Source organism: Callithrix jacchus, chromosome 11 (assembly GCF_049354715.1).
Source record: "Callithrix jacchus isolate 240 chromosome 11, calJac240_pri, whole genome shotgun sequence".
Lineage (NCBI taxonomy): Eukaryota > Metazoa > Chordata > Mammalia > Primates > Cebidae > Callithrix > Callithrix jacchus.
This window is the reverse complement of record NC_133512.1, coordinates 22,022,310-22,094,398: the sequence shown is the minus strand read 5'-3', so window position 1 is coordinate 22,094,398 and position 72,089 is coordinate 22,022,310. Positions and strand designations below refer to the sequence as shown.

Below are 72,089 nucleotides of genomic sequence, written 5' to 3'. Positions count from 1 at the left end.
GCTCACGCTTGGGCGACGGTCCATCACAATCAACCGACTACAAGCCTTAAAGGCGCTCCAGGCCCCTGAGTCAGTGAAAGAAATCCTCTCCTTCCTAGGACTAGTAGGGTTTTTTTCACCACTGGGCACCTAATTATGCTTTGCTAGCTAAGCCCCTATACCATGCTGCTGCAGAAGCCCCCGAAGGACCACTTTCCTCACGAGGTTCTGTCAATCGGGCATTCAAGTCACTGCTTAATGCCCTATGTACCTCCACCAGCCTAGCCCTGCCTAATCCCAACTTACCCTTCCAATTATATATGGATGAAAAACAACACAGAGCTGTAGGAGTGCTAGTCCAACCAGTAGGAAAGACCCTTTTGTCCATAGCCTACCTGTCCAGACCCAACTGAATGAGGATGGCAGCCCTGCCTTAGAGCCCTAGCGGCCGCTGTCACCCTAACCACAGAAGCTCTTAAGATCAATCTACAACTCTCACTCCAAGTCTTTTCTCCACACAGGTTGACCGAACTGCTCAGTCAACACTCCCTGCCCCACCTCGGGCCCTCCCGTATCCAACTGCTTCACCTACTGTTTATTGAGAACCCCAACATCACCCTCTCCCATTGCTCCTCATTAAACCCAGCTACCCTCCTCCCTTGCCCTCCGTATGCCAGCCCCCTACATTCCTGTACTGAAATCCTCAAATTAGCCCAGTCCCCTCGCCCCTACTTGCTCCCTCAACCCTTACCATCTGCCTCCATCACCCTATTCGTTGATGGCAGCTCTATACCCCATCCCACCAGCCCACGGAGAGCAGCCTACGCTATAGTAACTCACTCTGAAATTATAGAAACCCGCCCCCTTCCTCTTGGGACCACTTCACAACAGGCTGAACTGGTCGCCCTTACCCGGGCCCTATCCTGGTCCCAGAACAAAGAAGTGAATATATATACTGACTCCAAGTATGCCTTCCTCATAGCTCACTCACACTGTATGATCTGGAAAGAACAGGGCTTCCTCACCACTAAAGGCACGCCTGTCCTCAATGGAAAACTCATTGCTGCCCTTATCCAGGCCATTCAACTCCCTAGCAAGGTAGCCATCGTCCACTGTAAAGGGCATCAGTCCCTGAACTCACCCGTAGCCGCAGGGAATGCCTTTGCAGACAGGGTGGCTAAAGATATGGCAAGAAACCATCCGCCACCCACTTCCACTCTCTGTTTCTTGTCCAAGTCATACAGCCCCCAATACTCCGCCTCAGAACTTCAGATCCTCCAGTCTACCCCCGGGGTATGGTTTAAGGATGACTGGGCCTTCAAGCATAACCTCCTCATCCTCCCCGAAAAGCAAAGGTACCAAATAATCCAAGACATCTACAATTCACTCCACATTGGACCTAAAGCCCTATACCAGTTCCACAACCCACTATTTCACCCCCACCACCTCCTCAGTACCATACAGGAAGTCCAGTCCTCCTGTACTGTCTGCACGAAAACTAATTCCCAGGGTTCCTGTCATCCTCGGCGCCAGCTTCATCAGCTACGCAGGTTCCTACCTGGCCAAGACTGGCAAATCGATTTTACCCATATGCCAAAGCACAAAAAGTACTGATATCTGCTAACCATTATTGACACTTTTTCAGGCTGGATCGAAGCTTACCCCACAGCCTCTGAGTCTGCCGAGACAGTGGCCACTCATTTCATTCAACACATCGTCCCACGCTTTGGACTCCCGGCCACCATACAGTCAGACAACAGCCCAGCCTTTATCTCCAAGGTCACTAATGCTGTTTCTACCTCTCTAGGAATTCAGTGGAAGCTACACGCCGCCTACCATCCTCAGTCCTCTGGTAAGGTGGAACGGGCCAATAGCCTCATTAAAGAACATCTGACCAAGCTCATGCTTGAGCTCCGCCAATCCTGGGTAACCTTGCTTCCTATCGCCCTCACCAGGTTAAGAGCAAGCCCCCAAGGCCCATCGCAGCTTAGCCCGTTCGAACTGCTGTATGGTCGCCCCTTCCTACTTTCAACTCCCCCACCGCCAGAAACCACACCTCTAGACAGTTACCTCCCTTACTTTACTCTCCTTCACAACCTTCTCCGAGAGCACGCTGACGCCTTTCTTCCCCAACCCACCCAGCCATCTGAAAATACGCAAAAAGTCTCCCCCGGAGACTTAATTCTTATTAAATCCCTCTCCCCAAAGCCCCTCGCCTCCAAGTGGGAGGGACCATATACCATAATCCTCACTACTCCATCGGCCATAAAATTTGCTGAAGTCCCATCTTGGGTTCACCTGTCTCAGGTAAAAAAGGCCCCTCATGGACTCTCTTCATGCTGGAAGAGAGTTCCTACTGGCCCTTTATCTGTAAAACTTACCAAGGCCTAGCAGCCACACCCCCTACAGATGGAGATTTTTCCTAACTGAAAACTATACCAAAACCACCTTTATCTGTAACACCCCCCCATACAGCCACAACCATCTTCTTGCAACTGCTGACTGCCCCGCAGCCGGGTGCCAAAGCGCCATATACCTAAACTTCACTAAATTCTACAATGTCCATGAAGGAATTGGGGTTTTACCTGTCGTATGTTTCAATTATGACCAACCATCAGGAAGATGCAGTGATACTCCCTGGCGCTCCTGCATGGGCTGCACCTGGGGTGATTGCTCTCTACATGCAGCCCTTGACATACAGCGGCACCCAAACATTCCTGCCCGGCTCAAAATTGTTCCAGACATAGATGGAGAAGGAAATGTCAGAACTGGTTATACACGGTATTCTCTTCTTATACCTGACCCTTGGAATGACCGGTGGAAAAGCCCCAAGAAAGCTGCCCTATATGACCTCGGCACCACCGCATATCCCTCTTCCCACCTGTATATTTGGCGGGCATACATACGCACGGCCCACCAAGTCCATTCCGCTATTAACCTACAAGAACAATCCCTAAATACCCAACTGCAACCACAATCGTCCCCGTTTTCCTGGCCAACCTTCCTCAAAGAAGGAATCAAGTTAGCTAACATCTCAGGATTAGCAGACCTAACCTCATGCCTCATGTGTGCCTCCTTAGGACAGACTCCCTTCGTCGCAGTCCCCTACCCCATCCCCCTCAACCTTTCAGCCTCAACTTCTCCCTTCTCCCCCATTAAGGAAGTAAGTCTCTACACTCCACCTGATTTTACACAGCTACCAGTATGCTACTCCCTAGGCTGGACCTACTCCAACTGTAACAAAACCATACTGGTAACCACTAATCTGACAGCTCCAAAGGGAACTTTCTTTTGGTGTAACAGAACCCTCACAAAAACTCTCCACACCGGCCAATCCTCCCTCAACTCTCTTATGCCTCCCAGTGATCTTAGTCCCCCGACTCACTATATATTCCTCAGCCGAATTCCAAATGCTACAAGCACCGCTTCACCGCACCCGGCAGGCTGCTTTTCTGCCCCTAGCCGTAGGCCTCTCCCTGGCAACCTTGGCACTTGCAGCTGGATTGGGAGGAGGAGCACTAACCCACTCCCACCAAGCTGTGGCACGGCTAACCTCACAATTCCAAACAGCTATTGATGACTCTGCTGAGTCGTTAGCATCTCTCCAATGACAGATTACCTCAGTTGCCCAAGTTGCCTTGCAGAACCGAAGAGCCCTGGACCTGCTCACCACTGAGCGAGGGGGAACCTGCATCTTCCTATAAGAAGAGTGCTGTTACTACATTAATGAATCTGGCCTAGTAGAAACCCGAATCGAGAGCCTCCAGAAACTTAAAACTAACCTGCAGAATCAAAAATTCTCAGCTGAAGCCACAGCATAGTGGTCTTCCTCTATGTATACCCTCTTGTTCCCATTGCTTGGGCCCCTGATAGCCGTTTGCCTAATCTTACTTATCGCTCCTTGTTTTCTACAGTTCCTACAAAGGCGCTCTCAAGAACTAACTCGAGTCACCATCCACCAGATGCTGCTCCAACCTTACCCCGAACAAGTGCTGGAAGCAGACCTCTCCCCGAACATCCAGGCTCCTTAAAGAAAAGAAACCTCTTCAAAACCTCCCTTTGACCCTTGTCAGCAGGAAGTAGCCAGAGAGACAACTGACGCCCCTGTCCCCGCTCCCTTTTCTTTTCTTTAAGGAGTTGGGAATGTTTGGAAAACTCTGTCCCTGTCATGAAAGCCCTCCCCCTCCCACAGAAAGGGACTCCCTTATCTTTCACTCTACATACTGTCCTGGCCTTCCCTCCCGGCCACAGCCACCTCCCGCCCAGCAACCGGCTGACCAATCACCACCCGCCTCATCAGCTCTCCCCAACTTCCTGCCTCCCAGCTTCCCGCCTCCCAGTTTCCCGCCACCCAGCTTCCCCGCCCAGCAGTTTAAACTGACCAACCGTTGCCTGCCACGTCGGCTCTCTCGGCTTCCCCACTCCCTCAGCCCTTCAGCCCCCTATAAAAGAACTCTGCTCTCTAAGTGGCGCTCTTTCCTCTCAATAAAGTCTGAACTTAAGACTTTCTTCTAACCTGTGGCCAGGTTTTTTTTTTGAACGAGCTCTGTCTTCCCGTAGAGGGTAGGTCGGACATAACCTATCTCACTGATTTTGCAATGAAAATAGTATTGCTATGGCCAGTCTTATACTTCTTTAAAATATCACTGATTTTCTTTTTTTAAAAAGATATATTAAAAAATTAAGTGATACATAGTATTTTACATATGTATGAGGTACATGTGATTTTTTTGTTACATGCATAGAATGTATAATAATAAGCCTGGGTATTTAGGGTATCCATTACTTCTTGTGCTTCTTGTTTCTATAGCTAATATTTCAAGTTCTCTTCTGGCTACTTTGTAATATACAACACATTGTTGCTAACTATAATCACTCCACTTTGCTGTGAATATTAGGACTTACACCTTCTGGAATAAGTCATAGGAATATTAGAATTTATACCTTCTGGCCAGGCACGGTGGCTCACACCTGTAATCCCAGCACTTGTGGAGGCCGAGTGGGCTTATCACTTGGGGTCAGAAGTTTGAGACCAGCCTGGCCAACATAACAAAACCCTGTTTTTACTTAAAATACAAAAATTAGCCGGGTGTGACAGTGCCTGAATATTGTCCCAGTTACTTGGGAGGCTGAGGCCGGAGGAGCACTTGAGCCTAGGAGGCAGAGGTTGCTGAGATCACGCCACTTCACTCCAGCCTGGGTGACAGAGTGAGACACAGAGCAATATTTGTCTTTCTGTGTCTGGCTTATTTCACTTAACATAATGACCTCCAGTTCCACCTATGTTCATTCTTTCTTATTCTGTGCTGTATATATACTACATTTTAGGTTGATTCTCTGCCTTTGCTATGGTGAATAGTGCTGCAACCAACTGGTGGGCAGAGGTATACCTTGGTATTCTGATAGCTTTTCCTTTGGATAAATACCCAATAGTGAAATTGCTGGATCATATGGTAACTCTATTTTTAAATTTTTTGAGAAACTTTCATACTGTTTTCCACAGTGACGGAACCCACTTACGTTCCCACCAAAAGTGTATGTGTCCCCTCTTCTCTGCAGCCTTGCCAGCCTCTGTTATTTTATGTTTGTTTTTAACAATAGCTATTCTGACAGATGAGAGAATGCATTTCTCTGATGATTAGTGATGTTGAGCATTTTTTTCATATACATGTTTGCCATTTATATGTATTCTTCTGCGACACGTCCTTTGCCCACTTTCAATGGGATTATTATTATTATTTTACTGTTGAGTTAAAAACTTAAATTATGTTCAATAGAAAATACTGAAACTGAAATTTCTGGTTGAAAAACATATACATACAGCCAAAATTGTTGACGTCCAGTATCAGACTGACCTCTAGAAAGACTGTACCTCTACGCTAATTGGTGAGACCATTTGTTTTTTAGGAGACTGATATACAAGAGAAGCTCCATCATATGTATCCTTCTTACTTGCTTCCTGATCACTGCAAAAGCCCGTAAAACACAATACCTCTTTCAAGGTGGATACAGTGACCAAAGTATCAGAGATAGGGCATATCGGCTGGGCACAGTGGCTCACAGTTGTAATCTCAACACTTTGGGAGGTTGAGGTGGGCAGGTCACGAGGTCAGAAGAGCGAGACCATCTGGCCAACATGGTGAAACTCCATCTCTACTAAAAATACAGAAATTAGCAGAGCATGGTGTGCATGCCTGCAGTCCCAGCTAATTGGGAGGTTGAGGCAGGAGAATCGCTTGAATCCGGGAGGCAGAGGTTGCAGTGAGTCAAGATTGTGCCCCTGCATTCAGGCCTGGTGACAGAGTGAGACTCCATCTCAAAAAAATATATAGGGCATATCTCTAACATACTATGGGAAGGCAGGTGCTTTCAAGGGTGTCTTCTGTTGGCTCTGGATGCTGGTGAGATGACACTAGTCTGGTTTCAGTGGATGGTTTCAGGAGTTATGAGAAGAGGATGCGATGGCCAAGGGCAAGTCTTGGACTACAGTGGCAGGCATGGAAAGTAGACATGGCCCCCATTAGATGGTGGAGCCAGAGTGGATATCAGAACGGCCTGGGCCACGGAGATCTCTGGATCTCTACTTGCCATTCCATTCCTCATTAATATGAACTGCATTTGAGTGGTTTGAATGTAGTCTTCCTAGTTACTATATTATCAGCACGAGACTTTGGTAACCTATGAGGGAGGTGGATGGAGTTTTGTCTCAGTATGTTTTCTCCCCCTGATGGAATGTGCTTGACTCATCTTCCTCTTGTGATTAAAAGATCGTGAATAGTATACTACCTCTTTCTTCTTATTTTGCCTATTTCTTCTTAGATTTTACTAATCAAACATGGCTTGCTAAAATTATTAAATATGTAGATTACTTCTATTAATGTAATATACAGGATGCTTCCAGACAAATAGTTATTCTATATGCTCCAGTTTTCCTCTTTTATAGTTTAATTTTAGTCTTTAATTCATTTGGAAATAAATTGCTAGTGACCTTATTTTTTTCTAATTACTTAATAATGTAATTACCACTTATTACATAATTTCTATTTTTTTTCCATTGATCTCAAATGTAACTCTATTGTATTCTAAATTGTCTTGAATAACGTGGACAGATTTCTGTATTTTCTCGTTGGTTTCATTGACATGCCTGCCTTTTCTATAGTAGTACTATGCTGTTAAATGCATTTTGATTCTGCATTACGATGTCTCAGAATGAAAGCGGCTCTCATGGTGCTTCCTCTTGCAAGTTGCGGCGGTGAGTGGATAATTTTTTCTACATGTTCTTCAGGACAACCCTGAGCATTGCAGTGTGTTATGAAAAGGATTCTTTTGGTATTTTGCATAGAACTACTTGACATTAGAAAATCAATTTTGAAAAAGTGATTTCTTTACAATATTGCATTCTTCTTTTGTTCCCCACCACTCCTGGTAGGAACATAGTTTGCCTCTCAATTTACATGATTTCAAAGAGTCCTTTATCTCATTTCTGTTTCCTTAACTCAAGTCCTGCATATTTGTTACTAATATTATTGAATGAAAATTGAGTACTTTCTCTGCACTAGGCAGACCACAAACCCCCACCTACATTATTTTATTTGTTCTTCTGAAGTGCCTTATAAGGTGATATGATCATTCTCCTTCTTTTGCAGATAAGGAAACTGAAGCCTGAATTGGTGTCAAAATTTGCTGAAGTTCACACAGTGTCTCCTCTTACTTACAGCATCAGAGACTCTCAAAGTTTAGGCAGCAAAAGAAGCACGTGGGGCTGGTTTAAAATGGTTTAAATGGCAGCTTCCTGGGCCCGTGTTCCAAGGTTTCTAGTCTGGAAGCTTTGCGTGGAGTCTACACCTTGGGAAACACTGCTCTGGACTATGAAGTGGTATCTTTTTCCATTCAGTTACATTACAGTCTATTGTGATGGAAAATTAATAGACAAACAATTGCTTCCTGTGTATTTATTTTCTGTTTTGCCACCATCTAAATCATCACATTAGATACAGACATTTTCATGCCATCCTTCTGGAGCAGTGACATAAATGATCAGAGCCTCTGGCATATATATCAAAATCTACTACATTTATGAATGAATCACCTGAATTATTGTAAAGTTCTTCTCTTTGATGGCATTTATATTTTCATGGATGGAGCATTTTCTATCATCTAACTTCCAGAATAGCATTAACAGTAGCAATAGTGAGTGTAGGTATTCACATTGTCCAGTTACTCACTTTTGTTCCTTCTTAAGGTTTATCATAGACAAAGCATGGTAAAGATGTAAATTTTGATATGCTGTAGTTATTTTCCTACATAACAATTGAGATATTATCCATTTTCTGAATATATTTAGCTTTTCCTAAATATTCTTATAATATTTTAAATATTCTTAAAATCAGATCTTTAAATTTGCTTGACTTCTTAACTTTATGGGCAGTAATGCTCATAAAGTAATTTAATAAAATGATTCATAAAATCCTCAAATGAAAGTTCCAAAAAATAGAATTATAATCTGAGAGATTTGTTTTAAAATGGCGCCAAAGGTCTACCTGTTGAGATTAACTTCCATAATTTCTCACTAAAGTACATAAACTCCCTACACAAGAATTAAGAGCCACAGATAACTTGTTTTCAGATCTTGGAAAGAATCTCAATTCATAAAACCCGTTGAGTTGATTCTTACAGGCTTTACATAAAACAGAATGAGGGAAACATAGTCAGAATTTGAGTTTAAAACAGAATGCCATCTTCAATAAATAGCACTGTCTCAAGAAAGACGATATAAATGGGGTTATTGATTAACTATTTGGAGAAAAATATCTAGTTTGATTTCTTTTTAACACTATGTACTAAAATATATTTCAGATGGATTTAGGAGTTAAATGCAATTTTAAAAAGCCTCAAAGAACTTGAAGACAACTTCAGTAAACCTTTAGAGATATTGGAAAAAAGAAAAGACTTTTTAAACAAAAAAGAAGAGGTTAAAGTCAAAAAAAAAAAGAAAGATTAACTGATCTGGGCATGTAAATAAATGTCAAGCCAAACATTTCAGCAGAGACTGAGAAATAACCATTGGATTTAGCCAAATGAAGGTCAGTGATGTCATAGGGAAGACCAGAACCTGATCTGAGTGGGGTTTGGAGTGAACAAGGGCAGATAATTGGAAATAACAAGCATATATAGTACAGACAGCTCGCTAGGGTGGGTTTGCTGTAAACAGGAGCTGAGAAATCAGTCAGCAGGTGGTGGGCAAAGTAACATCAAAATAAAGGTTCCTTTCAATGGGAGAAGTAACAAAATACTTACGAAGTGATGAGAGTACTCCCAAAGAGAGGGAAAATTTATTGATGGAGGGGTAGAGGGGCAGACACTCACACACACACACACACACACACACACACACACACACGGAGAGAGAGAGAAAATGGGATCCAGTGAACAAGTTGAAATGATGGCCTCCAAGCTTCTTCAGTAGTAATAGGGACAAGAAAGAGTATCTGTGCACACAGATTCAGGGTGAGGGTTTGGGTGTAAGTGTGAGAAAGGGCGCTATGGGCATCCTCCCCTGATTACTTCTTCCTTCTCGGTGAAATGTGAGTCAGGTTATCAGTTGAGAGGGAGGATGAGAAGAAGGTGTGGGAGGTAGTGCTATGACCTATGACTCCTAACTTTTACCTGGAACTTGTTTGAACTCCATGAAAGATCAGAAGAGATTCTTCACCACTCAGGTGGAGTATTCCTTTCCCACAAAGGAAATGTATCCCTGTACCTTGATGCCTGCCAGGCTAAGGCATTGCTTAGACATGGCCATACAGAAATCATTCCAGCTTGCTCTGGCCCCATGCCAACATACACTGCATGTGCAGTTGCCACTATAAAACCTATGACTCCAAAAAGACACAAATTTCACTTACTCAAGTTCCATGCTGGGCAGCACAGGGTCATAGGTATGACTGTAATGCAGGAGGCTGCAGTCTTATAAACTTCACTATTCTTGAGCCAAATTTACTGGTGTGGACCACAGGTATAGAAGTACCACTAAAATATACTGCACTGGTGGTACTCCAAGATGAAAAATAGCAACCCTATTTAGACCATATGTTCTATGTAGTTAAAAAGATTAGGGTGCAAATCGATAGCAATTTTTGATATCTGGATAGCAATTTCGAGTCTTTAAGTCATTTCATGAGCATTTTAATCAAGCAATTCCTGAGCCACCCTGTACTACCAAAAATCCATTTGCTGACTTAGCTGAAAATATAGCAGAAAATTTAGGAATTACCTTATGTTACATACGTGGAGGGACTACATGGGAAACCAGTGGCCTTGGGAGGCAAATGAATTGCTACCCCAAGATAGTTACTGTTCACCCCTTCCTGCTTCAAACTCTCCAGAGGTGTCATCTACCAGATCCAGTATAAAGGCTTCCACCATAGGAAGGTGCTGTATTGCCCGCTGGGGAGCCCCTGCACCTTCCCAGTAGGGAGCTGGCATGCCTGGGACAGCAGTATTACAATGAAACTATAGGAAAAACTCAGTGGCAGAAAGAAAACGAACGGGGCAAGTGCAATTCCAAACCACCTCAATTCAACCCGTTTTCCAGGTTTTAATCTTTAAACCATTCCTGGTACCGGCTAGAAGCACCAAATGCTTGACAGAAGCTTGCAGGCCTCTATTAGATCTGTGGCCAACGAGCTTACTGGCAGTCACCAGAAAAATGGACAGGGGCTTGTGCGCTGGTAATTGTTAAACCATCATTTTTCTTGCTCTCCTTAAAAGAAGGAGAAGTTTTAGGCTACCCCATTCAGGATGAATCTAGAGGTTGAAACAAGCGAGCAGTGAACTTAAGAAAGATGTACAAACAGGAGACTGGAAAGACACAGAATGGACCCCAGGAAAGATAATTAGTTATTATGACCCAGCTACTTGAGCACAAGACAGGCCCTGGGGATATCACACTCCCATCTACATGATAAACACATCATTAGAATTGCAAGCAGTCTTCAAAACTAACGCTGATGAAACATCCAGAGCCTTAGGTTTATTGGCTGTATAAGTCACTCAAATGAGGAATGCAATATATCAAAATAGGCTAGCATGAGATTATCTCTTCGCCTCAGAAAGAGAAGTTTGTAGAAAGCTTAACCTAACCAACTGCTGTTTAGAAATTGGCGACAACGGACAGGCAGGCATAGAGATCACTGCTAAAATGCGAAAACTAGCCCACGTCCCAGTCCAGACCTGGAAAGGTTGGAGTCTGGATGCTCTTTTTGGTGGATGATTTTCATCTTTCAGAGGCTGTAAAACTCTTATAGGAAGGATAGCTCTTATGTTAGGCAGATGCCTCATACTTCCTGTCTCTTACCTCCTTTATTGAGAAGTACACAATCAACCATGGAGACAGTAGGGACTAGGCACACTACCACCCAGATAAGGACTTTTAACAAAATACCAACCTCTGTCCTTAAAGGGAGAGAACCCACCCAGTGAAAGGATAAGTGACAGCAGCACCAACGTAGAACTCCTCCAACGGTATTTCCCTTCCTCGTGCCCCACCTTCGTTTCCTAACATCACATAAAGGACAGGTGCACAGCTAAGGGCTTATAGGCCAGTCATAAGGTATGCCATTAGGTGCCGTGACCTAGTGAGGCAGCTTGCTAAAGTGTCACCTGTCTCCAGTCTCATTTCCTCAGGCTAAGCAAAGCCTTCAACAATAACACTGTGTGACCAATACAGCCCAAATGGACGGCTGGTTAGTTAATGACGGGTAAGAGTCCCAGAGAGATGAGAACCTGAGACAGACCCAGCCACAAAGAGGCCAGCCAGGTCCACAGGAATTTGTCTATTCCTTTGGACAAAACGTCTAGAAAATTAACCATAAGAGCAGGTACGCTGGCAAGCTAGCTTGGCACTCAAGCAAGTAACTGAAGGTCCTTAGCAACAGGCCGGCTGCTTTATCCTTGCATCATGTATATTAAAACAAGTAAAGGAAAAGCTTTCTAGTAATAAAATTGTTTTAAAGAAAGCTTCTAAGGGGGAAAATGATGAGAAAAATATAAATTTAGAATAGAAATGAATTTAAAATAAATAATAAGCTTAAGACTAGTCCACAAAAATAAAGACAGAGGAGCAAGTAAACCACTCCTCGTAGCCTAAATTACCTGCAGTTAGCTAAAGCAGACCCAATATAGCCTCCTCCTTCCAAGATAAGGCATCCAAATATATCTTTGTACCCATAGCTCACAAGAATATTTCTGTAAAAACCTGTTTCTTCCCCAGCTTCCAGGCATAGGAGAGAGATAACCAAGTGGAGAGTGTATGTATTCTCAAGGTTGTAAAACTTGTGACAAGTCAATGACTGTCTTTGTTTAAACTCGGTTTTTTTCCTGCCTTATCTTCCCTCGCCAAAAATAATATAAGCAAGATATTTTCCTTTGTGCAAGGCTGGTGGCCATTAAGGGGAGTAAGGCCACCGTCAGCTGGAGCTCCAGTAAAGAGATTCTCTTGTGTCTCTTGGTCTCTCTGTTCTTTTTGGCTCAAATTTCCCTAACAGTAGGAGGAGAGAGAAAATAGAAACCGTTAGCTAGGTGAGTGGTTTAAGGAAGTTCCCCATTGAGGCCAGTGGTCATGAATCCAAAGGAGACAAATCAGAATAATAGGCTTTTCCATCCATGCTCAACAGCCTGGATTCAAGCACAGAAAAGAGGCATCAAAGTAATGATGCAATTTAAATATTTGTGCATGCATCAGTGACCGCTCCCCAGCTTCCCGGGCCACTTCCTCCCATTCTGTCCCATTCCCCATCAAAAAGGCCCTGCCTCTGAGCTGTGTCTGCTGCTCTGCGGCACCCAAAAGAGGGAGCTTCCTCTCTTCACCCAAGAGAGGGATGGGTGGGGATTTGCACAAGATAGAAGTTTTGTCCCAGTCACAAATAAAATAATTAAAGAAACCCCAAAAGTCGCAGAAAGCATTACAAACAAATACGAAATATGGTAAATTTGTTACATATCAATTTTAAGGTGAGCGGATCATCATTTGAAATTGATTACAAGCTGAAATGGCCTCTTGTAAAATCACCACTGCCAGAGCATAAAACCTGTTTTAGGTGAAAGTATTTAAGCAAATCTACACAAATGCAAACCTTTCAGTATGTAAGTTCAACTTGAGTCCACAACTGAGATTGTAAAATACTGCCTCATATTCATAGTATTTTAATAGCTTACTGTTATATTTCTTATTGGTCCCGAACAATTTGCCTACTCTGCCTCCATTCTGTGATTTTATAAAAAGTGAACTTGGTTTATTTAACATTCTGAAGAATGCAACAAACCTAAGTGCTCTGGTGAATGTTGCGATTATAGCAATGCTAACCCTTATACCAAATACAGGCACCCCTTGTTTTGCTGTGCTTTGCTTTATCGCACTTCATGGATTTATGTTTTTACAGATTGGAGGTTTGTAGCAACCCTGAGTTGAGTAAGTCTACCTGTTACAGGAAAGGGGTCCCGATCCAGACCCCCAGAAAGTCAAGGAATAGAAGGATAACTCTCCACAGACAGAGCTCCGAGTACTACTGGTTGCCCATTTTTATGTTTATTTCTTGAGAATGTGCTAAATAAGGGGTGGATTATTCATGCCTCCCCTTTTTAGACCATTTAGGGTAACTTCCTGACGTTGCCATTGCTTTTGTAAACTTTCATGGCGCTGGTGGGAGTGTAGCAGTGAGGACGTCCAGAGGTCACTCTTGCGGCCATCTTTGTTTTGGTGGATTTTAGTTGGCTTCTTTAACTGCAACCTGTTTTATCATCAAGGTCTTTATGACCTGTATTTTGTGACAACCTCCTATCCTTTGACTTGGGATGGCTTAACCGTCTGGGAATGCAGTCCACTAGGTGTCAGCGTTATTTTACCCAGCTCTTACTCAAGATGGAGTCACTTTGGTTCACATGCCTCTAACATATCGGCACCACGCTTGAACAGCATATGCTCACTTCCTGCCTCTGTCTCTCTCCTCAGGGCTCCCTATTCCCTGAGACAGAGCAATATGGAAATTAGGTCAGTTAATAACCGTATAAAGGCCTCTAAATGTTCAAATGAGAGGAAGAGTTGCGCCTCTGTCATTTTAAATCAAAAGCTAAAAATGATTATGCTTAGTAAAGATGGCATGTTGAAAACCAAGGTAAGCTTAAAAGCTAGACAGCTGGCTTTAAACAGTTGCAAATGCAAAGGAAACTTGAAGGAAAGAAATTAGAAGTGATACTCCAGTAACAAGTGAATGGTAAGAAACCAAAGCAGCCTTATTGGTGATATGGAGAAAGGTTGAGTGGTCTGGATAGAAGGTCGAGCCAGCCACAACATCCCTTTAAGCCAGAGCCTGATCCGGAGCAAGACCCCAAATTCTCTTTAACTCTACAAAGCCTGAGAAAGGAGAGGAAGCAGAAGAAGAGTTTGAAGCTGGCAGAGATTGATTAATGAGGCTGAAGGAAAGACGCCATCTGCACAACGTAAAAGTGCAAAAAGAAGCAGCGGGTGCTGATGGAGAAGCTGCAAGTACCCAGAAGATCCAGCTAAGATTTGCTATGGCTATGCTAAACAATAGACTTTCCACATAGGCAAAACAGCCTTATGTTGAACAAAGATGCCACACGCGACTTTCATAGGAGAAGTAAATGCTTAGCTTTAAAGCTTCAAAGTACAGGCTGACGCGATAGTGTGTCACACAAATCTTTTGGTTTCCCAGTTCATATGAAAGTTATGCTTACACTATAATGTAGTCTATTAAGTGTATGGTAGCATTATGTCCAAAAACCAATGTACATACCTTAATTAAAAAACACTGTGGGCCGGGTGCAGTGGCTCACGCCTGTAATCTCAGCACTTTGGGAGGCCAACGCAGGTGAATCACCAGAGGCCAGGAGTTCAAGAGTAGCCTGGCCAACATGGTGAGACCTGATCTCTACTGAAAATACACAGATTAGCCAGGTGTGGTGGCATGCACCTGTAGTCCCAGCTACTCGGGAGGCTGAGACAGGAGAATCACCAGAGCCCAGGAGGTGGAGGTTTCAGTGAGCTGAGATTGTGCCACTGTACTCCAGCCTGGGTGACAGAATGAGACTCTGTCTCAAAAAATAATAATAATAATTTAGGCTGGGTGTGGTGGCTCATGTCTGTAATCCCAGCACTTTGGGAGGCCAAGGTGGGCGAATGGAGTTCAAGACCAGCCTGGGCAACATGGTGAAACCCCATCTCTACAAAAAACAAAATAAAAATTAGGCAGGCACGGTGGCCCATGCCTATATCAGCTACCTGAGAGGCTGAAGCAGGAGGACGGTTTGATCCTTGGATGCGGAGGTTGCAGTGAGCCAAGATCATGCCATTGCACTCTAGCCTGGGGGACAGAACGAGACCCTTTCTCAAAAAAATATGTAAAACACCTTATTGCTAAAATGTGGTGACAATTACCTGAGCCTTCATTGAGTTGTAATCTTTTTGCTGGTGGACAGTTTTACCTCTACGTTGAAGGCTGCTGACTGAGCAGGGTAGTGGTTGCTGAATGGCTGTGGCAATTTCTTAAAATAAGATAACAATGAAGTTTGCTGTATAGATTGACTCTTCTTTTCATGGAAAGTTTCTCTGTGGCATGTGATGCTATTTCATAGCATTTAATTCACAGTAGAATTTCTTTTGAAATCAGAGACAATCCTCTCAAACCCTGCTACTGTTTTGTCAATGCAGTTTATGTCCTATTCTAAATCCTTTGTTGTGATTTCAAGAGTGTTCATGGTATCTTCACCAGGAATAGGTTCCTAAGAAGAAGCCACTTTCTTTGCTCATCCATAACAAGTAATTCAAGTTTCATCATGAGATTGCAGCAACTCAGTCACATCTTCAGGCTCCAATCCTAATTCTAGTTCTCTTGCTGTTCCTTCCACCTCGGCAGCTACTTCTTCCGCTGAAGCCTTGAAACCCTCAAAGTTGTCCGTCGGGTTTGGAATCAACTCCTTCCAAACTCCTGTTAGGGTTGTTATTTTGACTTCCTCCCATGAAACAAAAATGTTCTTAATGGCATCTAGAATAAGAAATTATTTCCAGAATGTTTTCAATTTACTTTGCCCAGATTCGTTAGAGGAATCACTTTTATGACAGCTACATCTTTACAAAATGTGCTTATTAAATGGGACTTGAAAGTCAACATTATTCCTTGACCCATGGACTACAAAGTAGATACTGTATTAGCAGGAATGAAAACAACATTAGTCTCCATGCATGTCTCTGTTAAAACTGTTAGGTGACCAGGTGGATTGCCAATGAGCAGTAATATATATATATTTTTTGAGATGGAGTCTTGCTCTGTTGCCTTGGCTCACTGCAACCTCTGCCTCTCAGGTTCGATCGATTATCCTGCCTCAGCCTCCTGAGTAGCTGAGATTACAGGTGTGCACAACCATGCCCAGCTAATTTTTTTATTTGTTATTGTACATGATGAGACAAATCTGGCTTATGTGTTTTATTTATTTATTTATTTATTTATTTATTTATTTATTTATTTATTTATTAAAATGTTGCCAGCCTGGGTTTTGTTTCAATTGCATTTTAGATTTTGGGGTACATGTGAAGAACGTGCAAGATTGTTGCATAGGTACACACATGGCAGTGTGATTTGCTGCCTTCCTCCCCTTCACCTATATCGAGCATTTCCCCCCATGCTATCTCTCCCCAACTCCCCACCCCCCACTGTCCCTCCCCTATTTCCCCCTGACAGACCCCAGTGTGTGATGCCCCCCTCTCTGTGTCCAAGTGTTCTCATTGTTCAACACCCACCTATGAGTGAGAACCTGCGGTGTTTGATTTTCTGTTCTTGTGTCAGTTTGCTGAGAATGATGGTTTCCAGATTTAACCACGTCCCTATAAAGAACACGAACTCGTCATTTTTTATGGTTGCATAGTATTCCATGGTGTAAATGTGCCACATTTTCCCTGTCCAGTCTATCATCAATGGGCATTTAGGTTGGTTCCAGGTCCTTGCTATTGTAAACTGTGCTGCAATGAACATTCGTGTGCATGCATATTTATTTATTTATTTTGAGATGGAGTTTTGTTCTTGTTGACCAGGCTAGAGTGCAATTGTGAGACTCGGCTCACTGCAACCTCTGCCTCCTTGGTTCAAGCTACTCTCCTACCTCAGTCTCCTGAGTAACTAGGATTACAGGCATGCACCACCATGCCCAGCTAATTTTGTATTTTTAGTAGAGACGGGGTTTCTCCATGTTGATCAGGTTGGTCTCAAACTCTCAATCTCAGATGATTCACCTGCCTCAGCCTCCCAAAGTGCTGGGATTATAGATGTGAGCCACCACACCTGGCCATGTGTTTTAATTTTACTCGTTTTTGAGTTAGCTTCCTGATACACTTGCCAAAAATGCTCTATGACAGCTGCATTGTTCTTTTCATCATATCCATTGAGATAGTTTTGGTGTTTGTTTTTGAGATGGTGTCTCACCTTGTTGCCCAGGCTGGAGTGCAGTGGCACGATCTCAGCTCACTGCAACCTCTGCCTCCTGGGTTCAAGCTATTCTTGTGACTCAGCTTCCCGAGGAGCTAGGACCACAGGGGCACGCCACTAAGCCCAGCTAATTTTTGTATTTTTAGTAGAGACGGTGTTTCAACATATGGGCCAGGCTGATCTTGAGCTCCAGTCTCGCGATCCACCTGCCTGCCTGCCTCGGCCTCCCAAAGTACTGGGATTACAGGTGTGAGCCACCGCACCAAGCCGAGATAGTTTTTGCCTATAAATCATAAGGTCTATGAATGGCATCAGCCTTTGCATCCCCTCAGCCATTCCTCTCTCCTCCAGTAGGCCTTTGGGTCCAAATAGCTGGATGGTTTTACAGAGAGAGGAAACAATTTTTAAAAAATCAAGAAGAAGCCTGTGATTTGACAATTGCAGTAGGTGAAGTGAATTTTAACGTTCTAGTGTTTGTTTTAGTTATTCATGTTGTTCCCAGATCACTGGGGAGACCAGAGCCTCAGTCTTGGGCAATAAATTGAAGTTGCTTGTAAAGAAATCATTGCCCCTTCTTCAATCTGCGTGTAATTTGATTTTATGCTTTCAGTTCTCTGGTGTAGCTTGCTAAAGATGTGCTTGCATGTATTTCAAAGACCTCAAAGCCTCTGAAATTATGTACAAAGCCAAAATCTCATAGGCATAAATCCGAAGCAACAAACAAGCAAACAAATTTCGCTTTGTGTTCCAACTCTAATATGTTAAGCAAAACCTGTGTAACTCATTGAATGCAGACAGAGAGAAAACATAAAAATCCTTGATGTCATTTCACACAGGCTTACTGAGCACTTCCTATACTTGTAGGATGGGGCCCAGGGATGTTATTATTATTTTTTTTTCCAGCTTCTCTTCACAAGAAAGGTTGTTTTCTAACATATTTTATCATTGCCAGCTGTCTTGCCAGGACCCAAAAAAAAGAAGGTGCCCTTCAAGTGTGCCTGAATTTCGTTACTTGACTGAACACCTCTGTGCTAATTCACAGCGAGAACGTTTCACGCATGAGGGTCTAGAGAAGGGAAGGAGGCAAGGCTCCTATGTCAGAAACCTCAGTGCTCTTCAAAACATTGTGAAATGAAACAAAGTAACAGTTTTAAATTTATGGGTGTTTTTTATTCCAGTCTTTTATGAAACCAGATTATTCTGCAGATGAGTTTTGCATCCTGGTTTTTAATTTTGTACCTTGTAGTTCTACATATTGATCTTTTCCTGTCTGAAGAGTTGCTAAGAGGAAGCACCCACACTGGTGCTAATGAACTAGCTTCACAAGTCAAGGTACAGAGCCACACCCGTCCCTGCAGCGACCACCCCCCAGAAAGCAATGCTTAGGGGAGCGCTGCGAGTGATACATAGGGTAGCGGCAGCAAAACTGCCCCTTCATCTTCCTTGGGGCCCGGCTGTGTCTGAGAATGAAATTGACATAAGATAGGATAACAGACAGCATTCTTTCAGCACAAGTTTCCGTGTGGAACAGACACTTAGCAAGAGCTATGTAGTGGGTAGCTGTTATAATTGTCAAGGTACAATCTTGAGAATAAAAATTGTTACAGGGCATCACTCTCCTCTGATCTGCCTTTGGCATTTGGCTTATAAGGACCACACCTCCCAAGATGCAAAGGAAAGGGTTAAGAATACGTCACGCAAAATATGCCATCCTGACCTTCAAGTCGTTTCCTAAAGCAGGGATACCATGCCTATGGGAAAGATGCACTCTCTGCAGAATAACATTTTTATCATCAAGGAAGAACAGTTGAGGCTGGAATAAATCTGTGCAAACAAACTTTGGTAAGCCAACATTTATCTTCCCAGTCACTCCTCCCCCCGGATCCTACCTTAGTCCAGACCCCTTGACCTTATCACATTTCACAACTATTTTTTTGTCCAATTAGTATATAGCAGACTGACTCTAACTGCTTCTTGGGGTCTTCTTCTCCCTGTGGAGGCTCCCGTGCCATGTAAACTCACAGAAAATAAATGTTACGCTTTTCATCTCTTAACCTATCTTATGTCAATTTGATTCTCAGGCCGAGCTGGCCCCAAAGAAGATGGAGGGGCAGTTTTGCTGCTGCTACCAGTCCTTCCCCAAAACCTGCTACATGGGGGTGTGACTGCAGCACTTACAAAGAGCCCCACCCTGGGAGGGTCCCCACTCTCAGAAGCATCCTATGCTGGTTTTAATACTCTATCATCAACTTGGGTAACACAGGGAGACTCCATCTCTATAAAAACTATTAGCCAGGCATGGTGGCGTACACCTGTAGTCCCACCTACTCTGGAGGCTGAGATCGAAGGATTGCTTAAACCCGGGAGGATGAGGCTGCAGTGAGCCATGATCGCAGCACTGCACTCCAGCCTGGGCAACAGAGCAAGACTCTATCTCAGCAAAACTAAATGAAACAAAACAAACCTCTGCCATCGCTATCTGGAAATTCAAAGGTGCACAATGTGTGTGCCTGCTGTTCCGTTCTTTCCCCCACAATCACGTTCTCCGGGAGCACAGCATTTCAGTGGACCTACCAGGCTGGGTCTTCAGGTGAGAGCACTCACTCTATGACAGGATGAGTAGGGTGCACCCCAGAGGCACACTTTCTATCTGAACCAGAACTTACTTTGAATGCAAAAAGGTGTTTTCATTCTGCTAAACATGAACAACCAGGGAAACCTATCATGTTCTTTCTTTCATTAGTGCCTGCTTTAGCCAACCACTTACTCAGAAAACCACGGCAAGAAGAAAATGGAAAAATAGGTTATTTTGGGAGAATAAAATGGAAAAATGTTGCTTAAAATATATATATGCTTGCTGCTTCCAATTAGGCACCCTGGGCTCCAGGAGGAAGACTCTCACTAAAACCCAGTTTTCATTTCAGCAATGGGGAGCTGCTGGTGATGGTCTTGGGTTCTCTGTTTGGGGCCAGTTGTGTCCTGTGTCATAGGCATGATTTTGGACACAGCAGGTACAGAAATGCTTTAGGAGAGTCCTTAGCCACAGGAGAGTTGCACCTCTCAGCCCTCTCCCCTCTCTGCCACAGGCCTGCTTCTGTGTCGAGCTTGGTAACTGGCTGCTCTGTCTCTAGATTTTGGTGATTGTAAAATTTTCAATCACAGCCACACTTCTATTTAGAGGCTTGATTATATAATCTTTGGCATTTGTGCTTACCTTTCCATTTTCCTTATTTATAATGACAAAATGTAGATACTTTCTGGAGGTGTCTACTTGATGAAATGCCTGGGCAACTATAGAATTTTCAGTTAAGCAAATGACCTACCCACATTTCCATCCCCTTATGGTTTTTTGATGCCACCTTATTGAGGTGCCAGAGACAAGTGAATTTGCTGTACTAAACTGTACAGGAAATCCATGATCCAAAAGCATGGTAGAAGAGGTGCTTTTCTTTCTGTAATTTTTATTTTCAAGCCGCAGCTTTATATATGTAGCACGTACTTCGTACGTCTTTGTTCAAAGAGTGAATTCAAGATTTGTTCAAAGAGTGAATTCTTCAGTCACTAGTGCACCTTTTCAAAAGCAACTTTCATTCTTCAGTGATTAGTGCACCTTTTCAAAAGCAACTTTCAAAGTGTGCATCCTCTAATCTACGCACTGGGGATAGTTAGGTTGTGTGTGTGTGTGTGTGTATGTGTCTGTGTGTGCGTGCATGCATATTCCCTAAGAACTGAGTTCTCTTTTGGTTAATTCCAGTTCTTATTTGTAAAACTAGCTTTTAAAGAAAATTGTTCTGCCATTAAAAGTGATTAATCCACCTCCACATTTTCTATCATCAGTGAATTTAATTAACATGGTGTGTTCCTTCCTTTGAGAGATTAGCAATTAAAATCGTTCTAACTCTCCTCATCAACACACACCTGAAAAATTAGAATAGCTGCCTGGCCTTAATTGTGCTGCTACTGCTGGCTCTTTGTATGATGACCTTCAGCCAGTTTTCTTTTCATGTATTTGCATTCATCTGAAGAGCCATTTCGAATAATTTTTTGAGGTTTTCAGAGACACACAATCTTAAGCTTTAGTAAAGTCATCGTCAAATGAATTAAAATAAATGCACTCCTACTAATGTATTCATACTCAGAACCAATGATGATCATTCATTTTAAAAGCAAAGATACATGTTTAAAACAATACAGAGCTGAATTTAAGATCAGGCACTGGATAAAATAGGCATCAGAGAAACAGAAGAAAGCGGCCCTTGGCCCTGACGTCTACTGGGTGTTTGGTGTGATGATGGAATCCTGGCTCCTTAGGACCGTCAGCTGCTCGTTGTGGTTGCTTCTGGCAGTTTTCCTGCTGCCCTTGGTCTGAACAGTGATATTTACAAATGGGAAACCTCTCTTACTTGTGTGTTAATAACTCACTATCTAAGAAAAGCTTTGGTTTGCCAGTGAGAATGCTCCCATTTAAAATTCATCTTCTGGCCTGGTGTAGTGGCTCATTTCTGTAATCCCAGCACTTTGGGAGGCTAAGGTGGGCAGATCACTTGAAGTCAGGAGTTCAAGACCAGCCTGGCCAACATGATGAAACCCCGTCTCTAGCAAAAATATTTAAAAAATTAGCCAGGCATGGTGGCACATGCCTGTAATCCCAGCTACTTGGGAGGCTGAGGCAGAAGAATTGCTTGAACCAGGGACGCAGAGGTTTCAGTGAGTTGGGATCACACCACTGCACTCCAGCCTGGGCCACAAGGTGAGACTCTGCCTCTAAAATGAGATTAGCTTAGCTTAGCTTAGATTAGATTAAATTAAAAAGTCTTCTTAGAGGTATAGAGCCCTAAGAGGGCAGGGACAAATGACGGCAGGTGACTGGATTCTGGGAGTTTTCCCCATGGATGATGTATTTGGGTAAGGAGTGGTGAGGAACATCTTTGAAACAGACTAGATATCATCAGTAAGACACCTTCCAAAGTGACAGCACCACTCCAGAGCTCTCACCAAGCTCTGTGCAATGGCTGTTGCCTCCTTGACATCTCTCGTAGGAGGCTTCATGGTTACCTTAGAGCCAATGTATCCTGAAATGAATTGCTGATCTGCCCATCCAGGGCTAATGCATGAAAACACAGTTTCTCCGGTCTCAGTGGGCACTGTCCCCTATCCAATGGTAAAAGTAAAAAATTACCTCAACATCTCTTCCTTGTTGTCATCTGGCTAACTTAGCCTTTCAAGTCCTGGCTTCATGTTTAGAATGTAGCTCCACTCCCAAGCTAGGTCTGTTTTTGCTTTCTTACACTGTCCTGCACTTCATATGCATCTCATTTATCAAATCAATCATTATGCAAAGGGATGATTACTTGTTTATTTCCCCTTGTATTAGAATGCAAATATCACAAGAGCAGGTACTGAAACAATTTTTTTTTTTAAACCACTCAGCTACTAGCTTGGTACCTAGCATTTAGAAGGCACTTAGGAAACGTTGTTGTATGAATGACAAACATGTTACGATTGTTTTTGGTGTATAAATAACAGAAAAATTCCTTAATATAACAAGCCCCACCTGGCTTTCAGTGCCCATATACACTATCAGTATTATTCCCGAATTCTAGATAAGTACCTTTGTAGAATCTTAAATGTCTTCTTAAGAGTACGACATTCTCATTCCTGTCTTAATTTTTTTTTGTTGCTTTATTGTATATTATATGTAAACTTCTAGAGGAAAGGGACTAAAGGAACTCATGTGTGATTATTTTAAGCAGTGTAGCTAGGATTGCCGGACCTTTTTAATACTGTCTTTTTCTTCTTCCTGAAAACACAGACAAATGACTTTTCGGCACCCTTGCAGTGAGTTGGGCCATGCGACTGTGTCCTGGCCCGTGGCATGTGATGGACATGATGTCACTACATTCAAGTCAGGCACATAGATATGTTTCCTTATTCAGTGGTGACCTCAGCAGGTGCATGTTAAATATGGATGCCCCAGATAGAAGGAGGCTGGATCCCTGAGTCACTGCGTGGAGGAGAATCAGCCAACTCTGATTGGACTGTGACATGGGGAAGAAAGAAACATTTATTGTGTTAAGCCACTGAAATTTGAGAATTGGTACAACAACTGAACCATCAGGAATGATACAAAAATTGGTACTTCAAAGGGAGGCACTGTAGCAACAAAAATCTATGTCTGACATTGACTTGAAGTGAGGTGGTAGGTGGCAAGGAAGATGATCTGTTCTAGCTACAGTGGAAATATATAGTAAAACTCCTGTCTGCAGTATCTGTGGATTTAGATTGTAAGCCTTATGATTCAGCAACTCTAGCAAAAGCAGTTGAAAAAAATAATCAAAGTGTGATTGATTATAATTGGCTGTGTTGGCATGCTATTCAAAGAAAGCACAGAAAGCACTCAGGAAGAAAATTGACTGGCTTAAGAGCAGGAAGTCCAGAAATGTGGGTTCTTGAAGGGTTAGACATTTCAACTGTATTTGAAACACAAACGGTAGGCAATAATATATTGAAATAAAAAATCTTTCAGCTACAAAACCATACTGTGACTCAGCCTCATCACAATGATTATATTAAGATTTTTTCTCTCATTATTAAGCTGAGCTAGGCAGGGGTATGGGGAAGGTAAAAAAAAAAAAGTAGAAAATTTAAAAATGCTGTCCATGAAAATGTTTTGGGTGTGGTTACGGCCATGTGGAACTGTTTGGAAGCAAATAGATCAAATGGCCTCAAAAAGCTTGAAGAAATTATATTGCCAAAGAAAGCATAAACTTAATCTAAAATAAACGTAATCCAAGGAAAGCAGAAAATCAATCTAAAAGTCTTTGTTTGGGTCACAGACATTGTCTTAGTTAGGTTGGGTTCCTCTAACAGAATTCCATAAACAGGGTGGCTTAGAAACATCAGAAATTTATTATTCACAGTTCTGGAGGCGGGAAGTCCAAGATCAAGGTGCCAGCATATTCCATGTCTGGTAACAGCCCATTTCCTGTATTGCAGTCAGTCTTCTTCTCACTCTGTCCTCAAAAGCCCCTTTGAAAGAAGGGCACTAGCCTATTCATGGGGGTTCCACTGTGACGACCCCATGACATACCAAAGTCCCCACCTCCTAATATCGTCGCACTGGTGATTAGGATTTCAACACAGGAGTTTTGGGGGGATGCAACCATTCAGTCTACAGCAGACAGCAAGGGAGATCCAGGGTATGTGGATCCTAAGAGGGAAGTTTCCCCAGCACCCAGTTCAGATACTGAAGTCCAGTGAGCAAGTAAGAACTCTCACAAGGGCAGATCCAGGAAAAACAGAGCATGGAGTTTTCCCCAGAGGATAGCCCCAGAGTCAATGCCGGCCTGTGGAGTCAGGTGTCCTGTGGGGCTGCATGGGGTGTGTCTCCCACTCTGTTTTAGAATGGTGGTGTGGTGTTTGTTTCAGAGGTAATGTGCTTGCTTGCTGGGTGGAAGAGAACAACCGCTGTCCCTCTAGGTGATTGGTGGCAGCCTAAGAGGAATCTTGGCCTGGGGGTCCTTTGCATGGGCAGTGACTGGTGGGACTGTGGCTGCCCCTTTGAGGCCCAAGGGTGCTCTCTGCATGGACAGGGCACTGTTTAGGAGGCATGGAAGTGTCAGGCCAAGTCTTAATGCTCCAGAGACACTTCCTTTTCCAGGAAACCTGAGCTCCCTAACATTTTTACATTAGGTGGAGCTGTGTCACAGGCCACAGCAAAATCTCTCACCCTTGATTATTCCTTTTTCCTTTAGGCAGTGAACTTGGAGGCCGCATTTTTAAGGTGGTACAAAGAGGGAAAGAGTCTGGTCCCTAAATCACTTGTTGGGTGTCCCGTGACATGCCCTGGATATAAGAGTGAGAAATAAGTGTTGCGTGGAGCTATTGAGATTTGGTCCCTTTGTGTGTGTGGAGTGAGCCTGAGTATACCGGTCAGTGCACTTGGCTGGCAGCTGCCAACACTGTCACAGTCTCGGCCACAGGGCAGGGACACAGCCCGGGGACCCGCAAGTCCGAGCCTGGAGGGACAGGGGCAGTCTGAGGGCCTGTGCAGCCTGCAGGTCCAGCACGTCCTGTGTCTGATTTCCTCGGCTGCCTCCTCACCAGCTGCCGGTCACCGTCATCGTCGGTCAGGCACAGTCTTTCTCGCGGAGGCTAGGACGCCCGGGCCGCTGTGCGGGTGCGCGGGATGTCAGGTGGCGGCGTTGCTCAGCGCGGAGCTGCGGGCGGATCCCCCCTCCCAGCCCTTGGGGCCGCGCGCCCAGGCCCGGCTGTCTGCGCCTCCGTTCCCGCCGCAAAGGGGGCTGCGCGGAGCCCCTATGCGCGCCTGGAGCCTGCGCCAGGCAACTGCGGCCTGGGAAAGCTGGGCGCTCCAGGTGCGGAGCGCTTCCCACGGTCCCCTGGAGGGCGGTGACGGGAGCCCAGCGCGGCTCTGCGGACCCCGGCAGCGCGCGCGGCCTCTCAGATCTGCGTCCTCCTCGTGAATGGAACAACTGTCCCCTCTCCAGTGGGGGCCAGCATGCAGCACAGATCGATTGCCTATTGCGGCCCACGACGGCGCTGGGAGGTCACTTCCCTCCCCGCCCTCCTTCCACCGTCCCCATTATCGTCTGTAGCTCTCTAGCTCTCCTGCGTTTGCTTTTCTCCCCTTCCAACCTCTTACAGTGTAGTCCGTGACCTTTTAGAAACCCAACCTGTTTAACCCTTTAGTGTCTTCCCGCTGCCCTCAGAGTGAAGGGCATCTTGGAGGTCCCTCAGGGCTCGCGGGGGCTGCTGCTAATACACCTTTTCAAGTGTGCAGGCTCCTGCTTCCTTCATGCCGGTCTTCACTCCTGTCTGAGGGTTTTTGTTTTGTTTTGTGACAGCTTTGCTCTGTTGCCCAAGCTGGAGTGCAGTGGTAGGATCTCGGCTCACTGCAACCTCTGGCCCCCGGGTTCAAGCGATTCCCCTGCCTCAGCCTCTTGAGTAGCTGATGGGACTACACGCGCAGGGCTAATTTTTTATTTTATTTTTTAATTTATTTTTTGTATTACAGTAGAGACGGGGTTTCACCATGTTGGCCAGGATGGTCTCCATCTTCTGACCTCGTGATCCGCCCACCTCGGCCTCCTTAAGTTCTGGGGTTACAAGTGTGAGCCACTGCACCAGGCCTTTATTTTTACTTTTATTTATTTATTTTCTTTTTCTTCTTCTTCTTTGCCTTCCAGTTTCTGGTCCAGGTTTTTCCTGCTTCAAGGCTAACACTGTTCTCTAGTCCTGGAATACCTCCTCCCCATAAGGAACTCTGCAAGTGAGTTCGGGTCCCAGCTTGACTCCACTCTGGTGCTTTTGCACCTCTCAGTGAAGTATTCCCGAACCTCATCCCAACTGAAGATCTGTTATCTTCCTTTGCAGCCAGCACCACGCATGTCATCGTTTTGCCAGCCTGTCTTCCCTGCTGGGTGGAGAACCTGGGAACCCAGGGCTGTGGCTCCGGTCCGCTGCCCCGCTGCCGTGTCTGCCGTGCTGTCCTGTCGGCCCTGGATCTTCGTTTCCTGAATTAATTACGTAAGGTTAAGGGCAAGGTAACCCACATTGCTCCTTTCTGGAAACAAGCCTTGGCTTCCGATTGCCCGAGGGCTCGAGGAGTGTGCGCATCCCAGCTCCCGCAAGACGCTGAGATAGGCCTGCCAGGGTCAGGGGCCGACGCAGGAGAGCAGTGAAGGCTCGCGCCGCGGCAGGAGCTGTTCCTGGCTCCTCGCCGCCCCCGCCTCCGAGCAGGGAGGTTATGGCTGCAGCAACTCGGCTGCAGGGCCAAACTGCACACATTGCTGCCCACTCCTTCCACTCTTTCCCCTCCCTCTTCCCTCCTGCTGCTTGGGACAGAAAACTGAAGTGATCTTTAAGGGATCTGGAGGCAGTCTTGGACTGTTGGAGTCAGACCTTCCCAAATCGAGGAACCAAAGCGTGTTCTAGAAGGATGGACACAGGCCAGGAGGGCACATTCCTTTAGAGCGTTTAGAGCTACGCTGCCGGAGCCGTGAAACACAGCTGAAATTGGCAGGAGCAGGACACCACCCCTGCCTTCCTGGGCTCCCCGCCCCTCCTCCATCCTCTCCCCTCCCCCAGGATTCCTCCCCAGGCTAGAACGCCAGGCTCTCCCTGGTGGGAACTCCTCCCTCCCCAGCCCATTCCAGCCACCTTCTCTTACCTTTCCCTCCTTGTCCTTTGATTTTATCCATAACTAACCTCTCCCTGAAGTTAGGCATTGGCTGTTTACCTGTTCATCATTAGTCTTCTCTTCTGGAAAGCGGTGGTGGAAGGCAGGATGCTTGTCTGCCTGGCCTCTGCGGAGGTCAGGGACCACTCAGGGCAGAAGAGCCCCCTTCAGGGGCCCCCTCTCTGTCTCCTCTCAGTGCCTCATTTGGAGTTCTGTTGATTTTTGCACCATGCGAATCCCTATATAAAATAATCACCCACATATTTTAAAGTTAGTTGAAGAAAAATAGTGAAATTAAAGCATTCATCTAAATGATTTGATGTGTCACCGAGTTTTCTCCAAAATTGCCTCATCTTTCCTTTGATGATGACAAGCTGGCTTGAAAGTGCTCATAGATAATATTTTAATTACAGCTAGCTGAAAACAAGCTTACTGTCCGACTTAAATGACTGAAGAGGAAAACATGGAAAAGATGATTTAGAAATGAAGGAGGGATAGATATTAGAAGAGGAAACGGAGCTATAATTATATTACATGTTTAATGTTGCTGAAGATCCAAGAATAATAACTTCTATGAATATTCATAGTACATTTTTATTCTAAAATATTGAATATGTCACGATAGCAAAGCTATGTATTTATTTACTGAGTTCCCTTTACTTTTCAGAAAATGTGATTATTTATTTTCGTTATTTAGGTGAAAAAGAAAATAAGTAAGAATACACATAAATATACATGGCAGTGTTTTATAAACTCCTTAGTTTTTTTTATTTCAAAGATTTTGCAGTATTTTCCAAACTACTACCAAAACTTATACCCACTTCTTAGATCATACAGGAAGAGTCATAAAACTCTAGGGTATAGGACATTTAGTCCTACAGGGTGGACTGTGGCATTGGGAGATGCTGGATCTATCACACTTCTGAACCCAGCTCCCAGGCAGTGAACCATTTGTAAGTGCAAGCGTCTTATTGGATGCACAGCTTTCGCCTAGTCTGCTCTATCGAGAACTTACTAATGACAATGTGATGACTGCACTGCTATTTTTACCCATAGAAAGATCATTTGCCAAGAAACCCTCCTTTCCTTGAAAACAATGGTTTTCCTAGAACACAGATAAGGCCCCAGGGAACGTTTTGTGAGTGCCATGGAAGAGTGGGGCTTGTGGGTGTCTGGCATAGGGATGTTTTGCCATTTATCAGTTTCCTGACTCTCATTCCAAATTCATTCTCATTGCCTAATCTGTAAAGATGCAGATGAGCCTCTTTTACAGTTTTTTTGTTTTGTTTTGTTTTCGCCACTGATCTGATGTTAAGGATTGTCAGTAGAATGTGTTGGAGGGACACTACAGATAGTGGGGCTTTTCCTTCCTGGCTCTCACTGCATCTGCCATGCTCCTGGAGAGCGTGCATTTTTCTTTACTGCTCAGCCAGTGTGGTCTCTCCAGTGTCAGGTGCATGCAGGGTGCAGGCAGCTCTCTCCAGCACGTGGCTGCTGTGCTTTCTACAGCTCCTGATTTGGACAGCACTAGCAGAGTCGGGGATGGCAGACAGCAGAGGACTGTGCCTCTGCCCAGGTCCTGCTCTTTGCACCCTCTCCTTAGCCCCACACACAGGCGCACTGAAGCTCCTTAAGGTTAGCCATCCGACAGGCTGGCCCTTTGTCCATGCAGGGGCCCGCAGCTGCTCTGACCTAAGCTGTGTGCAGAGGGGCACTGGGTCCCTGCAGAGGACGGTCCAGACCCACCCTGCACACCACCTGCCAGACTCCCCTTGCCTGTGTTTTGCAGGTGTGTTTCCTGCGGCTCTCTTGACATGGACGATGACATAGACATGATGGGTTTTTGGCCTCACACCTGTAGTGTGCCCTGAGCTCTCAGCCTTCCTGTTGGCCTCAGTTTGCCGGTGCCACAGAGGGATGTTTTTACTTGTTCAGCCACCATGGGCCAGCTGTGGCCTGGGAAACCCAGCAAGATTCTCCACTATCCATGAGGCACAGTCATACTTTCTTCAGAGGTCTAAGCCCCTCTAGCTGTGTCCTTTCTCAGGTGCTCACCCACAGTTCTGGTGCCCTGTAGAGCTCTTTCCGTCTCCATAGTGACTCTCTTGTCCTGTTTCTTAAGAAATAGCATCGTATTCCTTATTTCTCTTGTTTAAATTGTGTTGTGGTTTGCATCTACTGATTGGACCTAGATTGATACATACATGTCGAGAAACTATTTTTGATATAAACATTCAGATGATTTCGGCAAACAGTTGCCTTGATTCAGATTGTTTGATAGAAGTGTCCAGAATGCCTGTGTTTTGAATTGGGGAGAAGGAGCTGAACACAGCTGCAGAGAGCATTGCCCCTGCCATTTGCACTGTGCATCACCCAAGGGAGCAGCTGCCCCAACTGCCTGGGCATCTCTGGACCCCCAACCCCCACCCCGCACCCAGTGCTGAGTATCTACCCTCCTTTTCAAGGCCATTAGGGTCTGAGGCATCATCCCTCATAGGCCTGTACTCTCACATAGAGCCACAAGCAGGGTCTCCCCACCCATTGTTACCCATGCTCTGGCCCCATGCTGCACGTCCCTTCCTTTTTCTTATCTAGTAGCTAGTCACACACGTGTCCAAACCTGTCCTCAGAACCCCTGGTGCTCTGTCTCTGTGATTGCCACCTATGTTGTCATACCCATTTTTTCCATCCTCCAATACCTACTGATTGCCAGCTGTGTGCCCCAGAGGTGCTAAGCCCCTAACATGGATCAGTTCATTAAGCCTCAAAAGCCCCTACATGATTGATTTGACTTTCATCCTCATTTTATGGTAAGGTCACAAGAGCTTTGAGCGGCCCAGGCTAATGCCTGCATTCTAGACCTGCAGTGTCCAGTACTGCAGCCACTGGCCACATGCCTACTTTAACTTAATTAAAGTTCAATGAGATATTCAGATCCTGAATTAGAACTGCCACACTCCAGGTGCTCAGTAGCCACAGGCAGCTAGAGTGACCTACTGGTGGCTGCAGGAGTAGTCTGGCTCCATCCTCGCCAGATGTTCTGATGGATAGGGCTGCTCGAGACCACTGCTGTTCAAGCTATCTGCGGTGAAGAACCTGTTATTTTTCTCCTTTCAACTTTAGTTTCAACGCATTCCATGTGGATACTTTCGTGATATGTAATAAAAAGTAAACTACCGAGGGGTAGATGTGAACAGTGGGAGCTAACCTGACAGGACAAGGTGACAGCCCCAGAGCTGTGGTTCCACGGTGGCTGTTCTGACAACCCCATAAAGCTGGCTCCCTCACCATAGCCTCCCAGCCTGGCTCCAGAGATGGTGTCTCCCAGTAACAGACTTTCAAAATACAAGTGGTTAAATTCCTTATTCGTCCTGAAAGTGATTCAAGACAAGACATCCCCTCTGGAATCTCCTAGGGACCTTTCGTAGTGTGAGCCACTGGGGAGTTGCATCTCTCCCTCCTTCAATCGTCCTGTGGGTTGAACATCCCCCTCTGGCCCTTGGGAACTGGTCCCTTTACGTCGTTACTGAAGCAGCATCTGTTCTTGTCCTCCTATGTCTCCCAGTTTGCTGGATATTCCACTCCTTGCAATGTAAGCGCATGGGAATGATGTCATAACCTCAGTCGGTTGCCATTCCAGGAAAACACTTGCAAAGCTGTCTTTGGTTCCATAGTTCCTCAAACACTGTGCAACTCAAAATTTCCTGGGGTTTTATGCCTTCCTAGTACAGTTCCCTGGGGTAACTGGGTGAAGGCAGCTCCACTCTCGGGTTTCCCAAATATGTCTTGAAATGCTCTGTCCCCTAGGAGCTCTGCCCCAAATAAGGCCACAGGATCCTTTTGTTATGAACTGGTTCTCCACGTCTGGACATGGTTTGTAGTCTCCTGAACAAAGGACACTGAGATCGTCGTCAATGGATGATACAGGATGTTTGCATAGCAGACACTCTCGGCAATTGAAAGAAAACGACTCCCTCTGCAGAGATTTGGAAACATCTCTCCTTGAAGAAATCCCAGGGTAATAAAGACACTGTCTCTTCCAGGGAGAAAGAGGACCAAGTTTGCCAGCACGCCCCACAGAACACCAGGATCTCCTGCCCTTGGAGTTCCTTGGCTTTGACACAGACTCCCTGTGGGCATAGCATTCTCCCGGGCCACAGCATACCCACGGGACTCAAGGAGAACGGGGCCCCGATGCAAGCATGAAGCTCATGCTGCCTATGCTTTGGGGACAACAAAGGGTCTAAATCCCCTTGTAGAAATTCGGCCCGCTGATCCAGCGGCTGTGGTAGCTGCTGCCATGTAGGAGCTGCTTGACTGCTTGGTGGTCTTTCTGGCCCTGCCAACCGTGCACTATCACCACCACCCCTCCCTCTTTCCCTTTCTCTCTCGCTTCTATTTCATGATGAGTTTATCCATGACAGCCTTTGATTCATTTGGCAAAAATTGTTGAGAACCACTGTGTGTCCAGCACAGTCCCAGGTGTGGGGATACATTAGTGAACAGCACATTTATTATTCCTTCTTTCACAGAACTGCATTCTAGGTTGAATGGTGTGTGGCTGGAGCACTATGGAGAAGGCGGTCAATCAGCAAGTACTATCAAAATATCAGCACAAGTGCTAGGCAAAGGATTCAAGTCCCGTGGAGAAACAAGGACAGTACTATTTGGCTGTTTAGTCTGACAGTCATGCACGGCCACTGGGCAGAGGACATTCAAATGACATCAGCTTGACATTTGAATGAAATAAGAAGGAATCAGCTGTGCAAGGAGCTGAGAAAGAAGTTCAGGAAGACAAAACAACTAGAGTAAATGCCCTGGAGGAGACAAAACTTGGCAAGCCCCCTAGAGGCTGGAGGTGGAAGTGGAGGGGTAAGGGGAGACGCAGGAGGTGCACTGCAGATCTTGAAGGGCACAAAGAGCCAGGACGGAAGTTCAGCCTCCTTTCCGCGTGTGACAGGAAGTCATGGAAAAGTTGGAAGCAGGAAAGAAGGATCTGATTCATGTTTCTAAAAGATCATCTGGACTTGCACAATGGACATTATAAGGGAGACTTGGGTTGAGAAAAAGGATCTGCTTTCAAAGTCGAGTTGACAGGCTATACTGATAAGTACCTGGTAAGCAATAGAAAGGGGAAAAAAACATCTGCTAGAGTTTTGCCCCGAAACATTGGAAGGAGTAGCTGGGATGCTGCGGCCCGGCAGACCAGGCCCTGTGCCACCTACAGCCCACCGTTCTCCAGCTCCCGCACACCGTCCATCTTCCCGGCTGTGAAGCGCCGGCCCCATAGGGCCGGATTTCCGCGTCCTCTGACTCAGCATGGTTGCATACTGGAAACCTCTGCCTGGAACCAAATCCTGATCCAGAGTCTCTAGTCTACGTTCCCCCTTCCCACCCAGTGTTCGATCACAGCACAGTCTGTCTGACTCACAGTCGCTGTCACCTTCTGTAATGATTTGCTAGCTCACTTACTTCTTCGTTTCAGTCCCCAGCCAGAAGGGGAGGAGTCTTTTGTCTCTTGTTCACTCAAGCGTGCTCAGCATCTGACTGCTGCAGACACACGGTAAGTTCATAACGACTGGATTTGAAGGACAAGTTGCAGTATTATGAATGCTTATATTTTGAACAAAATAACAGTTATGTTTTTTTTTTGTTTTTTTGTTTTTTTTTTTTTGAGACAGGGTCTCATCAGGCTGCATAGGTTGAAGTGCAGAGATGTGATTATATCTCACTGGAACCTGGTCTAAAGCAATCCTCCTGCCTCAGCCTGCTGAGCAGCTAGGACTACAGATGTCCACGTCCATACCCAGCTAATGTTTTTAAACTTTTTGTAGAGGCCGAGTTCTACTATTTTGCCCAGTCTAGTCCTGAATTCCTGGCCTCAAGTGATCGTCCTGCCTTGGCCTCCCAATGTAATGGGATTATGGGCATGAGCCACCTCGCCTGGCCAAATTTTTATTATAATTGATACAGCCATGGATACTTTCTTTTGCATTTTTAGAGTTTAAAAATTTTTAGACTCAGGACTGTGGCCAAACTGGTCACAATAATCAGAGACATTTGTCCCTATAACTTCATTAGTGTATTCATTCTGACATTTAATAATCAATAATGCCATTCCTAATGACTGTATTCATCATGATTTAGGCAGACAAATGGTAATTTAAAGCCAACAGTTAGCAGTATTGTTTTTTAGTTATTCTCAAGCCTGGTTTAATTATATAGTTGAAGTAAAAATTGAGTTTGTGGTGATGGCAGAAATATTCTCATTGGAACCAGCTGTTTTCCATAAAATTTATATAAGCATCAAAGGCTACATTATTGTCCTTTACTTCTTATCCTTCATTGTGTAATACTTATTTCTAAATGTGGAAAATGCATGCTAGTTCAACTAAAATCAACACAGCTGCCTACATTACTTAGGAGCTTCATGAAGTCCTTAAGGGCTAAAGCTAAAGACGGTGAAAAACACGAAGTCCCACTAGTTTATTTAAAATAGGGAATCACACTGAGTCTGTGGCTATAAATAAGAGTCCCCTCATAAGAATGAGTTCACAGTGGATGACAAGCTGGCCTTTCTCTAGGGTTGAATGAATGCAACGTTTAAGAGTGCAGAGGCCGGGCGCGGTGGCTCATGCCTGTAGTCCCAGCACTTTGGGAGGCTGAGGCGGGTGGATCACGAGGTCAAGAGATCAAGACCATCCTGGTCAATATGGTGAAACCCCGTCTCTACTAAAAATACAAAAAAAATTAGCTGGGGCATGGTGGTGCGTGCGTGTAATCCCAGCTACTCCGGAGGCTGAGGCAGGAGAATTGCCTGAACCGAGGAGGTGGAGGTTGCGGTGAGCCGAGATTGCACCATTGCACTCCAGCCTGGGTAACAAGAGTGAAACTTCGTCTAAAAAAAAAAAGACTGCAGAGAGATTTCACTCTTTGCGGCAGTGGGAGTTCCAGGTCAGCTGTTTAAGGGGAACTGCCCATTTCCCACTAAAATACCTGACAAGTTTAGACCCTTGTGGATTTTCAATTCCTTCAAAGATCAAACCAGGCAAACGAGAGGTGGGCGTGTCCTGATTTGTTGAATATGATTGCAACAGCAACTTGATAGGAACTCCACGCAATGTTCTCAGTCCTGCAGATAGTGAATGAAACAGCGTGCAGCCTGGTATGTGGGGTGTTGACAGCATGACACAGTGTGCAGAGGAAGATGGGAATGTACCAGTATGTGAAGTTGGTTGGAGTGTGGTGTTAAAGCAGGCACTGTTTCAGCTTCTAATGTCATAAATTTTTTTTTCTTTTGAGACAGACAGCCTGTTGCCCAGGCTGGAGTGCAATGGTGCAATCTTGGTTCACTGCAACCTCCACCTCTCAGATTCGAGCTATTCTCCTGTCTCAGCCTCTGAAGTAACTGGGATACAGGCACCTGCCACCAGGCCTAGCTAATTTTTATATTTTTAGTAGAGACGGGGATTTCTCCATGTTGGCCAGGATGGTCTTGAACTCCTGACCTCAGATGATCCACCCTCCTCAGCCTCCCAAAGTGCTGGGATTACAGGAGTGAGTTACCGCACCTGGCATTTTAATATTTTATTGTATTGTCAATACTCTGTCAGTAACAACGATATGACAGAAGAGTTAAAAGAAATTAATGAAAGGATGGTTTACATTCCTAAAAATTCAATTTTTTAATAAACATTTAGGCACTTTTAAAAAAATCAAAGTAATAGAAATTTGAACTTTACATTTGTTGTCTTCATTTTCTTTCACTATCAATTTTGTTTCATTGTTAGTGTTTCATGTTCAAGAATCTTGTATCTTTGTGCTGATAATGTGGCATTTTGAAATAAGGCCACAGATAGATGCTGACATGAAAAGTTCAGGAATGAATTATTCCTACTGGCACCGTGTGAGAAAAGAAAATTTAAAAAAATGTTAACATCTGTGAAAGCTTAGAGCAATCTTCTTGTCTCAAAACGCATTTTAAAAAATTACACCCATGCAGTTGAAAACGGACATTTTATTATTTAATAATGTCCTATTCTAGCTGCTGTGCAGAGAGGACACATTATCATGCACATTTTCTTCAATACTAAAAGTATTAAAGTTGTAGATTCATAGATTTGAGAGACACTTTAGGAATTATCTTGTCAAATGCCCTTAATCTACAGAACAGGGAATGGAGGCCCAAGGGAGGGACACTGGGAGCCGTCGGTGTCCCAGCTCAGGGAACTGGCAGGCAGACCAGGGGCCAGGATTGCCCTCCCAGTCCACCTCTCTCTAGGAAATTCAACCTCAGACTCTTTCTGCTTTGAAGAAACAACTGGAAACCGTGCATTCTAGTGAAACTGCATGTTCTAGACGCCTGTTTGAATGCCTCTGTCCACCCTTTCCAGCCCTACTTCCTATATTCATGGTCTACATACAAACACACATGCGCCTTTGCCTAGCTTCAGAAATGTAAATGCAGGTAAGAACCCTAGGAGAAAATATGTCGATAATTATCTAATTATATTAAAATCACACCAGAATTAACCGGACACATTTTTAGGTTATAGTCACTTTGCTTCATGCTAGTAACAAACAGCAACTTGGAAAAATAAGTTATGGACATTCAGGAATAAGATTAATTTTTGTCTTTTTAGAATGTGTTGAAAGCATCATCGAGAATTCTTAGCAAAACAAGAGCCAAATTAAAACGGAAGTTATTTAAGAGGGGTTTAAGAGGTTCTACCTACTTTGAATGCCAAATTCTGACTTTTAACAGATAAGAACAGACCTACATAATCCAGGTATTATTACATATATATTTCGCATATGTTACATATAATTATTATTATATTATTGGACATCTTAGGTAATTTTATTTTATGTTTGATATAGTTACTATAGCTACTTATCTTGGAACTTGGTGAAAACGGTATTTATGGAAAACATTTGCACCTGGAATATGAGCCATATCGTTACTGTGTTTGGTTGCATAAGGTAAAATCTGAAAAACAGATAGTGGCTCTTAATACCTTTCCTCCGTTCCTTTGCACTCAGCAGGTGTGCAGAGATTGCTTGCTGGTGGAGCTTGAGTCTCCTGGGAAGCCTTAGTATTCTGATCTGGCTTCAGCTGGAGTGATAGCCTTTGGCCTCATATCCCTTATTCTAACCTGGAGCACAGAGCATGGAGGCTTTGCATCTTACCCACAAGGAGGCTTCCCTGACCAGTAGCACTCAGGTGCTCCCATCCCAGCAGGACTGGCTTTCCTTCGTCGTGATCTTCAGCTCTGGAAGCTTCCTTCTCTTTGTGTTTCCTGCCCTGAGGGAGGAATATTCAACATCTTTTGCTGAAAAGGGTGTTTTGATATATGAAATCTGAATCTAAAAATGAATGCTCCCTTTCCTCAAAACTCAGGCAGCACCGCAACTCCTGCAAACCATCATGGGATGCTCAGGTCAAAGGAGATGAGGACCTTGCTAGTCACAGAGTCGGCTTGAACCAACACTGTTGCATTGCCTGGGGGCTCCTTAGAAATGCAGGATCTTGAGGCCAGCACTGTAGCTCCTGCCCGTCATCCCGCCACTGTGGGAGGCCAAGGCAGGAGGATCACTTGATGCCTACAGTTCAAAATTAGTATGGGTAACATTGTGAGACTCCATCTCTACACAAAATAATTTTAGAAAATTAGCCAGGTTTGGGAATACATGCCTGTAGTGTAGCCCCTGGAGGCTGAAGCAGGAAGATCACTTGTGCCTAGGAGTTTGAAGCTGCAGTAAGCTTTGATTGTGCCACTGCACTCCAGCCTAGATGACAGAGCAAGACACCATCTCTTAAAAAAAAAAAAAAAAAAAAAGGCTGAGTGCAGTGGCTTATAGCTGTAATCTCACCTGTAATCTCAGCACTTTTGGAGGCTGAGCCAGATGAATCTCAAGATCAGGAGTTTGAGAACAGCCTGGCCAACATGATGAAACCCCATCTCTACTAAAAAATACAAAAATTCACTGGGCACGGTGGTGGGTGCCTGTAGTTCCAGCTACTTGGGAGGCTGAGGCAAGAGAACTGCTCGAACCCCGGAGGCAGAAGTTGCAGTGAGTTGAGATTGTGCCACTGCACTCTAGCCTGGGTGACAGGTCAAGACTCCATCTCAAAAAAAAACAAGAAAAGAAATGTGGAACCTCAGAATCCACCCCAGACTTGCAGAATCATAATTGTGAACAAGATTCCCAGGTAATGCATGTGCATTTTAAAGAGAGATAGAGAGAGGTAGCATCTTAGTGTATTTCTGTTTAATCACTTCAAGCCTTATCACCTGTATCGTGGGGCATGAACTGTGAGGATAAAGTACATTTGAATTAAAATTCATTACATTGCCAAAAAAGTTAATCTGAAACATGCATAATATAGTGGGGTATAAACTGTGGAGATAAAGTACATTTGTATTAAAATTCATTACATTACCAAAAAAGTTAATCTGAAACATGCAAAAGAAATTATTTTGCAATAAATAATTAGACATGAATGATAAAAAATTGAAATAACTACAAAGAACTAAAACAGATTCACAAGAAAAAACCAAGCCCATTCAAAAGTGGGTAAAGGACATGAACAGACACTTTACAAAGAAGACATACATGAGGCCAAGAAACATATGAAAAAATGCTTATCATCACTAGTCATTAGAGAAATGCAAATCAAAACTACATTGACCTACCATCTCACGCCAGTTAGAACGGCGATCATTACAAAATCTGGAGACAACAGATGCTGGAGAGGATGTGGAGAAATAGGAACACTTTTACACTGTTGGTGGGAGTGTAACTTAGTTCAACCATTGTGGAAGACAGTGTGGCAATTCCTCCAGGACCTAGAAATAGAAATTCCATTTGACCCAGCAATCCCATTACTGTGTATATATCCAAAGATTATAAATCGTTCTACTATAAGGACACATGCACATGAATGTTCATTGCAGCACTGTTTACAATAGCAAAGACCTGGAATCAACCCAAATGCCCATCGATGATAGACTGGACAGGGAAAACGTAGCACATATACACCATGGAATACTATGTAGCCATAAAAAACGATGAGTTCCTGTCCTTTGTAGGGACATGGATGAACCTGGAAACCATCATTCTCAGCAAATTGACACAAGAGCAGAAAACCAAACACCGCATGTTCTCACTCATAGGTGGGTGCTGAAAAATGAGAACACATGAACACAGGGAGGGGAGTATCACACACTGGGGTCTGTTGGGGGGAAATAGGGGAGGGACAGTGGGGGGTGGGGAGTTGGGGAGAGATAACATATGGAGAAATGCCAGATATAGCTGAAGGGGAGGAAGGCAGCACATCACACTGCCATGTGTACCTATGCAACAATCTTCCATGTTCTTCACGTGTGCCCAAAACGTAAAATGCAATAAAAAAAATAAAATAAAATAAATTGAAATAAGTATTAATTGTATAGTCATATTACTTATGTCTCTCCCTACTTGGTTTATATTTTTAGAACTTTAATTGACTTCAAAATGGCTATGATATCAGGTCTGATTTAATCATTCCCAGAAAACTCTTATCCACAACCAGCTATAAAAATGAATCTTTAAGAAAATAAATTGTGAGGGTTTTTTTTTTTCTTGTTCATGACAGAATTGCATTTGGCCTTGTACCTAGTAGATAATAAAAACTCTTTGGTTTTGTTTTGTGTTTTCTGTTTTTCTTTTGAGACGGAGTCTCACTCTGTAGCCAAGCTGGAGTGCAGTGGCACGATCTCGGCTCACTGCAACTTCTGCCTCCCGGATTCAAGCGATTCTCCTGCCTCAGCCTCCCGAGTAGCTGGGAATACAGGCACACGCCACCACACCCAGCTAATTTTTGTATTTTTAGTAGAGACGGCGTTTCACCAAGTTGACCAGGATGGTCTCGATCTCTTGACCTGGTGATCCACCCACCTCAGCCTCCCAAAGTGCTGGGATTACAGGCGTGATGGTTTTGTTAACAAAAGTGCTAGTCCTCACTCTCCAATAGCTGGAAATTTTGATTCCAATACTCCTTGGCTTTCTCTAGGATTTTGATCATACCTGGTTCCTTTTGCTCTTTGCTCCAGGCATCCATCAGAAGATTGCTTTGATTTTCCTTATTCTTGATTAGAGTTGCAGGTATTATTAACATACTGGAAGTGATTAAATATATTGCAGAACAGAGAAAATGAGAAAAGTGAGAGAAGATTCACACAGTGGATGAAGTGTAGAGCAGCAGTTTGCAAACAGGGATAATCATGTCCCCCAGCAACACTGGTAAGGACAATGCACGGACCGCCCCCACACAAAGGCCATCTGGCCCTAAAGGTCATAGTGCTAAAACTGAGAAACCTTGCTAGAGAAAGGAAGAGCCCAATTCTGGTGGTGATCAGATAAGGGCAAAGAATCTGGTAGAAAGGCTTCTGGAATCAAACCTCTTGTGTCCCCAGGAGCAGAAAGAGGAGAAAAGAAAGAAATAGATCACAGACAGCAATCAAACCAGGTTTCCACATCTTCTCACTCCAGCCCTGCCTCCAAAATACCTAAAGCACAGCTGGTTCTAGGCATATTATATCCAAAGCAACGGAAGACTAGTCTCGATCTAACTAAGCACATTTCTTCTTCTGCAGGTTCCAGTCACACGAGAAATTGTTCTAATTCCCTTAGTTTCATGATGGATATGTTGACCTAAAAGGAAGAGGCTGAGGCACGAAAGATAATTCAGAGTTTACCTGAGCCAAAGCGAGGACAGCTGCCTGGAAGACTCAGACTCAAGGTGCCTTGGACATGAGCTATGTCAGCCTCAGTTGCAAGCAGGTTTTTAAAGGCAAAAGGGGACAAGGGGGTGGGCTGATGCAGAGTTGATTGACAGGAATTCTCACAGGCTTACAGAGTTGACGTTGATTAGTGATCGGCTCTCTGTTGTTGCACTACAGGGTATGTGTTGCCGTGTCCCGCATGCTGCATCTGATGGTTCTTTGGTCAGTGTAGAGCCCACATAGCATGTGGCTTCAAGAGGTAATGATTCAGCTCCAGGGGAGTGATGTGACCGCTGTTTGATTTCAATGCCTTGCTGGGCCTCATAATTTAAAGGGGCTCACATTTTTCAGATAGAAGTTTCTTTCTTTCTTTTTTTTTCTCCACAGATGCATGGCTTCACAATTGCAACACTCGAGGATGTTCATGGATTTCAGTCTAGGGATTGAGGATAACTCTGGGCTCTTCCTCCATCTGTTTCAGGTACCACGGAAGTTGAAGAGAAAAACAAGAGTGTCTTAGGAAGAGTTGGGCTATTTCAGAATAGCAAACTCTGCTGCCCTAGTCACTTGTGGTACTTACTGCTTATTTTCAGGTCAGCATATGAAGAGAAGTCATGCACAAACAAAATTAAACAAATCAACACCTCCCCACTATATTTCTTTAATGCCATTACGCATCAGCCACATCACTATGAAAAGCAATTTAAAGTATTTCTGTAACGTGATAAAAACCATTATAATCATCTCTGTTAAAATGGTAACTTCTTTTTATCTGCTAATTAGAGATGAAGCCACAGAAGGAATGCAGTTCCCACCTTGTTATTTTTTGTTTTGTTTTTTGATTTATGGTTATTTTGGAGTGGGGCAGGAAGCTGAAATATTTAATAGTCTAGGCAGATCCTTGATGGTGGGTGGAGTACTTTAATAACTGTAAAATTATGGACTTTATTTTCTTAATAATGATTACATAATGCTTCCAGCAGTATTCAGGGAGATAGATCAATAACGATAAAAAGAAAGAAGAAATAGATCTTATGTAAACTGCAGAATTTGTTGCATCAGTTTACAAAATTAAATGTAGCTTGAGAAAAATTAGGTTGATAGTTTTAAAGGAAAGAGGAAAGGAAAATTTTTTTTTTTTTTTTTGAGACTGAGTTTCACTCTTGTTAGCCAGGCTGGAGTGCAGTGGCACGATCTCGGCTCACTGCAACCTCCTCCTGGGTTCAAGCAATTCTCCTGCCTCAGCCTCCTGAGTAACAGGGACCACAGGCACGCGCCACCACACCCAGCTAATTTTTGTATTTTCAGTAGAGATGGGGTTTAACCATGTTGACCAGGATGGTCTTGATCTCTTGACCTCATAATCCACCCGCCTTGGCCTCCCAAAGTGCTGGAATTATAGGCGTGAGCTGGGAAATTGTTTTAATGAAAAATATGTTTGAAAGGATTCCGAATGGCATGGCTTGCATGAGAATCAGAAACATTCTTGGACACTATTGACAAAAGAATGACCATCTCCATGAGCTTTTCCATATACATTCTCCCCATTTATTATTCCAATCCTGGTTTCAACTGGGAGAAACCAACATATGTAAATATTAATCATTCTGAGTAACCAACTCTTGATGTAAAAAACCTGGCAACTATTAATAGAACAGATAATGAGCCACTTTTTATGAAATCTATGAGCAGACTGATTAATACGTTCTGCATGTTTACTGAGAGATGAAAGGAAGGGAAATAATAATCGCTTGATGAAAGTGATTACTTCAGTTTTATAGATTATTGTTTTTTTCCCTTGTGCTGGTAATATCCAGTGAAACTAAATGAAAATGTCTGATATTCTTAGGTGCAAAATATTTGAATTGTTGTAAATGTTTCCTTTTTATTTTGAGACATTTTCCAGAGGTTTCTCTATTTTGTAAAGAGCCAGTTCTTGGACTTATTGACCTATCTTGGTGTTTGGGTCTGTTGTCTTTTCATTTTTTATGCTTTAACATTTATTATTTACCTCTTCCCAGTCACCTCAGGATTTTTTGTTTCTGCAAGTTCTTTGTTACTTTTAATAATGTTTACTTATAGTTACGTATTTACTTTGAATGTCCAAGAGATTGATTGTAAGGGTCTTAGTTTCTTCTTCTTGCACATTAGTAGATTGTTTTTGATTTCCTTTCTGCATAGGGAAATTTCATAATAGAGGTAGAGAGAATCATGAATTGAAATTCTATGTGCCCCTCGCCTAATTGCAATAATTGTCATTGTTTTGCTAATCTTCTTTAATGTATCCCAATTATTTTTCTTTTTAGGATATGACATCATGTTAAACACAAATACTCCAGTTTCATAATAACTTTTATTGGTTCCTCGACTCAATATTATTTAATTATTTATTACATTTTCTCGTATTCAAGCTGTTTTTATTTTTAGTAAGATGTTTAATGTTTTAATGTAGGCAATGCACATTTCTATTTTTCTTGATTCCTGGCTATTTATTGTCTTCTTTTGTTGGTTAGGTTTTCCAGTGATTGAGTTCAGAAGAGTGGTGCTGTTCATTTTCCTCTCTTGGTATAATATCTTACAGTTTTGAAAATATTTCATATGTTAGGCTGGGCTCGGTGGCTCACTCCTGTAATCCCAGCACTTTGGGAGGCTGAGGTGGGTGGATCACCTGAGGTCAGGAGTTCAAGACCAGCCTTGCCAACATGGCAAAACCCTGTCTCTACTAAAAATACAAAAAGTAGCTGGGTGTAGTGGCGGACACCTGTAATCCCAGCTACTTGGGAAGCTGAGGCAGGTGAATCACTTGAACCTGGGAGGTGGAGGTTGCAGTGAGCTGAGATTGCACCATTGCACTCCAGCTTGGGCAACAAGAGTGAAACTTGGTCTCAAAAAATAAAATTGTATATTTCATGAAATTTATTAAAATAGAGAAAATGTAAAGGAACAAAATTCTCTCAAGTTCTGTTATAGTAATCATAAGCATTGCATGCTATATCACCCCAGGCCATTTCCCTATATCTATTGGAAATCCCACTTTGCATACACCATCGCGTGGAGGTTTTTTTCTTTTAAATTGCCTCATGATATTGCATCAAGGTCATGTTGTCTCACTGGGATTGAACCTGTGAGGGTCACTGAGGAATTCCAAACTTCAAGTCTCTTGGGCATTGTCAGGCCTTCCTTACACAGATTCTTCCACGCTTCAATGGCCCCCAACCCAACCCCGACCAACTGAATGGATTTCTCCCCTTGGCCAAGGGCCCCCCAAAGTCACCCTGAAAAACTAGCCCAGGCCATGATGGATAGATAGGGAGGTGAGACAGGCCTCATTATACTCCCACCCCCTTTGGAATCCAGGCACAACTGATCAGCATTCATATTATAACAGAGATCTTAAGGCTGACAAAACAGACTCTTTGTAGCAATGAGAGACCAAAGTCCAACCTGACTCTAGTATAGCACCTCATGACAGATGGCAGGTCCTGAAAGAAAAGTGTGTTTTACCCCAAAATAGATTTCTTTGATATATTTTGAAATGGCCCTGCAAAGCCGTCTCTTGTGGGGAATATCTACATTCTATAGAGAAGCCTCTTCCCTTTCCAGGTCTTTCCCTGGTCCAGGAAAGACTAAGAGTCTGGCACCTTCTTAAGTCTGGTCAGAGACATTTACCATGATTCTCTCTGAAGCCTGCTACCTGAAGGCTTCATCTATATAATAAGAATTTTGTCTCTAAAACCCCTTATCTTAATCCCAACACACCTTCCTATTGATTCCGGGTGTTTAGATAATAACTTAACTCTTTCAACCAATTGCCAATCAGAAAATCTTAGAATCCACCTCTGACCTGGAAGCCCCCTGGTTCAAGTTGTCCCACCTTTCTTGAGCGAACCAATGTATACCTTCTTGTATTGATTAATGTATTGTGTCTCCCTAAAACTGATAAAACTGAGCTGTAGCCAAACCACTTTGGACACATGTTCTCAGGACTTCTTGAGACTAAGCCTCAGGCTTTGGTCACTCATGTTTGGCTGAGAATAAACCTCTTTATATAATTTAGCAAGTTTGACACAGTAAATTAGAGCCCATCCCTACCCGCTGAGCATCTGGCTGTTGTCTCCATAACCATGACCTTGCTCTCTCAGCCTCTCCTTGACCTGCTCTGGTCTCTGCTTCTTGTTTCTTTAAAGGCTCCCAAATTCTTTCTGGCCCTTTAAACGCTAGTGTTTTGTCTCTGTTCTATTGTTCCAAGTTTATACAATTTCTCTGATTCATCTCATCTTCACAGAGCTCTCATCCTTTTTGGGACTTCATGGATTCCAGTTAAGAATTTATATATAGTTGAAGAATTTCACATTTGTACCTTCGACCTAGAACAAAGGTGAATTTATCATTTCCTTCTGCAAGTCTTGTTCCTTTGTGTGTTCTTCACCTCAGTTTGTGACCCTATTATTCATCCAGTTCCCTATACAGGAAATATAAGCATGAGTCATGTCCTTTGGGACATTTTGTCAACGGATATTTAGTTCTTTCTTATTGATTTGAAATAATATGCTATTTATAATGGTATTAATATGCTTCTAAAAAATACTTGACCACACTTTTTTCTTTTTAACTGATAGCACGAAAAGGTTTAATATTAATGTAGTCACATGCATTAATCTTTTATGTTTTCTGCATTGACTTTATGTTTAGAAAAATGTTTCTGGGGCAGAATGTCTTAAAATTCAAAATTATGTATTCAGTGTAAAACACAGTTTTTGTTTTTTTGTTTTGTTTTTGAGACGGGGTTTTGCTCTTGTTGCCTAGGCTGAAAGTGCAATGGTGTGATCTCGGCTCACTGCAACCTCCATCTCCCAGGTTCAAGTGATTCTCTTGCCTCAGCCTTCCAAGTTGCAGGGTTTACAGGCATGTGCCACCACATCCAGCTAATTTTTTGTATTTTTAGTAGAGATGGGGTTTCTCCATGTTGGTCAGGCTGGTCTCAAACTCCCAACCTCAGGTGATCTGCCCACCTCAGCCTCCCAAAGTGCTGGGATTACAGGTGTGAGCCACCCAGTGCCTGGCCAAAACATAGTAGTTTTAAAGCAGCCTTTCTGAAACTTCTACTAAAATACCTGTGAAGGCTAAGAACACAGATGCAAACTCTTTAAACATCAGAGTAAGGGGACTTTGATGCCAGATTGTGAGAACAAGCCTCCCAGATGGATGGCTTTCTAAACAAACCCACTCATAGCTCACCCCACTTGGCATGCCAGGCTTCCTTCTGAAAGAATCTTGGGATCTAAGCTTGAAATTTCTTTATTACGTACTTCCGGATTTCAGCATGTAGAGCCTAAATGCTCAGAAAATTGCATCCTCATCTTTGCTTGGCCAGAGGGGAGCCCGGGCTCACCTGGGACCTCCCAGGCCCTGTCCTTTTGTGATTCCTTAGCACCTCTGAATATGTAGAATGCTTAGTCACTTTTTGTAATCCTTACATTACTCACAAGAGTACATGCTTTGGGGGAAAAGACTATTTCTTAATCACCTCTGCCTCTCTACTGCCCTAGCATGTTCCATATCACGTAGGAAGTTCATAATAAATGTCTGTTGAGTAAAATTGAGGCAGTTAAAATCACATTAGTGTTTTGATAGTGTAGAAAATGTTGTCATACATTTCCACAAAAAAGATTAAAAAGTACTTATGATTCATAGATGCTTTTAATATATCTTTATTATTTTCTCCAAAGCATAAGTTTTCAGAAAATAAACGCATTTGTTTAGATTTATAAATAACAAAGAAAACACATCTGTACCTGGCTGTGCCACAGATTGCTTACTGCAATTTCCAGATTAATTTATTGTCTCCCTGACAATAGATTAAAATCTCTTTCTATGCTGCCAGCATCTATGAAGGCCAAGACAGCTCACTCAATTTCTCAAGCCAGGGTCCTAGAAGCTTCTTAAATTCTGCCCTTCTCTTTCTCACTCCACGTCAACCCTGTCTTTATAACACCATTTTACTGCTGAATTCTATCTTGTCCTTTAGTTCTCATAGTTATCACCTCCTTGAAGATTTTTTCCCATTTAGCATAGAGCAGTGCCCTCTTACCTGGTTCTTGTGCCCTTCGTTTCACCTCCGTGGCCTTTTATTCAATATCCATAGTACAATAAAATGCATATGTGACTAAATCAGTGCTTTGCTTAAAGCCAACTGCTGGCTCCCATCATTTATGTTCTAGCTTGTGCAGTGACTCTTATGACACAGCCTTGACTACTTCTCTTTAAATATTGCCTGCCATCCCTGACCACTTCCCTCAAAGTTATATATTCTAAGAACTATCTAGTTGTTGAAGTCATCTGCACATTGTCATGTCATGTAGTCACACCAACTGCTACACCTTCTCCTTTGCCTCCTTATCACTTACAGGGACTTTCTCAGAAGAAAGCAAATTATTCATTTCTGCATGGTACTGTATAGAATTTGCATACTTCCATTATTTCATTTACTGTTGTAATTCTTTATCCATGCCTCCATCACCTGGGCTCTTCTTTAGTATCTTTGCAGGGAAGCTGAGAACCTTATTGGCCTTTAAACCTATAGAATCTCAAAAAGAAATTGACAAAAAATAAACTCAAAACAGAGATTAGTTGAGCCCATGATCTGCAGTTTTAAAGGTAGAAAGATCTTATTTAGATAAACATTTAGGTTACTGTGTCTCTAATTTTTCTCTGATCTTAGATGATAACTAGGAGTAGATGAAGAATTTTACTCTGTATCTCTTGGTCCAACATGCGTTTCTGTTCATGTTTGCCTAAGATAATAATACAGATGCATTAATAAAAATCATGTAAAACAACTGTGGATAAGAAAAATGTTTCATATTTTTTCCTTGTTCTCACTGAATCCTCTCAAATAGTTCTATTGTAAGACATTGTACCTGAATTCAGGCGCTGTTGCTACTGTTGAAATAACAATCAATTTCAATTGTATGAGGTTTTCTGTTTTTACTTGTTTTATGGATAGCATAAACCTGACCTGTTATTTCTTTACCTGGTGAGAAGAGGAAAGAGAACATTTTTTTTTCAGATTTATAACCACCGTAAAATTAGAAAATATTGATGATACATGGTTTATTAGTATTAGGGAGTGATTTCATGAATCATTGAAATGGGCAAGTTTGGGAATTGCTATTAAGAAAGATAATCACAACTGGAAGAAACTTTCTGTACAATTGTTTCGGAATGATTTACCTGTCAGTATATGTTAGCTAGAGCTATTTTGTTGTTAGAATCATGACACTGATAAAGATAAAGCCTTCAGCCTGTGACCAAAGATAACATAAAAGACAGTCAAGATTCCATTACGTGAACAAATCCTAACTCAGACAGCTACGACTTCAAGCAAAGGTGAAGAAAACCAGTTTTATGAGAGTCTTCCTACTTAGAGGTCAAATTCAGTGGAAGAAATATGAACTTAAAAAAGAACTCTGTAATAATCCTTCACAGTGACAGGAAGTGCATAGTTTTCTTCCCACGCTATTGGAATCCTTAGTGAATAAACGCAGTTTCCATAATATGGGATTCACGACTGGATAACAGGGGCAAGCCAGGTGTGAGACAGAAAGTGTGACTGGCCTGTCCCCTCCCACTCACTCACCCAAATGACTGGCAAGATTCCTTCACATGTGGAAAATCTTCATCAATGTTGGAAATTAGGAATAGGTATCTTATTTCAAGAAAGTGAAAGAAATTCTGTTACATTTACCATCAGTGGAGTCAAAGTGAAGTCAGAGAGCTGAACAGCTAGTCCCTGCTACAAGAAAATAATAAGCCGAAAGAGAAGTGGAGAGGAGCCCAACGCAGTCCCTGGAGGGCCCAAACAGGGTGCTGAGGGCGCTGAGGGCACTGGAGGCCACCTCTGTGGCTCTCTCCTGTGTGTGGCTGGCAGGCTTCAGGCTCCAGGAGCTCCAGTAGAAATGGTGTCATGAAGCACACCAGTGTGGAATCTTTATATGTACCACACTCATGCTGCCATGGAGAGAAAATCTCTAGAAAAATGCCCCCAAAGCCCATTCAGACAGCTGAATAGAAAAGTTAACGTGACTTCATTTACTTGTCTATATTTCTCTCACTCAGACCAAGAAGAAACCACATGAGCACTATGAAAATCTGAACAGGATCTATTCATATTATCTTCTCAGGACACGTTTACATTTCTATGACATGTAAGCCCTAACTGGACAAGTACAAATCTATAATTTTGACAACAGATTAAAGGAAAGGAGGGACTAGAAGTGTAACAAATTCAAAATATTTTTTCTGAAAGTGTTTTTTTTTTGAAAAATGAGAGGCCTTGATAGCCTTGAAAGGAGAAAATGTTAAAAATACAAAATTCTTGTCCTCAACGAGATTTAAAAGAAAACAGAATCTATCACTTTGTTTCTTAGTGTTTATTTAATGAGAGAACACTTAGAGAATCTTACTAAAATTATGGCTGTTATACCAGAAAAATACATTAACCATCACACATCTCTGTGTGCGTATATCAGCATATACACACAGAAATAACTTTTGCATGGAGAAATAGGTTTTCATTTTGAGGAGTTCTATAGCCTCTCAAAAACCAATCTACTATTGCTGTTACCACTGTATGAATTTGGGTTGTCCAGAGGGGCAGAACCAATAGAATGTATCTGTGTTTCTAACTATTTGTATCTCTAGCTCTAGCTAATCATATCCATATCTGTAGTTACACATACACCACCTCTCTCTGTATCTGTATCTATGTAGGATTTATCATGAATTGGCTTATTATCATATGATTCTAGAGGCGGAGGAGTCTTACTATCTGCAGGCAGCAAGCTAGATAACCCAAGAAAGACTGTGGTTTAGTTGAATCTCAGTTCAAAAGCAGAGACCAATATCCTGCCCAGCTCAAAGTCTGTCAGGCAGAGAAGCAAATTCTCACTTATGCCACCTCCGGTTCTATTGGCCCTCAAGGGATTGGATGAGGTCCATCCGAATTGGGGAGGGCAAGGTGCTTAACTCAGTTCACCAATTTAAATTTTAATTCCATCCAGAAACACCTTCACAGAAACACCCAGAAATAAGTTTCACCATATACACGAACACCCCATAGTTCAGTCAAGTTGACACATAGAAGTAACCATAGCGACCTATGATTAAAAGAAAGACTTTCTGAAAATAGGGCAATCTGAGAGAAGCTAATACTGACCTGAAGGCTCTGTTACGGGGTTAGGAGGTCAGAGCACAGGCTTTGGAATTGAGTAATTGGTTTTAAAACACTGGTTTGATTTCTTGATAGCCTGTGTGATTCTGGATGTATGCCACCTAGCCTGGGGCCTGGATTTGGTCAGGAACACCCAAAAATGATGGGTATGATTGGTGTCATCACAGAGTTTAAGAATACGATTCTTGAATTTAAAGTTGCAATGGAAGCAGTGAGCATTGTGCACTGAAAACATTGTAGATAAATTCAAAGTCTTGTAAAAAATATAAAAAGCGTCAGATGGGCTGGGCAGGTGGCTCAAGCCTGTAATCCCAGCACTTTGGGAGGCCGAGGCGGGTGGATCACGAGGTCAAGAGATCGAGACCATCCTGGTCAACATGGTGAAACTCCGTCTCTACTAAAAATACAAAAAATTAGCTGGGCATGGTGGCGCGTGCCTGTAATCCCAGCTACTCAGGAGGCTGAGGCAGGAGAATTGCCTGAACCCAGGAGGCGGAGGTTGCCGTGAGCCGAGATTGCACCATTGCACTCCAGCCTGGGTAACAAGAGTGAAACTCCGTCTCCAAAACAAACAAACAAACAAACAAAAAACAAAAAAAAACCCGCGTCAGCTGATGCTTAAAGAAGCAGAAAACAGAGTGTTTCGACTCTCAGAAACACCAATGAGAGGCACTGGAGGGGTAGCCACACATCTCTGAGGGAAAAACTGAGCAAACCGGAGCTGGGAAGTTTATGTTTGTGAAGAAAACCACAACAGTATTTTCAGATGCTAAAGGACTATTGAATACAAAACTGCCCATTCTCATCAAACCCTTGAGTAGTTTCTCCAGAACCATAAAAATGAGTCAACGTGTAATAAAGAAATGAGAAAATTATGAGCAGAAAAGAGGAGCCAAGATCACTGAAATCAGTCAAAATGTAAAATATCAAAGAATCAACCTAAACGGAGCCACAGGACTGATTATAAAATGTTTTTGTTTGAAAGAAAAATCTATAAAATTAAAAAATGTGATGTACAAGCCATATTAGAGGTTTAAAAGTTGGGAAATGGGAAGGCAGAATGTCTAATAACTCATGTTTTAAAAACATTTTAAAAGAAATGAGGCACTCTAGGTAAGTTCTAGAAGTATTTGAAATCTGTTATTTTAGTTATGGCAAGAAATGACACCGATCCGGAGAGCCTACGTGGGTCCCCAGAAATGAAAATAAGTGCTCATAGTGGGACTTCGCTTGTAATTCATGTTGGTATGCTGTTCTCTTTTAAGTGATTGAACATTTTTCTTTCAGAAAGAACCTAAGCCTGCTATGTTGTTTGGATTATTCATACCAAAAAATATTTATCTGTCACCTTAACCCGATAACACCATCTTGGATGGGGAAGAGCTCCAGGTTTACATTACCTTCTCCTCTAAGGATTATTACCTCCTGTCATTCAGCGTTCAGATTCGTGAAAACGAACTGTTAAGTAAGCCTGGCTTTGCACATTTTTCATCCATCTGTTTTCTCCCCTCAATATTCCAGTAAGAGAAATTGTGAAAAGGGTATAAACAGAATGACAGAGAGAAATCTTTTTAACACCTGGTATGCCTTCAGAGGCAGGGCAGCCTTCCCGGCCCTCCTGCTCTGGGAGCTAGCTTCCTGAGCCGCACGCTCTCCTTTCTCTCGTTCAAGGTGCTTTTCTTCCCTGTGCTGGAGAATTTCTGTATATTTCTAACGATCAGATTTGCTTAGGGTTCTGCCGCGCCCCTGCGAGGCTCCTCCTAGCCGGATCCCCAGCGCATCATCTCCAGGCACCTCTCCTAGCTCCCAACTCGCACCCCTGAGGGCACCTTCCAAATAGATGGTTAGTTCCTTCATCTTTGCCTTGGACCGAGCTAATTAGTGAAATTTTATAGAAATGTTTGACTCATTGGCAATTTATAATGCAGGTTGTCAGACAAGTTATTAAAACAACTGTGATAATCGTCTTTAATCCATCAAACCAGCAAGACATTTTTTTCCCTTAAATTATCGAACCCCTTGTAATCCCAGCTACTCAGGAGGCTGAGGCAAGAGAACTGCTTGAACCCAGGACGTGGAGGTTGTAGTGAGCCGAGATAGCACCATTGCACTCCAGCCTGGGTAACAAGAGTGAAACTCCGTCTCAAAAAAAAAAATTATTGAACCCTTAAAGAAATAATTAAAATAAAAGAGATCCTTTATATGCATGCCCGGTAATAGTGAAATTTATTTCAATTTTACTGGAAAATAAGTTGGCAAGTTATTTAAACATATTTTAATCATTTTATTCCATAATTTTATGTCCTAGAAAGAATTCTAAGAAATTCTTATTTTATCATTTTTTGTGGACACACATTGGGGGGCGATCATTAGATGTTCAACAAACGGTAATTAAGTAAATTCTAGTTGATGGGAAAATTATTGCATTTAAAGTGCTTTCAAGAAATTTATAATAACATGAAGAAATTCTTGTTTATATTAACTAAAAATAACAGAACCAATTGCATATAAGCCTATATGCTAAGTATAGAGTTTAGCTATTTTAACAGTGTAAAAAATATTTAAAAGAAATATTCCAAAATAATAAAAATGATTGATTTTGAGCAATAGCAATTCAGTGGGTTTTTTTCTTACCATTTTTAGTTTGTATGGTTCATATTTTAAATGGAAGAAAATACATTTATTTTATAGTGAGAAAAATGAATCAGAGAGTGGATAATTTAAATATGCATAATTAGGCAAGGCAGAAATAATACTTTTAAATAAAATCTAATTCCATATTCTAGTTTTTCTGGATCTTTGACTTTTTATTTGACCAAAAGCCTTTTTTCTCATGTGTTTTTCTTCAGAAGTATAACATTTGGCAGCGTGGAAGAAAAAGACCAAATGCATGCCTGGATCCTTTGTCTTTGAATTTATTCTTTTAACCTACACTACTAATCCAGAAAAATTGATGTGACATTTCTGTGTGAAATCAACAGTAAAACTGTTAATATGTAAGAATAAAAGGTTCTTGAAATTCTGCATGCCAGAGGGTACAATACTCACAGACTAATAATGTAGTGAGAGTTGTATGGTGCAATTGAACCTGGCAATTTCTCTTTCTGCCCACAGAGAATAGAAGAAATAGTTTAATAATGCTAACTATATAAAGCATTAAGATCTGCAAAAAGCAATTGGTGAAGCCGTAAGGAGAGAAACTCATCTTTGTTATGATTGATTGGCATCCTTAGTCGTCAGCTGTTGGCCACCTCCTCCACCTCCCCTGCTTTAGAGGGAACACTACCTGCTTTACAGGAAAGTCTTTTGACATTTAAACTCATTCTTTCACGGTTTTGGCAAGAGAAAATGGTGGATTGAGACTGAAGTCCTTAAAGCTAACAGTTTTGGGCAATCCAATATTACTAAAATTGAGTTAAAAAAATGTAGAAATGTTATGTATAAACCATGTTCCTCCAGCCAGCTCGGCTAAGCAAGTACAAACAGGGTGATTTTGATAGGATTGATCTCTGTGGTTTGGTTGTTGTTCTGTCTGGTGCTGGAGCAAAGCTCCACTGTCCCTCAGCTTTGCTTCCCTCCTGTCCTGTCCCCCAGAAACATCAGCATGCCATTTGGTTTTGCTTCATTATGCAAAGGCAGATTGTCACGCTCCTTCCTGGCCCCATTGTTCACGAGTGCCAGTCACCCGAGAATCCAGGGTTCTGTTCCAGGACACTGTCTTGCAGCACACCGAGCCTTGTGGGCCACATCTTGCCACTGCCTGTTTCCCAGTCTCTGTGTTCCTCGTGCCCTCTCACCATTGCCAGGATGCTTCCACCATCACACACCGCTGCTGCTGCTGTGCAAAGCCTCTGGTGCCTCTGCATGGCCTCAGTAGGTCCAAATTTACCCAAATGCCAACATTGTCTCTTTATTTTTGGAAATTGCAATGTACTTGAAGCCATGCTGCGCTCTGTGTTGAACTGGGAAAATCCTTCTCTTCTCTTGCCTTTGTGCTATGCTTAATTTGAGTGTTAGCAAAGAGCTATTGGCTTGAACCCTGATGGCTTATATAGCATAGAGTGAAAATAGCCATTTACATTTTAATTTACATCTCCCCTTCTCAGTGGGAGTTGTCAGATAGGAGTCCCTGGTAGGTCAGGTTGGGTGAATTATTGTGAGGGATTCTATTCAAACTTGAAATTGCTTTTCTTCATCACCTGCTAGGGTTTTATTTGTAGACTTTCTGACCAACTCCTTCTCTTTCTAGAAGTAATTTTGTCCTGGGGGCCCTCCTTGTGTAAATAGCCTTTGAATAGGTCTACCTCACTTGTATTAACTGTGTGGGAGCTTAGTTTTAATTTACAAGATAACCTTAGCATAGCATTAGACCAAAACTCAACTTTGAATGCTGCATGCTTCTTGACTTAACATAGATGTATTTTAGATTGATATATTTTTCATAAATCAGAAATACAAGTAGAAATGCAGACACAAGTAAAAAAGGGTATTTAAATATGTATGTATATGTAGAACAAAACATCACATTGGACCTGTAAATACACATTCTTATTATTGTTGATTACAAATAAATAATTAAATGGAAATTATTTACATTTTATACACATATATTCCAATAAGCATGTATATTTTGTCACCCCCCAAAAAGGTAATAGACACATGTGTTGTTTACAAACAGTAAATGTATGGTGGGCTACATGTGAAAATGGCAAGAGTGGTTGCTTTTGAAAAGAGGGACCAGGGCTTGGGACTCATGTGGGAGAGCTTTCTTACTTTCCAGTGTACATATTCCGTGTGTGAAAACCTGTTCACCTGAGGTGGGTGTCATTTTTATTATGATTAAACTTCAGAAAGTGTTTTACTGTGTCCCTGGTCTGTGCAAGGTGAGGATGCACAGGAGCCACTACAACTCCAGAGCCCTCTAAATGTTTGGCTGCAGAGCTGTGACTCATCATGCTTAACAAAGAAGCACTGTTGTCCCTCAGCAGTCTCTGGGAAAGCAGGAAAAAAGGCCAAGAAACAAACCTCTCGAACACAGAACTAGGAAGGAAAGGGTGATTTATTCTGTCGGGAGCAAGGCAGCAGACTTGCCCAACTGCCAAGCTCAGCTCACAAAGAAACTCCCCACCCTTTTAAAGGCTTACAACTCTATAAATTGCATTTGAAAGGATCTTGACCCATGAAATAGGTGTGGGGTGGGGGTTTGATTCTGTTTAAGTAAAAACAGTGCCTTCCAAAAATATTCCTCCATACCATGCCTGCAGTCTATAGGAGGGTGATTAAGGTGGCACCCAGTCTGCCTGAAGAGGGAGACCCAGGCATCTCAGATCAACTTCCCCTTTCTCCTAAGACTGTAAACTTCCCCTTTTCATTCCTAAGACTGTAAACCGAAGCCCTTTTCATATGTAATTCCTGAGACTGTAAACCGAGACCCTTTTCATATGTTAAGCTATAAACCTAAGATTCTTCCATGTGTAACATCTAAAGTATAAGCCTATATACAGTTGGAACCTTCCTTTGTTAGGCGAGCTTGGCTGTTAGACAACTATGCCACCTTGCTCCTGGACAAATAAACTCCTTCCTCCTGTATTCGGTGTCCGAGAGATCTGTTTCCTGTGGCCACTTCTGCTACATTTTTGGTGCGTTGGCTGGGAAGCGAGTCTCGGATAGCAGACAGCAGGAAAAAGTCTCCCAGGTGGTTTGCCTAGCCCTGTGATGCATCCCTGCAGGGGCCTCCTGCTTGCTGGGGTGACGCATCCTGAGAGCACTCCCAGGCAGGTATTTGCCCAGTGGAAAAGCCTCACCAGAGCGGAGCAGGGGGACCCTGCAGTGTGGATCCACCCAGTAGCTGAACAGAGGAGGAACAAGCATTTGGGGAAGTCTGGACAACTGAATTTGGTAAGATTGAACCTGGGAAAGTAGCCCACCCCGTTTTGGTGGAATTATGGCCTGATCACCCATGGGTGCCAGATCGGCACGTTGGAAGGTAGCTCTCTGTAACCTTGGAAGCTTTTGCTTATGGTTTTGAATTGGAAGGCGAGCGATCGGATGTGTGTCTGTGTGTAGATGTGCCCAGCCAGACTCATCAGTTGTAAAAGGTATTGGGCCCATTAGGAAGGGCCTCGTGCATTGAGCAATTTGTTAAGAATTAGAGACAGCCACATAAGGCTGAGTGAAGAAGCCTCTGGGTGTTGTAAAAGGATTGAAATGAATGTAAATTGGAGAGTGCTCTGTGCTGCGTCTTATTAGGCGGGAACTGCTGTGAGTGACCTAACACTCTCCTGACCGTGGGAATTGTTTCTTTAAAGTGTTAATATGGCTCACCCCCCTGGCAAGCCCGCCCCTTTAGAAACCATGCTGAAAAACTTCAAGAAGGGATTTAGTGGGAATTATAAAGTAACTATGACACCAGAGAAATTAAGGGTTTTATGTAGGGAAGATTGGCCAGCATTTAGGGTAGGTTGGCCCTGAGAGGGGACCCTAGACAGGCCCCTCGTCTCCAAAGTAAGGCATGAGGTTATATACAGCGAGCTAGAACAGCTTGATCAATTTCCATACATAGACTCGTGGTTGCAGTTAGTGTTAAACCCTCCGAAGTGGCTAAGAGAGCAGGCAGCGACTGTTTTAGTAGCCAAGGGACAGACTGCTAGAAACCACCATCCCCCTCACTGCCGAGAATCGTGGACTCCCAAGTCCAGGCAAATTCAGTGGCAGAAACAGGCAGGATTTGCATGCATGAATACTTCAGTTATTGGAAGTAGCTAACCAGGCATTTGTAAACCAAGAGGCGGTAAGCCAGAGGGAAAATCATAGGGAAAGGGAATGTCAGCCTCAACGGAAGGCTGACTTGTTAGCTGCTGCTATGAGGGGAACGCCCCCAAAAGTGTGGAAAATGGGAAATTCTTGGAAAGCCCCACAGTCTGCCCACCTGTGCCTGCAATTTCTATAAGTGTGCACTTTATCAAGAAATAGGACATTGGAAAAAATGCCCACAGTTAATAGGAGAAGAGAGAGATCCTAAGCACGAGGATCCAGATAGAAAGTGAAGCGGCTTTGTTCAATCTAATGGAAAGGCCACTGGACTAAAAGAGAGGGGGGCTGGACTTTAAGTGAAGGGGCTCTGTTCAATCTAATGGAAGGGCCACTGGACTAAAAGAGAGGGGGGCTGGACTCATATGCCCCCAGAGAGCCCACAGTCCAGATGACAGCCCTGTAATCCCCCATGGGGGGAAAAAAACCAGAACCAATATTGTTAGAGCTGTTAAGGTGTTAAGAGAACAGACCTTGTATTGCCAGAGAAGGGGCCCCTGCCTCCCCTTCTCTGGCAAAACCTGTTGTGCAAATCGAGGGCCACTATCCCATTAAAAAAAAAGAGACTCCCTGAAGCTAAAAATGCCTCAGGCAGGGGTCATCCAGGCTCTCACTGTCCCTTGGGAAGGAAGGTGGAGCCTTCCTAGCCAGAAGCAGAAGACTGATATTATCACCCAGGCCCGTGCAGGGCTTGCGTGGTTTTGCACCCAACTCATACACACAGTTGGGATTATCACCAGCAGGGGATAGTTGGTTTACGTAATTGGACTTAAAGAATACCTCCTTAGCATTGGACTGGCCTCGGAGGGTCAAAAACTATTTGCATTTCAATGGCAGAAACCTAGAAGCAGGGGTAACCACTCAATGCACCTGGACCCAGCTTCCCAGGGGCTCAAAAACTCTCTCATCATCCTTGGGGAGGCTTCAGCCTGTGACCGCCCCCCAGAAGCTTCTTGCTTGCATGCTGTCCCCAGATGCCGATAACCTTTTACTGGGACACCCACGGCAGTCAGGTGCGCAAACAAATGCCTTACTTCGGCACCTGGAGGACTGAGGGTATAAAGAGTCTAAAGGGAAAGCCCAGATTTGCCAAAAAGCAAATGGAATATCTGAGGTTCACCATCTGGAAGGGGGAACGCAGCCTAGAAGCAGAGAGGGAGCAAGCCACTTGCAAAGTGACAGAACCTGAGACTAAAAGGCAGGCGAGAGAGCTCCGGGGAGTGGTGGGTTTTGTAAATTGTACATTTCCAAACTTCCCAGTACTAGCCAAACCCCTCTATGATGTGACAAAGCGGGGAGACAAGGAGCCCTCTGAATGGGGATCCCAGCAGCGTCAGGCCTATCAGGAACTGAAAACAAAACTAATGACAGGTCCAGCTTTGGGGCTGCCTGATTTAAAAAAGCCCTTCACATTATATGTGGCAGAAAGAGAAAAAGTGGCAGTCAGGGTCCTAGTCCAAACAGTAGGACCTTGGCCCAGGCCTGTAGCTTACTTCCCCAAGCAGCTAGATGGAGTTTCCAAAGAATGGCCCCCATGCTTAAGAGCCCTGGCAGCAACTGCTCTGGGACGGAACCTAAATATCAAGGCACCTCCTGCAGTAGTGACTCTAATGAATACCGGAGGGCACCACTGCTTATCAGATGTTAGGCTGACTAGATACCAGGGTCTGCTATGTGAAAATCCCTGTATCATCATTGAAGTCTGCAACACCTTAAACCCCGCCACTTTGCTCCCAATGTCAGAGGGTCCCGTTGAACACAACTGTGTTGAAGTGCTGGACACAGTCTATTCCAGCAGGCCTGATCTTCGGGATCAGCCATGGACAGTAGTAGACTGGGAGTTGTATGTGGATGGGAGCAGCTTTGTCAATCCATGAGGGGACAGATGTGCAGGCTATGCTGTGGTAACTCTGGACACTGTAATCGAGGCCAGATCCCTGCCTCAGGGCACCTCAGCTCAGAAGGCTGAACTCATTGCTTTAGCTCGAGCCCTAGAGCTGAGTAAAGATAAAGTTGTAAACATTGACTCTGACTCTCGATATGCCTTCCCGACTCTCCAAGTACATGGGGTGCTGTACAAAGAGAGAGGCCTGTTAACTTCAGGGGGAAAAGAAATAAAGTATCACATGAAATTTTGCAGCTGCCAGATGCGTCTGGAAGCCCCAGAGGGTGGCGGTCATGCATTGCCGAGGACATCAGTGGGCCCACACCTCCGTGGCCCCGGGAAATTCCTGAGTGGATTCAGCAGCTCGCAAGGCAGCATCTACCCTCTACTGAATGGCAGTTACAGCCCTGCTGATTCCCCAGATCCCTGATCTAACATCTACTTACTCTAAGGAGAAAAGAGACTTTCTCCAGACAGAAGGGGGGCAACTGATTAAAGAAGGATGGCTCCAACTGCCAGATGGAAGAATAGCAGTACCACAGCTGCTGGGGGCAGCAGTTGTACAAGTCATACATGAGACCACTCATTTAGGTCAAGAGTTGCTTGAAAAGATGTTGGGCCGGTACTTTTACATCTCACACTTAGCAGCCTTGACCAAAATGGTGGCACTGCGATGCATTACATGTTGGCAACACAACGTGAGGCAGGGTCCAACTATTCCCCCTGGAATTCAAGCTTATGGAGCAGCTCCGTTTGAAGATCTCCAGGTAGACTTTATTGAAATGTCCAAGTGTGGAGGACATACGTAGTTGGTCCTGGTGTGCACATACTCTGGATGGTACTGGAAGAGCCCATGAAATAACCTGTGTGCTGCTTTGAGATCTTATCCCTAGGTTTGGACTACCACTGCACATTGGAGCACACAGTGGACCAGCATTTGTGGCAGATTTAGTCCGGAAAACAGCAATGGCCTTGGGTATCACATGGAAACTGCACGTTGCCTACTGACCTGAGTTCCGGAAAAGTGAACCAGATCATCAAAAACAGCTTAGGGAAAGTGTGTCAGGAAACAAGAGTGGGTGCAGGCACTTCCCTTGGAGTTATTCAAAATTAGAGGCACCCCCTTTAGGAAAAACAGGATATTCCCCTATGAAGTTTTATACCATAGGCCCCCTCCCCTACTCTGGGTATTCCTAGGAACTCCTCGTGAGTGAGGAGAGATTGAGTTAGGATGCTGGTTACCAGCTCTAAGGAGAATTGCTTAGGATACCTCGACCTAAGTAAATAACAAATGTCCTGTAAACCTTTTTCTCCCCAGTTCTCCCTTTCTCAGTAGGCAATCACGTGTGAATAAAGGACGTGAGTACAGCCCCTCTAAAGCCACAATGGAAAGGAACTCAGACCTGATCCGGACCAATCCCACAGCTGTGAAGGTAGAGGGAATCCCAGCCTGAATCCACCACAGCCACATAAAAACCAGCAACAGCTGAGACTCAGACCAAGGCAAGGACTGCAGAATCACCTTAAAAGGACAACAAGCCTTGCTCCAGCCACGTTCCGGAAGCTGGCTGGTCCACGCATGGCCGAAGCATGAAGAGATTCATCGTGGGACTTGTTCTTCTTAATATTTGGACTTGCACAGTAGGAGCATTAATTTTGAAGAATGCCCTCAGTATGTACACCAGGTGGGACATAAAAGTTACTGCCATTCTTTTGTCCTGCAGTTCTTATAAATGTACGGGGACACAGAAGGGAACCTGTTTATATAACAGTACTCAATATAAGGTGTGGAATCCATGAGACGGACAGGCAGCTGTGTCATAGGCCTCATTAAGCCCTCTTTCTTCCTATTATCTGTTAAGATAGGTGAGCTCTTAGGGCATCCAGTTTACTGCAATAGAGAGAAGAGAGACCTAAAACTAGGGAATTGGACAGATGATGAGTGGCCACCGGAGAGAATTATTGAGAACTATGGGCTGGCCACATGGGCTAAAGATGGCTCATGGGGATACCGGACCCCTATTTACATGCTCAACCGGATCATCCGGTTGCAGGCTGTTTTGGAAATATTCACTAATGAAACGGGCAAAGCTCTGTCCCTCTTGGTCTGACAAGAAACTCAAATGAGAAATGCAATTTATCAGAACCGGCTGGCCCTAGATTATTTGCTAGCAGCCAAAGGGGGAGTCTGTGGAAAATTCAATCTAACCAACTGCCGTCCGCACCTAGATGACCAGGGGCAAGCAGTGGAGGATATTGTACAAGACAGGACCAAACTGGCACACGTGCCTGTACAGGTAGGGCACAGATTTAACCCTGAGTCCTTATTTGGAGGTTGGTTCTCATCCTTGGGAGGATTCAAAACCCTCATCATAAGGGTAATAATAATAATAGGTGTTTGTTTACTGCTCTCTTGTCTACTCCCCCTGTTCCTTCAGATGATTGGGGGATTCATCACTACTGTAGTTAGCCAAAAAATGACATCATAAGTGTATTATATGAAACATTATCAGTTGGTTTCTTCAGAAAATCTGGAAAGTGAGAATGAAACTGAGACCTCTCACTAATATTATAAAGTGATGAGGGTCTCAAAGGTGGGGATGAAGAGGGAGACCCAGGCATCTCAGATCAACTTCCCCTTTCTCCTAAGACCGTAAACTTCCCCTTAAGCTCTTTTCATATGTCATTCCTGAGACTGTAAATGAGATCCTTTTCATATGTAATTCCTAAGACTGTAAACTGAAACCCTTTTCATATATAATTCCTGAGACTGTAAACTGAGACCCTTTTCATATGTTAAGCTATAAACCTAAGATTCTTCCACGTGTAACATCTAAAGTAAAAGCCTATATAAAGATGGAACCTTCCTTTGTTAGGCGAGCTTGGCTGTTACGCAACTATGCCACCTTGTTCCTGGCTGAATAAACTCCTTCCTTCTGTATTCGGTGTCCGAGAGATCCGTTTCCTGTGGCCGCTCCTGCTACATGCCAGCCTTTACTTCTCCTATTGAAATGCAATGTGGAAGTCTAGGGGGAGGTGATCTTAGATGTTTAGGTCTCCTTCCTCACTGGGATGGGCTTTAAGATCTCCACATACACCAAAATCCACACATATCAAGTCCTACAGTTGGCCCTACAGATCCCCTATATGAAAAGGCAGCCCTCTGTATATTTGGATTTTGCATCTTGAGAATACCGTATTTTCAATCCACGTTTGGTTGGAAAAAAAATCCACAATATAAGTGAACCTGTGCAGTTCAAACCTGTGTTGTTCAAGGGACAACTGTAATGATAAGATATTAAAAATAAAATTTATCAACTTTGCATCAGTTTCCTATTGCTACTGTAAAAAACTACCACAAATTTAGTGATTTAAAACAACACAAATTTATTATGCTAAGGTTCTTAAGGGTAGAAATCCAACCCAGGTTTCAGTGAACTAACATCACAATGCCAGCAGGCTTGTGTTTCTTTCTGGAAGCCCCAGGGGTAATCTATTTCTTTTTTTTTTGAGATGGAGTTTAACTCTTGTTACCCAGGATGGAGTGCAATGGCACAATCTCGGCTCACAGCAACCTCTGCCTCCCAGGTTCAGGCAATTCTCCTGCCTCAGCCTCCTGAGTAGCTGGGATTACAGGCACGCGCCACCATGCCCAGCTAATTTTTTTTTTTTTTTTTTTTGTATCTTTAGTAGAGACGGGGTTTCACCATTTTGACCAGGATGGTCTCGATCTCTTGACCTCGGCCTCCCAAAGTGCCTTTTCAGAATCTTGACAGATTGACTGGTAGTGGAGGGAAAGCGTGCAGAAGCCCTGACATGCAGGGCGTGGCTTCAGACAGAGCGTAAAGGAAGCGGTGAGATGACTCCCGTTTCTCTCCTCCTAACACCTCATATTTTATTTCCAATTTTTTACTAATAGACTTTTAGGGTAGCTTTAGCTTTTCAAAAACATTAGTCAAAGTAGAGAGAGCTATCGCGACCCTTTACACATCCTTCCTGCATGGTTTACCCTATTATTAATATAGTACTATCGAGCATTCGCTACAATTGATGAATCAATATTGATACGCTGTTGTTAACTACAGTTCATAGTTTACCCTAGGGTTCACTCCGTAGAGTCCTTCAGGCTTTGGGCAAATGCATAACGGCATCCATACACCTTTGTATAATCACACAGATGATTTCCTCTGCGCTAAAAATCCCCTGGGCTCCACCTATTCTTCCCTCTCTCCCTCAGTCCCTCAAGCCGGGCAGTCACTGATCTTTTTACTGTCTTCATAGTTTTGCCTTTTCCAGAATGTCATATAGGTGGAATCATGCAGTGTGTATGTTTTCGGACTGGTTGTGTTTTTTGTAGTGGTATGAATCTGAGGTTCCTCCCTGTCTTTTCGGAGCTGGAGAGCTCATTTCCTTTTAGCATATTCCATTGTTTGGGTTTATCACAGTTTGTTTATCCATTCATCTGCTGAAGGACATCTTGGTTGCCTCCAAGTCAGCTAATTTTCTGTATTTTTAGTAGAGACGGGGTTTCACCATGTTGGCCAGAATGGTCTTGATCTGTTGACCTCGTGATCCACCCGCCTGGGCCTCCCAAAGCGCTAGGATTACAGGTGTGAGCCACCGTGCCAGGCCAGGGGTAATCTATTTCTTTGCCTCTTCCACTTTGTGGAGGCTGCTCATATTCCTTGCCTTGTGGATCTTCAAAGCCTGCCTCTTACAGAATCAATCTCTTCTGCCACCCTCTTTTGCTTTTCAGGACTCCTGTGATTACTGGCTCCACCCAGATGATCCAGGGTAATCTGCCGATATATATAGATGTTGATATGGTTTGACTGTGCCCCCATCCAAATCTCACCTTCAATAGCAGCTATCATAATTCCCATATGTTGTGGGAGGGACCCATTGGGAGATAATTGAATCATGGGCGTGGTTTCCCCCATGCTGTTCTGGTAGCAGTGAACCATACCCAGCCTAATCTCCCATTTTAAAGTGAGCTGATTAGCAAACCTAATTCTATCTGTCCCCTTAATTCTATTTACCATGTAATGAGCATATTTACAAGTTCTATTAGGATATGGACGTTTGTGGGAGGAGGGGCATTATTCTAACTACCACAGGCTTCCAGTTTTTTTAAAATTTTTGACCTCACACTTTTCATTTTTCATCCTGCCACAACTCTCCATGGCTGACTGTTGTGTAGACAAAATTAGTCCCAGGCAGGAGGCTGGGTAGCTCCCTCCGGTGTATGACAGGTGCTCCTGGAGGGTTCCACCCTGTCTGTTGATTTCCTCCTTTAACTTCTCCTTATATCTCTTCTCATGAAAACTCAAGGATGGCAAAATTCCCCAAACAAGAATCAGGAAGAGGCCTGAGTTGGGCCGCTTCTCTTTGTGTGACATACTTGCAGGACTGTGCGTGCCCCTGCCCCACCCTCCTCTTAGACTCTGAAAGGACTCAGTTTTTTTTTTTTTTGGAGACAGAGTTTTGCTTTTCTTGCCCATGCTGGAATACAATGGCACGATCTCAACTCACTGCAACCTTCACCTCCCAGATTCAAGCAATTCTCCTGCCTCAGCCTCCCTAGTAGCTGGAATTACAGGCACATGCCACCATGCCAAGATAATTTTTGTATTTTTAGTAGATAAAGGGTTTCACTATGTTGGCAAGGCTTGTCTCAAACTCCTGACCTCAGGTAATCACCTGTCTCAGCCTCCCAAAGAGCTGGAATTATACTGTGAGCCACGGTGCCTGGCCCACAGTTAGTTATTTTATAGGGGGAAATGAAGTGGGATCCCTGCATCAGGTCATATATAAATATCATTCTCTGATCCATTAAAATCTGATGTGTGAACTTTAGAAGCAAAGAAGAACTGTGACAAGCAGAATTCTACCTTGGCCTGGATAATCCCCTCTGGGAGTGTGGGTGGGACTTTGTGAATATCATGGAATTCTGCTCTGATGAGGAGCCTGCTTACATAGCACAGGAGGTGGATTTTTGCAGGCTCATGTTGAGGAGGGAGACCCAGGCATTTGGGATTCCCTTCCCCTTTGTCAACCACTGTGAATCTCAATAAAAGAGAGAGCAGGCCAGCTGGCACCTCCTGACTCTCCTTCCTGAAAACAACAGGCTAGGCCTTGGGGAAACTCTCCAGAAGGCGTTATTTTTACTTAAAACAAGATCAAACCAGAAACCTTTTTACATGTGAGTCCTAAAACTGTAAACTGGAACCCTTTCGTATGTGATTCCTGCAACTGTAAACAGACGTTTTCACATGTGAGTCCTAAAACTATGAACCTAAGTCTCTTCCGCATGTAACATCTAAAGTATAAGCCTGTATTAAGGCTGAACCTCCCTTTGTTAGACGAGCTTGGCTGTTAGGCACCTATGCCACCTTGCTCCCAGCTGGAATAAATTCCTTCCTCCTGTATTCGGTGTCCGAGAGATCCTTTCCCGCAGCCGCTCCTGCTTCAATGTAAATTCCCTAACTGGTTGACTTGAATCAACCAAAAGGAAAATTTTTCCAGGTAGGCTTTGCTTAGCCGGGTAAGCCCTTCAAAAAAAAAGAGCCAGGTTTTTCCTGAGGGGAAAGGTTTGAATTATATAGAGACCGCGGAAGAAAGGTAAGAGTCAAAGTTTGAAGCGTCTGTGGCCCTGACTCTAGGAGCTGAACGCGGAAGTCCTATAATTCCAAGGAACTGGATTCTGTCAACGAACAGACTGAGCTTGGACAGAGATCCCAGAGCCATGGGAGACTTTGACCCTGGATTTCAGCTTTGTGAAACACTGAGCACTGGGCCCATCTAAGCCATGCTAAGTCTCCTGACCCAGGGAACCTAGGAAGCAAATACCTACGTGTGGTTTTAAGGCTGTTTGTGTTAATTTGTTATGCAATAGTAGAAATTAATACAGGAAACTATTATGAACCCTAAGAAGAAAGGGGACCCCAAAATGATTTCTGTTAAATAAAAGAATAATGAAATTAATATTAAATCAAAACTATGTTTCTCTTCTGGAAAATATACTTTTCCCTATTCCTTCTGCTTAGTATAACTAAAAAGTCCTGGACATTTTAGGTAAACAAACATGAGAAAATCTTGAAAGGTGGAGGGAAGGGCAAACCCAATCTGAGACAGATCTCAGTTAATTTAGAAAATTTATTTTGCCAAGGTTGAGGACAGGCCCATGACACAGCCTCAGGAAGTCCTGATGACATGTCCCAAGGTGGTCAAGGCACAGCTTGACTTTATATATTTTAGGGAGACAGACATCAATCAACATATGTAAGAAGTACATTGGTTTGATCTGGAAAGGCGAGACATCTTGAAGCAAAGGCAGGAAGACTTGAAGCTTCTAGGTCACAGATAGGTGATGCACAAGCTGTTACATTCTTTTGAGTTTCTGATTAGCCTTTCTAAAGGAGGCAATCAGATATGCATCTATCTCAGGGGTGACTTCCAATAGAATGAGAGGCAGATTTGCCCTAGGCAGTTTCCAGGTTGAGTTCTTCTGAGTGATTTGGGAGCCCAAGATCTTTTCCTTTCACATTTCCCCCTTTTTGTAAACTCTTTTGGAGAAAGCATTTTAAAGAAAACAAGTCTCTGATCTCAGGTTTCATCTGTTCTCTCATGGCTCAGATAGTTTATTCCTAGAGGGGTAGGTCCTGAAAGCTCATTTTTGGCAGGTTGTGAAGTCTCATGTCCTGTGAAGAGAAAATAGGCGACAGGAAGGGAGAAAAAACAACAACAAACAGAAGAACAATCCTGGAAAAACAATATAGGCCACATTACTCTGAAGTCCATACATTAGTAGGTAGGTATGAAAGTGGCTTACGTATGTAAACAGGTTGCTGTTATTTTCTTCTGAAGTTTAAGTTGTCTGGCTTCAGTTCACAGGGTTCTAAGAAAGCACAGCCCAGTTTTCAGTGACTCCAAATTAAGAAAAATGGGGGGGGAAAAAAAAGAAGAAAATGGAAAACAATTATTTTGAAGACTTGTAGCCACAAAAAATTAGAATTCCATTCAAGCTGTGGTGAATAATAAAAATTGAAAAAAAAATTAGGCAAGACCAGAATCTAACAACTAGTATACCATAGTTTTGAAACATAATTTGTTTATCCTCTCTCCCCAGTTTCCCATTTGTACTAAAGACAAATCATGGTGGGACTGGTTTGCTTTATTATACTTGGCCTAATTATTTGTATACAGTGCAGGAAGGATAATTATTTTTTAGGCTTTTAAATTGGCTTTGATGGAACTTTGTTCCATAAGAGGGGTCTCAGATAAGACTTTTTTAAAGCTGAGCTCAGCCATGGATTTTGCCATCAAATAGAGTTCTGTGAATTTCCTCTCCTCTTGAGGTTCTAAGATAAACCTGGGGCTTCTGTGCCTGTTAGAAAGTGACATTCTTTACTTACCACAGGTTAGAAACCCTGTACAGGGACTGTGTACACAAAATATGAGGCCAGTTTTTTCAAGGGAATTATTGGCTCCACAAGTCGTTTGATTCCTTAAAGGAAAGCACACCATTCCAGTCAAACCTTGGTAAAATAACCAGTTTCTCCAATTCAACCATAAGAATCTGTTTTCATTTGTAACAGGACACAAATTGTGTTACATTTGTGTTTCATTTCCTGTTACAAATAAAAACAGATTCTTATGGTTGAATCTTGTTGGAGAAATCTTATTGCACTTAAGCAAATAACTGTATTGCCATAAGTTAAGAATACTTATAAGTAGTTTCCAAATTCTGGAAAAATCAGGTAGAGAGCAACAAATATACTCCAAATTTTGTTCATAGGAGTATCCTGAAATTGGTAAACATCGTTGATAGCTTAAAAGAAAAGCTTTAAGAGTCTGAAAAACTAAACAAAATGTCAGCAAACATTTTAAGCAAAAAGTCAAAATGATTGCATGCATATGTTAATTGCAGCAGTATTCACAATAGCAAAGACATGAAATCAACCTAAGTGTCCATCAGTGGTAGACTGGAGAAAGCAAATGTGGTAAATCTACACCATAGAATACCATGCATCTATAAAAAAGAATGAAATCATGTCCTTTGCAGAAACATGGATGGAGCTGGTGGCCTTAAATGAACTAACACAGGAACAGAAAAGCAAATAAGCAAATGCTACATGTTCTCACTTATAGGTTGGAGCTAAACATTGAGTACATATGGACATAAAGAAGGGAGCAGGAGACACCAGGGACTGCTAGAGAGTGGAGAGAGGGAGGAGGGTGAGGATCAAAAAACTACCTTGTTCAGTACTATGCTTAGTACCTGGGTGGTGAAATAGTCTGTACACCAAATCCCTGTTTAGGGTACAATTTACCCTGTAGAGGTAAATTGACATGGAATTTACCTCTACAACAAACCTGTGTATGTACCCCTGAACCTAAAATAACAGTTAAAAGAAAGAACTCTCACAACTCAGCAGGAATAAAGCAAGCAATTATTCAAGTAGAAAATGGGCAAAAATTTGGAAGAGGCATTTTACTGAAGATGTTATGAAGACTTACAGATGGGAAAATAAGCATATGAAAAGAGTTTTAACACCATAAGGGAAATGCAAATCCAAACACAGTGATCTCCTCCTTGTACTGTTTCCTTATAACTGAATTTGAATTTAGTTATCTCAAAATGTAATACCTTCTAACATGGCTAAATCCTCAGTGAATGGCCCCTTCCGGGCCTTTGCTTGCTGCAAAGAGAACTGAATCCTAGGAGGAGCTTCTGGCTCTGTTCCGCACCTAGGTGAGCCTCCACCAGGCAGGTGCTGGCTTTCACCACTCCTGTTGAGCTGGATGAACTCACCACCAGCCTGCAGTGTCACCTCAGCATACGTCATTTTCATGAATAAATGCTTCTCACTATTTGTGTGCCTTTAGTCAATTTCAAGTGTTGAAATTCATGTTTTTGACAGTTAATTGTACTACTTTATTGTAACTTTGGGGGAAGAATATTTGTGAAACTTCAACTCCATCATGCTGAAAGTAAGAACTGTGAAGCAAAAATTGTATATCAAGGCACATATTTTGAAACATTTGCAAGTGAACAGCAAGAATTATCATGAAAATGAGTCAGAAAATATACTGCCTGTGTATCATTATTTAACTTATAACTTGAGGAAATAATCTAGCCAAAAGAAAGAGATCAAAGAGATATTGAAGGTTAGAACTCAAGAACAGAAAAGTTGCCGGGTGCAGTGGCTCATGCCTGTAATCCCAGCACTTTGGGAGGCGGAGGCAGGAGGATCACAAGGTCAGGAGTTTGAGACTAGCTTGACCAACATGGTAAAACCCATCTCTACTAAAAATACAAAAATTAGCCAGGCGTGGTGGTGTGTGCCTGTAATCCCAGCTACTCAGGAGGCTGAGGCAGGAGAATCTCTTGAACCAAGGAGGCGGAGTTTGCAGTCAGCCAATATCGTGCCACTGCACTCTAGCCTGGGTGACAGAGCAAGACCTCATCTCAAAAAAAAAACCAAAAAAACAAAAATCAAGAAACAACAAAACAGAAAAGTCATAAAATAGACATGCAGATCTAAATCTTTTATCAATAAGCAAGTACTCAGAGATTTTATTACCACCAGGCCTGCTTTACAAGAGCTTCTGAAAGAGGCATTACACACAGAAAGAAACAACCAGTATTAGCCTTACTAAAAATATACCAAAAAGTAAAGAGCACCAACATAAAGAAGAATTTTCATCAATGAATGGATCAAACAGCCAGTTAACATCAAATGGCAGTAACCCTAAATTTAAATCGACTAAATCCCCCAATCAAAAGACACAGCCAAAACCCAACGGCATGTTACATCCAGACCTGTTTCGCATGCAAGGATACACAAAGACTCAAAACAAAGGAATGGAGAAAGATTTACCAACCAAATGGAGAGCAAAAATAAATAAATAAATAAATAAATAAATAAATAAATAAATAAATAAAAAGCAAAAAGCAGGAGTTGCAATTCTCGTATTGGATAAAATAGATTTTAAAGCAACAAAGATATAGTGGTAAAAGGATCAATGCAACAACAAGAGCTAACGATCCTAACACCCAGATACATAGAGACTTAGATTCAATGAGACAGAAAATTAATAAGGATATCAAGGACTCGAACTCAGATACGGAAAAAGTAAACTTAATAAATATTTATAGAGCTCTCCACGTCAAATACATAAAATATACACTCTTGTCAATACCACATCACACCTACTCATAGGTTTAAATGAAACATTGGCCATTATTAATACCCATTTTTTTCAGAATAAAGCAATATTACCATTCACCCTCCCTCTCTCTCTTCCTCTTTCTTTCTCTCCTTTACTCATTTTTTTTTCTTCTTTCCTTCTCTCAAAAAAATAAATCAACTTGTAAACCTCTAGATCCAGATCGGCAATGTCTCTCTCATTGCATGAATTTCTTCCTTTCCATCCCTCCCTCCCTCCCTCCTTCCCTCCCTCCCCCCTTCCTCCCTTCCTTCCATTCTCCCTCCCTTCCTCCTTCCCTCCCTTCCTGCCTTTCTTACTTCCTCCTTCCCTCCCTAAAAAAAAAAAAAATAAATAAAATAGACATGCAGATCTTTCCTGAGTTTGGAAATTCAGATTCATAATTGCATTATGTCCCATCTTCAGAGGTTTGCTGTTTTTGTTGCTTATGGACAAACCTGGCTCTTCAGCATTTCTTTATACAGTTTTTATTCCTGTCTTTACTTTTTGCCCAGATCCTGGCATTCTGTTTTTCCTATCATAACCATCATTTGTGAGTTCTGAAGCTCTCTCATCCATTTGATATAACAAATGGTGTTCTTTTTCGGCATGTTCCGAAAATGACAAAATTATTTGCCCAGTTGGCAGCTTGTGCAAAGGGACCCCATTTTATAAAGATATTAAATTTTACTCTGCAGAAGCATAATTACATAAAACAACATAACAGCCATTTTTACTTCTAATTCAATTGAATAATTTTTTTCTTTTAAATGTTGATATTAAATTACCTGAGTCACTTTTTTAGTGTAGGATATTATCTTCTTAAAGCTTTTGTTACGTATTTTTCTTCTAAACTCTATGAATGTTCCTCTGTTAACAGTGTTGCAATCTTGAACTTACATTGTGATTTCTGTTAAAGATTTTGCAAGAAAAAAATAATTGCTAGAAATATATGAAAATATTGACCATTTAAAAATTCCTTTCTGGCTGCAGCCCACACATCTACTTTCCCATTCCTCATTTTAAACCTACCTATAAAAAGGGGGGAAAGATGACAATTCTTAACATTGGAAAATAAAAGTTACAAAATATTTCAAGGATCTGAGAGGAATTTACACTATTTACAAGACATATATGGAGTCCAGTCAGAAGACACACTTGACAGCTGATCTCTAGTGAATTTAAAATTTTGTCTTTTCCGGCTAAGTGTGGTGGCTCATGCCTGTAATCCCAGCAATTTGGGAGCCTGAGGCAGGTGGATCATGAGGTCAAGAGATCTAGACCATCCTGGCTAATATGGTGACACCCCGTCTCTACTAAAAATACAAAAATTAGCTGGTCACAGTGGCACAGGCCTGTAGTCCCAGCCTCTGGGGAAGCTGCAGCAGGGGAATACCTGGGAGGTGGAGGTTACAGTGAGCCTAGGCTCCATCTCAAAAAAAAAACACAAAACAAAAATCAAACAAACAAAATAAAACAAAGAAACAAAAAACCACAGAAAAGAATATGACAATGAAATAGGAAAATCTTGAAAACTATGTACATGAAGTATGAGAGTAAAGTTAATACATGTGCCAAGGCTCCCTAGGGCCACATCCCTATTTAGGGACAATCCAGGAGGACTCACCAGACTCAGCATGTACTTGTGCTATGGCCAAGATTTATTACAGAGAATGCAGACAGAGTCAGCCAAGAGGGAGGCTACCTAGGGGAGGAGGCCAGAAGAAACCACATGTAAGCTTTTACAGGCCCTTTCACAATGGAGTCTCACCAGACAAGCCTGATTCTGACCAACATGTAAACACTGCAACACATGTGAAACATTGTCTGTCTGAGAAACCTACTCAGCATCCATGACTTTTATTGTGTGCTAGACATAAAGGCAACCTCTGCCTAGTATGTACCAAAATTCCAGACTCCCAGAAAAAAACAGGTGTCTCACATAAACCGCATTACTTGTACACACAGTTTAAACAGAGCAAGGCACCCTCATCAATTAGGAAATGGTGAGAACACTTTCAAAACAAGTTCCCAGATGCCAGTCAACAGCCTACTCACAAGCAGGCAGTTCTAACCATAGCAGTCTTGGGCCTGCCATATTAACTGTTCTTTGCGTAATACTCAACTTATATTTTAAAATAATACTGCAAGTTGATTTAAAAGAGGTCAACTCTTTAAAGAAGAATGGATAAAACACGTGGATAGGGAATTAATAAATTTTTAAAATGCCAATGTCCAGTAAAAATATGAAAATATTTCTATCTTACCAGAAATAAGAGGCATGCCAATCAAGCTTTTCAAGTTAGATGTCTTTTTGGTTAACATGGCATTGTTGATGTTCTAAATTGTGCTGAGAAATGTGTACTTTCACAGACCACTCCTAGGTATATAACTGAGCAAAATTTTCCCAAGTATCTTTCTCTCTCTCCATCATGCTGCTTCTGTCTCATAATCAACAGAGATAACTTTTCTTCTCTTTAAATAATGAAATTTATTTTAAATTATCCTAAAC

At 42.9% G+C, this 72,089-nt stretch overlaps 1 protein-coding gene and 2 long non-coding RNA genes across 3 annotated transcripts; all 3 read left to right on the top strand.

The window, feature by feature from the left end:
• The first annotated feature begins 24,630 nt into the window (after positions 1 to 24,630).
• Positions 24,631 to 28,155, top strand: LOC144578228 (uncharacterized). Its single transcript, XM_078341976.1, has 4 exons — positions 24,631 to 24,673; positions 25,389 to 25,849; positions 26,681 to 26,763; positions 26,868 to 28,155. The coding sequence occupies exons 1-4, from the start codon at positions 24,631 to 24,633 to the stop codon at positions 27,022 to 27,024; spliced, it is 744 nt and encodes a 247-aa protein (XP_078198102.1). The 3' UTR covers positions 27,025 to 28,155.
• A 4,468-nt stretch (positions 28,156 to 32,623) lies between these two features.
• Positions 32,624 to 38,864, top strand: LOC144578220 (uncharacterized). The gene is made up of 3 exons (XR_013523668.1): positions 32,624 to 32,789; positions 33,158 to 33,235; positions 36,718 to 38,864. It is a non-coding gene; the product is annotated as an uncharacterized LOC144578220 (long non-coding RNA).
• Positions 38,865 to 55,288: 16,424 nt separating this feature from the next.
• LOC108592826 (uncharacterized) lies at positions 55,289 to 61,307 on the top strand. Its single transcript, XR_001913106.4, has 2 exons — positions 55,289 to 55,569; positions 59,685 to 61,307. It is a non-coding gene; the product is annotated as an uncharacterized LOC108592826 (long non-coding RNA).
• Positions 61,308 to 72,089: the final 10,782 nt, after the last annotated feature.

Excerpts from the sequence above, each read along its gene's own strand:
- LOC144578228 (XM_078341976.1), top strand. The coding sequence starts at position 24,631 with ATGCAACCATTCAGTCTACAGCAGACAGCAAGGGAGATCCAGG. Across the intron at positions 24,674-25,388 it reads GACAGCAAGGGAGATCCAGG|TGAGCCTGAGTATACCGGTC; the intron begins GTATGTGGATCC and ends GTGTGTGTGGAG. Across the intron at positions 25,850-26,680 it reads GGGAAAGCTGGGCGCTCCAG|TTTCTGGTCCAGGTTTTTCC; the intron begins GTGCGGAGCGCT and ends TTTGCCTTCCAG.